At 41.2% G+C, this 72089-nt stretch overlaps 3 protein-coding genes and 1 long non-coding RNA gene across 5 annotated transcripts; 1 reads left to right on the top strand and 3 right to left on the bottom strand.

Annotated features, from left to right (window-relative positions):
• Positions 1-12471: 12471 nt before the first annotated feature.
• LOC103698149 (ethylene-responsive transcription factor ERF020-like) lies at positions 12472-13137 on the top strand. The gene has a single exon (XM_008780138.2). It carries the CDS (start codon positions 12503-12505, stop codon positions 12977-12979), a length of 477 nt encoding a protein of 158 aa, XP_008778360.1. The 5' UTR covers positions 12472-12502; the 3' UTR covers positions 12980-13137.
• Positions 13138-20148: 7011 nt separating this feature from the next.
• Positions 20149-33374, bottom strand: LOC120105060 (11-beta-hydroxysteroid dehydrogenase B-like). Its single transcript, XM_039117135.1, is given in 8 exon segments — positions 20149-20345; positions 20348-20407; positions 20971-21136; positions 21278-21409; positions 22343-22374; positions 30597-30650; positions 31556-31748; positions 33192-33374. Coding segments are annotated over 8 exon segments (1017 nt in total).
• A 2404-nt stretch (positions 33375-35778) lies between these two features.
• On the bottom strand, positions 35779-37290 carry LOC120105062. The gene is made up of 3 exons (XR_005507428.1): positions 37202-37290; positions 36704-37101; positions 35779-36625 (listed from the first exon to the last, which is right to left on the bottom strand). It is a non-coding gene; the product is annotated as an uncharacterized LOC120105062 (long non-coding RNA).
• A 30641-nt stretch (positions 37291-67931) lies between these two features.
• On the bottom strand, positions 67932-71238 carry LOC103723571 (glycosyltransferase BC10-like). Of its 2 annotated transcripts, XM_039117142.1 has the most exons (3): positions 70949-71238; positions 70000-70707; positions 67932-69126 (listed from the first exon to the last, which is right to left on the bottom strand). In XM_039117142.1, exons 2-3 carry the CDS (start codon positions 70522-70524, stop codon positions 68485-68487), a joined length of 1167 nt encoding a protein of 388 aa, XP_038973070.1. In that variant the 5' UTR covers positions 70525-70707; positions 70949-71238; the 3' UTR covers positions 67932-68484. The 2 variants fall into 2 exon arrangements, with proteins under 2 accessions (XP_038973070.1, XP_026655949.1); XM_026800148.2 differs by having other exon boundaries at positions 70000-71238.
• Between the last annotated feature and the right edge of the window lie 851 nt (positions 71239-72089).

Below are 72089 nucleotides of genomic sequence, written 5' to 3'. Positions count from 1 at the left end.
AACCCGGAAAACAATCGTTGTAAGGTTGTGGTTGGTGAGCCTTTGGAAAAACCAACTGGGTTGGATTGTGAGCCCGTGAAAACAATCGGTTGGTTCTAGTCGGTGAGCCTGTGAAAACCGACCGAGTTCGTTGTGATCTCGCAAAACAACAAGTTGGGTTGTGAGCTTGTAAAACAACCGGCTGTAATCTGAGGGATTATAGTGAAATTTTTAAGAGGTCTTGGGGAGTGGATGTAGGTGCTGGGGTGCACCGAACCACTATACATCTTTGTGTTTGTGATGCCTTATCTCTTGTGTTTCATGCCTTACATTCATACTTGATTGTGTAATATCTCTAGCTTTGTTTCCTATTGATTTATAAGTGATTGTTTAGAACTTGCTTAGCTTCCACTCCATCCTTACCATTCTCATAGATTATAATTGCTCTAGCTTAATCTTCCACTACTTTACGTGTAATCGCCTAGAACTTAAGTAAATAACATCTTATTATTCCGTTGCATTCAATTCAAAGTAAAAATTAGGAAACATAATTCTTAGAAAACCCAATTCATTTCTCCTCTTGGGTTGTCATCTTGGGCAACAAGTGGTATCAGAGCCAGGTTGTCTAAAGATTAATTGTTGATCTCACAATCAAGAGCCAAAGATCATGACAACTCAAATAGATAGTTTTCTAGAAGAGGGACAATTAATTGATAGACCTCCACTATTTAATGGCATAAACTACATATATTGAAAAGCACGCATGCGCATTTTTGTTCAATCACAAAACTATGATTTATGGAATATCATAATAAATGACCTTCACACACTCTCTCAAATTGTTAATGAAAAAGACTTAGCACAATTGAATGCTAATGCCATGAACATACTATATTGTGCTATCCATGAAACTATATTTAATAAGATTTCTGCATGCTTATCTGCTAAAGAAATCTGGGATACTTTAAATAATATTTATGATAAATCTCAGATTAGCTCACATGTGCTTCAATTACATACTAACAGTGAGACTGCAAAAAAAGATGTTGAATCTCCCACATCAGCCGAGTCGACTCCCAGTTTGTCCGAGTCGACTCCTAGAAGAAAACAATCTGAAAGGCAGAGACTCAGTTTTGGAGATCCTGTGAACGAGTCGACTCCAAGTATTTCAGAGTCGACCCTCCAAGTTAGCCGAGTCGACTCCAACAAAGCCCGAGTCGACTCCGAGGCAGATCAGTTCAAAAGACAGAGAATCATTTTTTAGGCCTCTGAGAACGAGACGTCTCCCGAAGATCTCGAGTCGCCTCTCAAGTCAGTCAAGTCGACTCCAAGTAAACCCGAGTCGACTCGAGGAAGAAAGAACAACAAAAAAATTCAAAAGCTTCCTAAAGACAAAGAAGAAGAGGAAGCAAGAAGAAAGGAAGAAAGAGATAAAAAGGAAGAAAGCCTTGACCAAGGAAGAGTCAAGAAAGAAAATAAAAGTTAGGAGCAACAATGATGATATTAGCTCCAAAGAACTACAAGAGGTAACTAACTTGTGCTTTATGGCACAAGAAGATAAGGTAAAATCTGAATTTACTTTTACATCAAATATTTTTCAAGAAGAATTCTCTTATGATGAATTATTAAATGCTTTTCATGATTTGTATGGTGAATGTAGAAAATTAGCTATGAAGAATAAAAATCTTAAAAAACTAAATCTGAAAATTTCAAAAGAAAGAAATTCTATTGCTGAAATACAAGATAAACTAAATTCTGAAAATGAAAGCTTAAGATTAAATTCAGAACAATTGATTCAGAAAAATCAGAATTTAATTAAGAAAAATCAAAACTTAAGTGAAGAAATTAACCAATTAAAATCTTTTATTAACAAATTCACTGTAAGTTCAGAAAGATTAAAAATGATGTTTGAAAGCCAACATGCTGTTTTTGATAAATCAAAATTTGGCTTGACTCCTTTGCTTAGCAATGAATCCCTAAAGAAAAAGGTTATAAATTCGTCAAGCAAATCATCAAAAAGGATAACGTATTTCAAACATCAAAATAATGAGCATAACAACTTTACCTATAGTTCTAGTACAATTAAATCAAATGGTAAAGTTATTACTATTAAACAGATTTGGGTTCCAAAAGGAACTATATGTCCTAACTCTCAAGGACCCAAGCAAGCTTGGGTACCCAAAATGAAAATATAAGGATGTAGATGTAGGTGTGGCAAGATACCCATGGAATAAATAGAACTTTCATACAAATGGGTGTTCTAGACACACGCTAAAGAATGAAACTTAAAATATAATCAAGAAAAGCAATTAAAATAGAAGAAATAAATTCAAATTCCTCCATCTTTCTATGTTATACTTTACTTATTGATGGATACATTGTTAATGATTAATAAATTTCCTTAAAATATCTTTTTGAGTCCTCTATATGCTTGATTGAGAATTTTTATCCATGGCATTATCTTTTATTGATCTTAGGCATTAGAATGTGTACTTGGTATATTTTTATGCATTATGAATACCAAGAGTGAAGAAATCACTTTTGGCATATAAAATCAACTCATGCTAGTATGTACTTAATCTCAAAAGACCTTGTCATTGGCTTACTTAGATTATCTTCTGAAAGGTCAAAGTTTGCTGTGCATGTTAACTAAGAAAACAAACATCAATTTCTAAATCTAAAGATATTGCTTCCATCACTAAGTTTTTCAAAAGCTTACATTGGATTTGTTCTTGGCAAATAAAATTGAAGTATTTTCTGTATTTGCTAAATCTTGTAAAAGTGTTCAAATGAAAAGGGTTTCCAAACTGTGAAGATAAAGAGTATCATGGCACAGTGTTGAAAACCAAAATCCTGATAAAGTTTATACAGAAAATAATATTGAATACAATTATTTCAGCACCAAGGACACCATAAGTAAAATAAGGTTAATAGAATTCTTGAAGAAATGAAAAAGACAATGGTGTATGATAGTTATCTACTTAAATGATTTTTGTTAAAAGCTATCATCACTGCTTGTCATACATATGGTTTCTATTAGATCTATTTTTGATGAAAACTTGTTTTGATCTTCTGAAAAATAGAAAAATGAACTATTGCATATCTTTCATATTTTTCAGTCGTACATGTTATGCTTGATATGTTCTTATGAAAATAATGCCAAATCTGATAAAGATATTTCTATCCTTGGATATCATTCATCAAGCAATGCATATAGAATATTCAATGAAAAAATTCTAATTGTAGAAATATCAATTCATTTTATTCTTTATGAGATTAATGATTTTTCATCAAAACACTAAAATCAGATTATTTGATATGTATATGATGAATCTTTTTGCTTACATATAACAATCAGAAACTAAAATACTTAAGAATGAACAAGATTATAATTGGTCAAGTTAAACTAAATTATTTTTTAAAAGAGATAGAATTTGAAATCTTGCCGATGAAATATGAAAACTTGTTAATAATTAGAACCAAATTGAGCTTTTCAGAAATGCACTTAATGAAGAAAAATTGGTGACTACTAAAAGATTCAATCAAGAAAAGATGAAATAGATCTTGATGAAATTCTTGCAAGTAAAGATCACCATTATCATTTGCTTGCTTTATGAGCTTTACATTCTGTCAAATGAATGTGTAGAATGCACTCCTATGTGGTTATTTCATTAGAAAAGATCTATGTAAAATAACCACCTTATTTGAAAACATTCATTACAAATATGATAAAGCAATATGTGATTTGGAACAAGCATCAAAAGCATGATATATAAAAGCTTGAGTAACTTTTTGATAAAAAGTAAGAATGATAAATCTATACATTAAAAAGAAGAATTTGTGATATCTTGCTTGCTCAAAGTATACATTGATGGCATCATTTTTGGTTCTACTAATGAAGATTTATATGGAGATTTTACTAAGCTCATGCAAAGTGAGTTTGAAATATGTATAATGAATGAATTAACATTTTCTTTCGAACTCCAAATTAAGACAAATAAGAAAGGGGATCTTCATTTACCAGAGTTAGTCCACAAGAAAACTCTTATAGAGGATTGGCATGAAGAAGGTATGTCTATGACCCCATCTTGTAGAATTTAAAAAGGATGAGCAAAGTAGATCTATTGTTTTAAAGCTGTATTGAAGCATGATAGAATAATTATTTTTTATCATACAGCTAGTAGACCAGATTGTATGCTCATTATATGTCCTTATGCAAGACTTCAATCTAACTCTAATGAATCATATTCTATTGATAACAAATGAATCATAACCTGAATTTTGATAGAAACAACTGTTTAAAGATAAATTGATTAAAACTTAGCTAGCATATCTTATTGATAATTATCTTAAGCAAATAGAATCTAAGCTAAATTGATTCTGAAAATAAGAAATTGATTTGACCTTGATGAATCTTCCTATTGCTTCACATGCTTGTCCTTGAACCATCTTGGTTAATAAAACTATCTCTTTAGTTCAAGTGACATGTGTTTGCTTATATTTAGGCAATCTCTTGAGTAAAGTGACTCAACATTCAATTATTGTCATATCTTATGTTGAGTCATCTAGTTAAAAAATATGTTGTATGAATGTTTTGTATCTTGAAGAAACTAATGACTTGATTTCACATAAGATATAATAAACATTCACATGCAAACAAAAAAGGAGATTTTTTTCAGCCAAAAGTTTACACATAAGAAATCTAGTAGGTATTTGACTTGAAGAATATAAAATGAATTGGTAATTCTAAATACCTCACTTGTAAATTAGCTAAGCAAAGTCAATGACTTAGATCTTATTGTGGCATGATTAAAGTCCTTGATTACTAACTTCTTGATATCATGTCTATATATGTATTAATTGACTTATGATTTTAGAAATTGTTTCATGGTTTGCTCAAACTAAAATATTTCTTTGCCTATATCATAACCATGAAATACACAAGTATATGCTTAAAATTTTGATTTAAAATGACTTGTGAGAAGCTATGAATTCTTGAGCATAATGAAAATGTTGTTTGCATGATATACCTCTATATGATACATTTGATTATTTCTTTGTTTTGCTCTTTCATGTAAATTACTTGAGAATAACAAAAAGAAAGAGAGATAAAGAAAAGAAAATGAACATTATTCAAGGAAAGTAAAAATCTAAGTAAAGGCAAATACTCCAATCTTAAGGAAAAGCAAAACAAGCATAATATATTCGGTACATTTGTGAGACTTGTGTGAGCATTTTTTTTTTTGGAAGAGATAAAATTCGTAATCAATTACATTTAAACAGGAGGAGTTTGAAGTAAATCTTTTAACCTTTCTATATTGCTCATCATAGGGATGGTGCCAATGGGGAGGCTAGTGGTAGTACCCGGCACTATTTGACCCAACTATTCGGTGTAGGATATATTAAGGACGGCACAAGAGGGAGGCTAGTAGTAGTACCTCGTGCCCCTTCCAACTCCACCGGATAGTGAGCAAATAGAGTATAGAGCATAAGAAAGTAAAAACGAAAAACAATATCAAAATGTTCGTTAATTGGTTAAGAAAAGAAATTCAAAAAGGAGGAAATGAATGACAAAGTAAATGAAAGTATATAAGAAGAATCAAGTCAAGTTTTAATCACTTGGAAACACACCTTAAGAATGAAATCAATGCAAGATTATATTTAAATAGGGGAAGTTTATTTGAAAAGAATTAATTTTGATCCTTGACATGCTTATTCTTAATATTTTTACATGACCCAACACATAATATATTTTGCATGTGGCATAATATTTTTGAATTATGGATTTTCAATATTTTGTAATGCTCCATGCTTGGATAATTTGATTAAATATTTGAAATACTACCTAAACTTCTTTTTGAATTATTAAAAAGAAATTTCAGATTTATCGTTCACTATCATCTTTGAAATCTGAAAGTTGAATAAATTTGTAAAAAGAAGAAGAGAAAGATATCTCTATTTAAGAAAAATGAATTGACTTTGTTTCATCCTTCGACTTGCCTAACTTTGATACACAATGTTCTAATTTGTACTAAAATTCAACATTAAATACAAACATTCTGAAAATACTCTAATATGTTTGAAATATGTATTTTCAATCATAATGATTTAAGGTGAGCTACAATGTGGAAGATACATATCTCAAATTATAACTTTGAAAGCCTTCTTGAAAATCTTTATGAAGTTCAGAATCTGATTTTGTATAAAAGCTTAAACTCAATATGATTTCTAGATAAAAACTACAGTGTAAGAAAAATAGAATAATTTTGATGCCTTGATTATTTGCCCCGATATGCATCTGAAACATACCATTTTCTATATTTAAAGTGTACTAATATTGGTCTAAATGATGTGTCTTTCAATGATCTTGATTGCAAGCAAATATTTTTAAATATATGATTTTATTTTGATATTAAAAAAATTTATTGTGATTCATGTATACATTGCTGAAAAACTATGATAAAGAAATTGAGTTCTATAAATATATACCTCAATGATCATCTATATGTTTTTTTTCTTCCTACATTATTAAAAATTTCCATCAAAATATATATATATATTTAAAAGGAGTGAATGATCTTAAGTCTAGAAATATTTCAGCTCACTCAAATGGTTCTTAAAAGAAAGAAAATGTAAATGCTCTTTAAAGAAATTGAGCTTCAAATGAATCATTTTCTGATTAATATTTCTATACATTTTTTTAAATATTTAGAGGAAGCATAACTTGTTCTTGAAGGATTAAAAAGACTGATTGCTATAAATTTTGAATAAATCCAGATCACTCTACATTCTTGATATCATAGAATTTCTGTTTTTATTTACGCTTATCATTAAAATCTGAAATTCAACAAAAAAAAGGAATGATTAAAGAAGAATGCATCTTTTGAGGGGGAGCTTAGACATATCAAGATTTTACATCTTATTCAAAAGCCACCATCATATGATGCATATCTTTTATATTTTGTGGATTGATTTTGATGAACCTCCTTATATTGCATAACTTACTTTAGTTATATAATAAGCTTATACCTTGAGATGAGTTCTATAAAGGTTGTCTTATCTCAAACCTTGAGTCTTATGAAAATATGCTGAAACTTATAGAACATATACTTTCCAGATTGACAATTTGAATATTTTATTGAAAATTATCTTCAAATTCTAAACTCCTAAATGGAATGTTCAATTAAGGGGGAGAAAGAAAATTTTTAGGAGGAGAGATCATATGGAACTTAATCGCATAAATCCATAACTAAAGAAGAGAGAAAGAATACTAAATGAGAAGTGATCCTAATATCCTCCAATAGGTATCATCTGAAATTTAAATATAAAAATCTTTATGATACACCTTGAGGCTTGTTATTTGGTTAATATATCTTGTGCATAAATCATGAACCAAATTGCAATTCAAACAGTTGATCTTAAGAGCCTCTAGCTTAATGAAAAAGGGGGAGAATAATGTATTGAATTTTTTTGAGTATCTCTCAGAAAATCTATTTTGGAATTCATTAATGAGTCCTAATTGGCTTGCTCTTTAGAACTTCAATTTTGTGCCAATTCATATTTTTATGTATCAAATTGTGCTTATTTTTAAAGGAATAAAAGAAAGTCTTTAAAAGAACTCTAAAAGAACTTTCAAAGCTTTGCACTTTATGTATGCTCTAAGATATATCATAAATTTCATGAATTCATATTTTGATATGTATGCCACAATATTTTTTTTATCATGAAAGAACTTTGAAGCCATTAAAAATTAATGATCCAACATGATGTTATATATATATATTTTAAAAAAATTTGTTCTTATACTCTGAAAATTAGTTCAATTGCTCTCATGTTGCTAAAATACTTAATATATTGGGCAAAAGATCTTAAATGAACAAGCTTTCATACTTATTATTAAAGAAGGGTTAGATTTCCATTCGTGCTTTCTTTAAATATCATTCTTGGTACTTCTTGAATTCACTTGAGAAAGATTCCACCTACACTTGATTTGAAAACTATCTTTGGAACCACATTCGATGTGTTCTCATTATAATTGGCTCTGATCTATGCTCATTAATCTTTTTCTAACATTATTGCCTTGAGCTATATGATTCATATTCTTGCAATAATTTGACATGCAAATCAGAGTACAATAAGAAAAAGAAATATTTGAGTATTCTTATCTTTGTGCTTAATGTTTCACTATCTTTTTGATGTTGTCAAAAAGGGAAGAAATATCTAAGTATATGCTCATAATGCTTTATGTGTTGATTATGTTAAGTTGATTAAATCTAAAGTATTATCATGAAGTATATTTTAAAGATATATATTTTCTACTTAGCTATGCATTACTTCTAGAACACAATATATTTTATATTGCATATACTCCAAGTTTTGTCATCATCAAAAAGGGGGAGACTGATGACCCAAAGATTGATTTAAAGATTGATTTTGATGATCACAAAACTTTGGAGTATAAATACTAATGTTTGTGTTGCAAGAAGAAAGATAATTTGTTTTGCAAGGAACATAGCAAGTTGGAAAAATACAAGAAGGCCTCAAAAGCTCGCAAGAAAAGTTGGAAGAAAGCTACACTTCATTGGCCCAAGTTTCAAGTTCAAAGGATTCAAGTTGGAGGAGCAAATTTAAAGAAAGATTCAAAAGAATAGTTCTCGAGTCGACTCCTGGAAGTTCAGAGTTGACTCTGGCACTCTGGAGTTACAAGGAACAGTGCTCGAGTCACCTCCGGAACTTTACGAGTCGACTCCGACTGAGAACAGACAAAAAAACAGAGAGTTGATTTTCAGTGCCACAGTGCTCGAGTCGACTCCGAGATCGACTTCGAGACTGCAGGTCGACTCCAGGACTGCAAACAGACAAAAAACAGAGAGTTGATTTTCAGTGCTACAATGCTCGAGTCGACTCCTAGTTTAGCCGAGTCGACTCTAGCACGCTGGAAGGCATAACGGCTAGTTTTTTCTCAACTCCAATGGCTCTATTTTTGTCTCTAACAGCTAGATTTTTGTTCTCACGCCATCCAAAGCTATAAAATCAAGGGAAAAGCTAGGGGAGAAGTTATGGAAGTGGGAGAGAATACTTAGGAAAGAGATTTCAAGAGAAATCTCTCAAAAGTACAAAAGGTCCATTCAAAGCAAAAGAGAGAGAAGAAGAGCATCCGAGTAAATTCCAAAGCTTTCTCTCCAACTGTGTGCTGCCTCAGTGATCCTCTACCTCGTGCCAAATCAGAAGAGGGTCAAGTAAAGAAGAAGCCGAGTTTCTTCATCTTCAAAACTTGTTTGAGGGCTTTTCTTTACTCTACTTGTTTACATTGCTATATTTGCTTGTTTAAGAAGCTTGTATTTGTTTCAAATTCTTAGTCTAATATCTTGTAACTTGATTCAATCAAGGGATTGAATTAAGGGGTTAAGGTTTGTTGGTGAGCCAAGTATAAAACCAACGTTATAAGATTGTGGTTGGTGAGCCTTTGGGAAAACCAACTGGGTTGATTGTGAACCTGAAAAACAATCGTTGTAAGGTTGTGGTTGGTGAGCCTTTGGGAAAACCAACTGGGTTGATTGTGAACCCGAAAAACAATCGTTGTAAAGTTGTGGTTGGTGAGCCTTTGGGAAAACCAACTAGGTTGGATTGTGAGCCCGTGAAAACAATCGGTTGGTTCTAGTTGGTGAGCCTGTGAAAACCGACCGAGTTCGTTGTGATCTCGCAAAACAACAAGTTGGGTTGTGAGCTTGTAAAACAACCGGCTGTAATCTGAGGAATTATAGTAAAATTCCCAAAAGGTCTTGGAGAGTGGATGTAAGTGCTGAGGTGCACCGAACCACTATACATCTTTGTGTTTGTGATGCCTTATCTCTTGTATTTCATGCCTTACATTCATACTTGATTGTGTAATATCTCTAGCTTTGTTTCCTATTGATTTATAAGTGATTGTTTAGAACTTGCTTAGCTTCCACTCCATCCTTACCATTCTCATATATTATAATTGCTCTAGCTTAATCTTCCACTACTTTACGTGTAATCGCCTAGAACTTAAGTAAATAACATCTTATTATTCCGCTGCATTCAATTCAAAGTAAAAATTAGGAAACATAATTTTTAGAAAACTCAATTCACCCCCCCTCTTGGGTTGTCATCTTGGGCAACATACATATATATATATATATATACATATATATATATATATATGTATACATACATATATATATATATATATGTATGTATATGTACACATATATATATACATATATATATATATATATGTATATGTACACATATATATATATATATATATATATGTATATGTACACATATATATATATATATACATATATATATATGTATGTATATGTACACATATATATACACATATATATATATATGTATGTATATGTATACATATATATATATACATATTGTTGGGAGAACGCAGCTTCCCCCACGAGCGCACGAGAACCTTGCCATCAGAGGGCCGGATGACGGCCGACCTCGGGCGGCCGAGCTCAGTGCCCGACCCCGGGACATCCGCCCCGAAGAGCTCCCGACCTCGGAAGTCCGACCTCGCCGCCCACCTACCGCGGTTGCTTCCTGCCAAAGTCTGGCCAGGGGCCATACCCTGCCACCGCCTCCAGCATTTAATGCGCGTGACCTCTGCAAACCCCCGACTCACTCAACAATTAATGCATGTCTCCGACTCACTCAACAATTAATGTGCATCTCCGACTCACTCAACAATTAATGCGCGTGGCTCCCGTTATCTATGGATCCTCAGTCCTCCACAGCAAATCGGCTCGGCAGTGTTCAGTCAGCCGTGACAACTCTCTGATCCCGGCCTCACCTCCGACACCAAAGCATTAATTCACCTGATCGCACATCAACTCGAGCGACGTGCTAAGTTGTACGGCGACCTCGCCCCATCACATCACAGGTAATCCGACCCCCCTATAAAAAGGAACCCTTTCTTCTCAATGGGGGGTTGGACTCAGAAAAAAGGAAGCAGAACGCTCCTTCCCTCTTCCTTTCTCCCAACTTTAAGCCTCCTCTAACTTAAGCATCGGAGGGCCGGCGCCGGAAATCCCGGCCACCAGCTTTTTGCAGGTCCCCCCTCCACGGAGGACGCCGCTCGCCGACAGATCGCCGCCCGCCAGAATTCGCCGAAGCTCCTCCTCCTCAGCCGACAGCCGCCCCCGGGTCCAATTTCCAGTAACACATATATATATATGTATGTATATGTATACATATATATATATGTATATATATATATATGTATATATATATATATATATATACATATACATCCACATATATATATGTATATGTACACGCACATATATATATATATATATATATATATATATATATATATATATATGTATACATATACATACACATATATATATATATGTATATGTACACACACACACATATATATATATATGTATACATATACATACATATATATATGTGTATATATATATACATATATATATATATATGTAGGTATATATATACACATATACATACATATATATATATATATGTATCTATATATATATGTATATGTATATATATATACATACATATATATACATACATATATATATATATATGTATACATATACATACATATATATATATGTATACATATACATACATATATATATATATATATATATATATATATGTATACATATACATATATATATATATACATACATATATATATATATGTATGTATATGTAAAGATATACATATATATATATACATACATATATATATATATATATGTATGTATATGTAAAGATATGTATACATATATATATATATATATATATATATATATATGTATGTATATATATGTATGTATATGTATATATATATGTATATATATATGTATGTATATGTATATATATATATATATATATATGTATGTATATGTATATATATATATGTATGTATATGTGTATATATATATATGTATGTATATATATATATATATATATCTATATATATATATGTATATATGTATACTATTAATTTTTTTCAGTTGCATGCGATGGGACAGCTTATAGAGATCAGGATTTTGATTTTCTAAAAAAAAAAGATGGACCTCTTATCCCCCATGTTGCACATGAGACACCAAAACTGAACCAATCATGGGTAAGGTCCCAGGGCCACAGAGTGGTATATTATGTCAACGTTCTTCCAACGTAGAAGCCACTCTCAAAACCAATGTGCTCCTTATACCAATCAAAATCATATGAATAAGACCATATGACAAATATCCTGTCCCTTCCTCGTCCCCCATATATGCTTTGACCTTGAAAATTTTGACCTTCCCAAATCCCGACCCCAATTGCTAGTACTTATCTTGGTCAAACCCCCAAAAAAAATAAAAAAACAAAAGGTCCACCGTCCGGGATTGACCACCCTTTCCCTAACTATAAATGCACGAGCTCCAATTCAAGGTCCCAACCAAACGCCCACAGCCAAGAAATACCAACCACCTGCCGGATTCCGGTCGACATGAGCAGATCGCAAGAAGGCATCGTTAGCGCCGGTGAGAAGAAGTACAAGGGCGTGCGTCGTCGGAAATGGGGGAAATATGTATCTGAGATCCGGGTCCCAGGAAGCCATGAACGGCTGTGGCTCGGCTCCTACACCACCCCGGAGGCTGCCGCAGTGGCCCGCGACACGGCTGTGTACTTCCTCAGAGGGCCCGACTGGTCGCACGATCTCAATTTCCCCCACCGCGTCGCGATGTATGCGTGGGCGGGCTTGTCGCCGAGGTCGATACAGAGGGTGGCATCCGACTCCGGGATGGCGGTCGATGCGCAGTTGATGGTCCGAGGGCCCGAGGCGCCGCCTCAGCCGCCAACACAGAGAGCTGAGGTTGGTGTAATGGAGAGTATTAACTGGAGACAAGGTGGAGAGCATGGTTTGTACGAAGTGAGTGAATTCGGAGGAGATATATGCATTGACGACACGGATATCTATATGTAGGATTGCTATCAGTAGTTAAATTGGAGTTCAGCTAGACTTCATACCATATCAGAAGTTCCCTGTAGGGGGGATGGGACTCTGGGTTTTAGTTTCTAGCCATTAATCCTCCCTTACATGAGATTCTATCTATACATATATTACCAATCCTTGGTTTTGGGGAAGCATATGCTGAAAGGCCTTATTTTATCCAATTCAAGTGGGAGGAATATGCTGTGACTTTTCCTATTTGGAAAAATGGTTAGAACTTCATCAAAAACACAAAAGGTTAGAATTTTTTATAGAAAAAGAATTAAGAAGAATTCCACTATTTTGGCCTTGATTAACATGCCTACTATCCGTTAGGCTTCCTCCAGAATCTTGGGATACTGCTCTTGCTGTTCTTAATATATAGCTTGCTTGATGACCTACTTTGATAAATTGAAACCTTTTGACCGTTTCCTGTTCAAACATAGCTTTGTGTGCCGCACCAAAGAACAAAAAAAAAAAAAAAAAGAAGCACAGCTTTGGTGAACTTGTGGTATATACGACAAGCAAACTTGCGGTGTACATACTAGCTGTTACATCACGTATGGAAAAGCAAGAGAGAAAAAATAATTCTAACCAAATGGAAATGTCAAATACTGTGGGCTTATCTTTTGAGTACAGGCAAAGAAATCAACTTTTCTACCATTGGCTTAAGAGCTATAATTAGTTGCACCTTCGGATTCCACTCCAGGTCTTTGTGGTGCTCATTCACGGCCTACAGGTGATGAGACCGCATCGGAAGACTTGCATCAGGAGTCAACCTTAATCAATTTCTTGGATGAAGGCAGAATTTAGCTGGGGAATAAAGGATGAATAAAACTTGGAGCAAAACCTCATACTTTTCAAACATTTTCTAAAGACCAGACATTAGCGAGAATTATTCACTCCGGTCAGGCTTGTTTATGACAGGCGTAACTATTCCATGATAAAGTTGTGATATTCCTAGCATAAAGTTATCAAGATCCCAACTTTTTTTAATAAAAATACTATCTTCTAAAAAATATTCAGAAACTATAATAAAAATATTTTTTGCTATTTTTATTTGTCTTATCCCTGAACTAAATACAGCGAAAAATATTTTAAGTGCAGCTGTTCTATATATCATGCATGCATGAAAGGTCACGTATTGACTGGTGTGGCTTGCAAACTATGTGACAATGTTGACCGTAGCAAATTTATTTTCCAAAAGGAATCAATTAAATGATCCAAAGCCACAGCTACAGTGCCAATGCTTGTTATCTGATAGCAATGATTTAGTTGGAATCCCTTCTCGCGTCCGAGTAATTGCCTTCTTGGAAGCATGAGATGGCACCATTCTGAATCCAGGCATGGGTTAGCGCAGTTCCTACACCGTCCGTTCAACTCAACAGCTGGAGATTAGCATGTTTCATCACTGTTTGACTTGGTTCGTTGTGACCTGAGATAGCATGTTTCTTTCTTGGACTAGTATGTTCAATTTGTCCGACGTCCACCTGTGTTTGGACTTCTAGAGCTGCGACCAGGCTTTCAAGAATTTTTCAAAAAAATCCTGGAAACTGGAGAGGTTAATTTTATAAATGTATCCCCTTATAACTTATTCTATTTCTTTTAGTATACAATTCTTCTTTAAACGTACATGAGATGATACAAGAGTTCTTTTTTTTAAATTTTCTTTTTTTTTGAATTTGGGAGGAATAACATATAACAAGCCCTCAACCCGACTGCATAAGCTAGGAACATAACAAACAGCTACGTATTCCATGGGACTCGGCTCCACAAGGCATGCAAGTATAACCTAAAATTTAACAATCCACGGACTCATCAAAGGTGCTGCCATTCTAGCAAGATGTAGTTGCTGCTTCTATATTTTGACATCATTCCATGGACCCGAAAGAGACTGTCAAGATATATAAAATGGCTTAAAACACTTATTCAAGCACTAGCTACCATGTTTTGATCAGAAAAAGCATTAATTCACTACTTCATAGCTCACATAGCACTAGCTGCCACTATCGATGAACTCAACCCAGTAGTTCTGTAGAGTATAACTCTTAACAGCTTACATAGCTTTAATCAGACCTACAAGTCATAGAGGATGCAATGACCAATTTGTTGGAAAATAGGAAGAGAGATTTCTAGAGAGGAAAGGATGAAGAGGCAAAAATACTTCAAATTTTTCTTTCAATTTGGCTCTTGCCTTGCATTCATAAAACCACAAGACTTACAAGGTATTTATAGGACTCCTAGGTACATGAATAAATCCAAATACATGAACCACATAATGACCTTTCAACTTTCTAGACAGACTTTTCATACTTCTAGGAGTCTTTACATTTTTCAATACAACTTTTCAACTTTCTAGACAGACTCTTCATATTTCTAGGAGTCTTTACATTTTTCAATACAACTTTTCAACTTTCTAGACATGTATATTATCAAAACAATAAATAAAAGGATAAGAACAAGTTTAATTCTCAACATGCTCCCCCCTTAAACTTGTTCCTCCAAGTGCTATCACTCCAAGCAACCTTCTTAGCTTTTGAAAAACTTGAGCACTAAGTGGCTTTGTCAATATATCAGCAACTTGCTCATTTGACTTTATATAAATGAGCTTTACATCTTTTGTCTTCACATGTTCCCTTATGAAATGGAACCGAGTATCAATATGCTTTGATCTCTCATGATGAACCGGATTTTTCGCCAATGCAATAGCTGATTTGTTATCCACATAAACCTTTGTTGAACTTTCTTGCTTCAACTGCAACTCTTCAAGTAATTTCCTCAACCAAATAGCATGACAAACACATGAAGATGTTGCTATATATTCAGCTTCACATGTTGACAAAGCAACAATATTTTGCTTCTTCGAAGACCACGTAAACGCGGCTTCACCAAGATAGAACACAAACCCTGTAGTGCTCTTTCGATCATCATAGCTTCCAGCCCAATCGCTATCGCTAAATCCAGTCAACTCCAAATTTGCATATGAAGAATAAAACACTCCATAATCAAGCGTACCTTTGATGTATCTTAAAATTCTCTTTGCTGCCTTTAGATGAGAATTCTTTGGAGTCTCCATAAATCGACTTACCAAACCAACACCATATAAAATATCGGGTCTAGTACAAGTCAAATATCGCAAACATCCAACAAGACTTTTATAATAAGTTGGATTCACAAGTTTACCTTCACCTTTCTTGGTTAACTTCACCCCACAATCCATCGGGGTATCAACTGGTTGACAATCATCCATGGTAAACTTTGCCAAGATTTCTTTTGCATACTTCTTTTGAGAAATGAAAATTCCATTGTTTCCTTGCTTCACTTCAATGCCCAAGAAATAAGCCATAAGACCCAAATCGGTCATCTCAAATTCCTTTGCCATCGAGCCTTTGAATTCTTCAATCATGGATAAATTATTTCCGGTGAAAATTAAGTCGTCCACATAGAGACAAATGAACATAACATCACCCTGCAGATTAGTCTTCATATATATAGCATGTTCATATGGACATTTAGTAAATCCATTTTGAATAAAGTACCCGTCAATTCTGGAATTCCACGCTCTTGGCGCTTGTTTAAGCCCGTAAAGAGCTCTTTTCAGCTTGTAGACTTTCTCTTCCTCTCCTTGCACAACAAAACCAGGGGGTTGATTGACATAGACCTCCTCTTCAAGATGCCCATTGAGAAAAGCGGACTTTACGTCCATTTGAAAGATTTTCCACTTCTTTTGAGCCGCCACTGAAATCAACATTCTCATTGTCTCCATCCGAGCTACTGGGGCAAACACTTCTTCATAATCAATTCCATACACTTGCTTATAGCCTTTAGCTACAAGCCTTGCTTTATGCTTCTCCACCTCTCCTTTTGCATTTCTTTTGGTCTTGAAAACCCATTTAACACCAATCGCCTTGTGTCCTTGTGGAAGTGAAGTAAGCTCCCATGTATTGTTTTTGGTAATGGCATGTATCTCCTCTTGCATCGCCTTTCTCCACTTTAATTCTTGACAAGCTTCTTCAAATGTTAATGGATCAAAACCTGCAAAAAGACATAGCATATTGAACTCATCATCAGTATCAATTTGACTTGTGACATTGTACAAGTCTTGGATGCTCCTTGTCTTCCTCGCTGTTGAAGAAGATGAATTAATAGCTGTTGATTGTGGCGAATTTTCAGCAACATTCAGCCCTTCGCTTGTGTCTTTTTGCTCCTTTTCGTCATCAAAAACAACCTGCTTTTGCTGGTCATTGCTTGCCCAATTCCAAATTTGCTCCTCATCAAATTCAACATCTCTTGACATCACAATCTTCTTGGTAGTTGGATTGTACAGCTTGTAGCCATGCGAATTCTCTCCATAACCAAGCAAGACACACTTCTGACTTTTGTCTTCAAGCTTTGTCCTTTTTTCTTCTTGGATTTTGGCATAAGCAACACTGCCAAAAATCCGTAAGTGGTCAACTCTTGGCTTCCGTAAACTCCATGCCTCCTCCGGTGTAGTATCACCAATTCTTTTTGTGGGAAACCTGTTAATCAAGTAAGTTGCACACACAACAGCGTCAGCCCAAAATTCTTTAGGAACTCTTCGTTCCTTCAACATACATCTCACCAAATTCATGATGGTTCGATTCTTCCTTTCCAATACGCCATTTTGTTGCGGTGTTTGAGGCATAGTGAATTGATGTACAATCCCATTCTTCTTGCAAAAATTTTTGAATTCATCGGAGGTGTATTCACCACCTCTATCAGTTCTAAGACATTTCAAGTAACAACCACTTTGCTTCTCAACCATGCTTTTGAACTCCTTGAACTTGCTCAAAACTTCTCTTTTTTCTTTCAATATGTAAACCCAAGTTTTGCCACTATAATCATCGGTAAAGGTTAGAAAATACCTATTACCACCAATTGAAGTAGGATTAATTGGCCCGCATACATCTGAATGGACCAAGTCAAGGCGTTGATTTGATCTTCTTGATTCTCCCTTCATGAATGGCTTTCTATGTTGCTTCCCCAAGACACAAACTTCACACAACTTGCTTGAGTATTCAATCCTTGGTAGACCAATCACCATCTTCTTTCTCTCCAAAATCTTCAATGCTTGAAAATTCAAGTGCCCATACCGAAGATGCCAAAGAGTAGAATTATCTGTAATAGTAGCCTTGAAGCAATTCGAATGATCAACAGATAAGGTTAAAGGAAACATTCGATTCTTAGCCATCTTTACATGAGCAATCAAAGTATTGTTTTTATCATGAATAGAAAGACTAGAGTTTTGCATTTGTATATCATATCCTCTCTCAAGCAACTGCCCCAAACTCAAAATATTGTTTTTCATGTCTGGAACATAATAGACATTGGAGATATACCTTTGCTCACCATTCTTCAATTCTAGCAAAATTTTACCTTTGCCTTTTACTGGTCTTTGAGATAAATCACCAAAAGTAATGTTGCCATACTGTTTTTCTTCAAGCTCAATGAAAAACTCCTTTTCTCCACACATGTGATTTGAGGCACCCGTATCAAGGTACCACGTGCTGGAATTGCAGCCTTCAAGCTTGTCATAAGCCAATAACAACACTGGTTCTTGCTTCTCTTCTTCTTCTTTATCAACAAAATTCACCTTCTCTTCATTATTGTTAGTATTATACCAACATTCAGAGGCATAATGACCAAACTTCTTGCAACAATAGCATTGAATTTCAGATTTATCATACCTCCATTTTGACTGTCCACCACGTCCACGGCCTGAGCCTCGACCGCGACCACGACTACGACCACGTCCACGACTTCTAAATGAATTGCCTTCATCATTGCCTTCTTTCGTTTCATTTGATTGCTGCCATCTACCGCCTCTTCCTCTGCCACGAGAACCTTTGCCTCGTCCTCGTTGAAATCCTCCTCTACTTGATTCGGATTTCTTGTCTCCAAGTGTGAGCTTCATTTGCAACGCATGCTCCACAGAATTTCCTTCTTCTCTTTTTGCAAGTCTTTGCTCATGAACTTGAAGAGAGCCCATCAATTGTTCTAGACTCATCTCCTCCAAATCTTTTGATTCTTCAATTACTGTAGCCACAAGATCAAACCTTGCATCTAGGGATCGCAAGATTTTCTCCATCACTCGAACATCTTCTATCTTTTCTCCATTTCTTCTTAATTGCCTCACAATAGACAAAACTTTAGTAAAATAATCTGAAATTGATTCAGTACCTTCTTTGTGTAGAGTCTCGAACTGAGTTCTTAGAACTTGTAGACGAACCTTCTTCACCTTCTCTATTCCACTGTATGCTTTCTTGAGGAGTTCCCAAGCATCCTTTGATGTTTTTGCTTCAGAGACAATTTCAAACATTGAATCATCAAGCCCTTGATAAATTGTATAAAGAGCTTTCTTGTCTCTTTTTCTCAAATCTTGTAATAACTTCTTTTCTGCCCTCTCCAATGCCGCTTCTGCCTCGGCTGATTCTGGCTTCACATATCCATCCACGATCAGCTCCCATACGTCAAGAGAACCCAACAGGGCCTCCATTTGGATACACCATATATCATAGTTTTCTTTCGATAACTTGGGAACCGATGATGGAACACTGCTTGAGTTCATGATTTCTAGAGAGGAATTTGTTGGAAAATAGGAAGAGAGATTTCTAGAGAGGAAAGGATGAAGAGGCAAAAATACTTCAAATTTTTCTTTCAATTTGGCTCTTGCCTTGCATTCATAAAACCACAAGACTTACAAGGTATTTATAGGACTCCTAGGTACATGAATAAATCCAAATACATGAACCACATAATGACCTTTCAACTTTCTAGACAGACTTTTCATACTTCTAGGAGTCTTTACATTTTTCAATACAACTTTTCAACTTTCTAGACAGACTCTTCATATTTCTAGGAGTCTTTACATTTTTCAATACAACTTTTCAACTTTCTAGACATGTATATTATCAAAACAATAAATAAAAGGATAAGAACAAGTTTAATTCTCAACACAATTCACTACTTCATGGGCTCCATAGAATTATGACAGAAATATATTACCAACTCTCTGAAAGATGATCTAGTCCATGTTTTATTCGAGCACTAACTAACATGGAATTCAGTTTCTTTAGTCCTGCTCAAGAACAAACTCATCCGAGAAACTAACAAGCCTCACATCTCGAATAGCTTACAAAGCTTTATTCAGCCATTGGTTGAGGCCCTGGGAGGAGCTTTCGAGGACGCGGCGCATCAAGAAGCAGCGGCCTGGTGCCCATGAGGGAGAGCATTCTGGTTCCCCTGGTCGAGAAGAGCAAGTGAAAGGTCCAACCTAGAACATCAGGATAGAGCAGAAATATGTCATACCAGCTGGAATGCTTAACATATGCTTCACCCTGCAAGCCCCGGAGACCATCTTCTTTGCAAACTCCTCAACCTGTCCACCTGTAAGGGGCACATACACACATTAAGCACAAGAAATTGTTAGCCCATTATACATGCTCTATAATTTTATCCAAGAATGCTAGCCCTTGGACAGGCCAAAATTGATGGAAGGTTGATAATATGTTGACAGTCATTCAGAAGAAAGAAACTTAAATTGTCAAAATAGAACAATGTAGTTCTCATGCTACTTCTATGTGTTCGAAGGAAAAGATGCATTCCTACCATAGATATACTGACAGAATAGTGCTAAAAAGAAGGATAAATTAATGGACGAAAGTTTGATGGACTTGTTGAAAATTTGAACTTTGAAGATGCATTGGCAAGAAAACCCACAAAATAACCTTTACAAGGAGCAAGTTTGTGCACAAATATCAAATATGAAGGAAAACATTTTTATGAACCAAATAGTATATATTCAACTTGAAAAAGGTTGCACTCACCTAACATACAGCCATACAGGGGAAGTAACAAAAGCATGCACCTTGGCTCTATATATCTGTTTAGAGAATTGCATGTGTTTTGATGTGTGTGTGTAGTTGTGTTCTTTTCTGCTTATGGTCTATGAAAAACAGTGATTACCCCTATTTCTTCCTTCCACTGCATCTCTGCTCCCTCCTCAAGAATAAACTTTCCCCACCTTGTCTCACCACCAATTGAGCCATGGGTTGCAATCATGATCCTGACAGCATCCTTCACTTCGAACCTAAGCGTCTCGTAGAAATTTACCACAGCTGCCTTAGCTGCCTAATAAATCAACAAAGAAGAGAGAGTATTATACAATTCTGGTTCACTGTTGAGTTCATGTGTTGATTGATTATGCTTAGCTCTTTATCTTCTTCCTGAAGAAATAGACTTCGATATATGAAGTGTTTTTGCAGGACTCACAGCATACAGGCTCATCCTTGGCATAGGTAACCAGCTTTCCAGTGATGCATTCACAAGGATTCGACCACAGCTTTGCCGCAGATAAGGGAGGGCGACATACGTGGGATACACATTTCCCCAAAAATTGATATCCTGAAAAAAACCCGCTCAAAATGGAATTTACAGGAAAAGAGTTGAAAAAGCTTGCACTAAAGCTAGCCCTTTAAAGCATGGCTGGTGATTAATTTTTTTTTTTTTTGGTAAAAAAAAAAAGGGGAGGGGGGGGGGGGGGGGGGGGAGGAAGGGACAAGCCCACCCCCGCGTAGCAGCCCCCACTGGGCCCCCATCCCGCCAGGAGAATGTTCAATGCGGGCGGTGATTAAATTTTCATAAGGTGGATTATGTTATACAAAAAATCTGTCTTAAAGTTTAAGAGATTGTAAGCAATGCAAGATCAAATAAAATTTTATTGCATGATCAAATAAAGCTCTGCACATATTTATCATGGCAATCAAAAATTCTTATTTAATCTATAAAAGAATGAACTTCTGTGAATACCCAGGCTTCTATATTGACTGATGGATGAAGAAACTAATGCAACAGTGTTTTTTTCTTCGTCCTACTCTCTTTTCTTTTCTGGAGAAAGTAGATATATTGTGGTAGTGCCACAAACCCCAGTTGAACCCAGGACTTCTCTGCTAAGGAGAAGGATGCCAACTTGCTGATGTAGGCTGGTGTGGCAGAATATAGTTGAACATGTTTGTAGTTTACAAGTTGAAGAAGATTGCTGCGTTTCTTCTGAATAATAGAACCATTCAATCAACAAAAGGAAGAAAAACAATATAAAAGATCTTAAAAAATTAAATCTTTTTGTGCTCTTAAATTTTTCAGATACATATACTTGTAATTTATTAAGATTCGGTTAGTGACCCACCTCCGAACCCAGACCTCATGAACATTAAGGCATTGAAAATTTCTGAAGTAAAACCATGACTCTCGACCGACGTATTTATTCTCTGTGAGTCTAAACCAACTCAAATCATAGGCAATGAGTTAAAGAGGAAAATTAGTTAAACAATATCGTACCATCATATGAGAAAACACTAAAGTATCTATTGTTGAGAAAATGTGCCTCGAAACTCGAAACGACTGTAAATTGAATTCGGCTCAAGTTTGCTTGAAAAAGTCTGTGCCCACTGAATGGAGTGACCCCTAGCATCTAGGAGTCGACTCATGTGAAGCTTGAGTCGACCCCAGGGATGAGAGAGTCGACTCGCATCTGCCACAGTGAAGAAACAGAGAGTTGTTTTTTGGGTCGCTTGCAGGAGTCGACTCCAGTCCTGCAGGAGTCGACTCGAGGTCTGCTCGAGTCGACTCCAAGTTGAAGGAGTCGACTCTCTCAGGAAGTCAGAGCGTGCTAGTTTCGGTGCTGATACTTGGAGTCGATCTGAGGATGTCCGAGTTGACTCGAACTTATCAGAAGTCGACCCGTGAAAGTAAAGAGTCGACTCTTGATCACGGGATTGATTGAAACTGTGGCAAGATGGGCTTTTTGACTTAGGGTTTCGTAGGGAAGTTTCCTTATATGTTGAAAACCTATAAATAGAGTTTTTTGTGAACCCTAGGAGGGATGAGAGCAGCTGTAGAGAGTTTCTTTTGGAGTTCTATCTCTCTTGTAAGCCCTAGGCGTACAATCTCCAATGGGGAAGAGAGATCATTGTAACCCTTGCTGAATATATTGAATCTGTATGTGTGGCCTCCGTGGACGTAACCCGTATTGGGGTGAACCACATAAAATTATTGTCTTTGTGATTGTTTGATTTTATTCTCTACTACTTCTTCTTCTCGATTCGTCTTTCCGCATATTGAATCCAGGAAAGAAAATAGTACGATCGAAGGGTGAGTGCTTTCAGTTGCAACAACTGGTATCAGAGCTACGTTCTCTGTGTTCCAATGGCTGACGAAGGAAGATTGAGGATAGAAAAATTCAACGGACAGAACTTCGGTGTGTGGAAGATGTAGATGGAGGATTACTTGCTCTCAAAGGATCTAGATCTACCACTGAACGGAGAAGAAGCGAAGCCGACTGACATGCCGTCGGAGAAGTGGGAGCGTCTTGATAAGAAGGCGCTCGCCGCTATCCGTTTGTCCTTGGCATCGGAGATCCTCGCCAATATATCCAAAGTAAAGACTGCAAAAGATTTGATGGACACACTGGCTTCCATGTATGATGAGCCAACAGGAGCGAACAAGGTATTCCTGATTCGACGATTATTCACTTTGAAGATGAGAGACAGTGGAAGTGTTTATTCACATCTAAGTGAATTCAATACCCTATGTGCCCAATTAGAATCTGTGAAGATCACGTTCACTGATGAGGTGAAGGCGTGGGCTCTTCTAGGTCAGATGCCTGTAAGTTGGGAAGGCTTCATCACGGCTGTTAGTAATTCTTTGGGGAAGACTACAGCGAGGTTTGATGAAGTGGCAGCTCTTATTCTGAGTGAAAAGGCTCGAAGGAAAATCCTGGATCCATCAGCAAGTTCATCTGGAAACGCGCTGGCTTTTGAAGAACGTGGAAGGACCTCAAAGAAGGGAGACAGAAATAGGGGTGGACGATCGAAGTCTAGAAACAAGTCTAGACCTCTTGAAAAGTGCTGGAATTGTGGGCAGAAGGATCACTTGAGAAAAGACTGCAAAGTGCCGAAGAACAACGGTGGTTCTAACACTAAGGCAAGTGCTAATCTAGCCAAAACTGTAAGTGAAGACGATGCCCTGATACTTTTCTATGATGTTCATCCGGAGTCGTGGATAGTCGACTCAGGTGCCTCGTTCCATGCTACTGGGAACAAGGCAATCTCAAACTATGTTGCAGGTCCAAGTCTAGAAACAAGTCTAGACCTCTTGAAAAGTGCTGGAATTGTGGGCAGAAGGGTCACTTGAGAAAAGACTGCAAAGTGCCGAAGAACAACGGTGGTTCTAACACTAAGGCAAGTGCTAATCTAGCCGAAACTGTAAGTGAAGACGATGCCCTGATACTTTCCTATGATGTTCATCCGGAGTCGTGGATAGTCGACTCAGGTGCCTCGTTCCATGCTACTGGGAACAAGACAATCTCAAACTATGTTGCAGGTGATCACGGCAAGGTGTATCTTGTTGATGGAAATAGTTGCAACATCGTAGGAAAGGGAGATGCTCAGATAAAGACATCAAGTGGGATCACTTTAACTCTGAAAGATGTGCGACATGTACCCAAACTGGCTCGAAATCTAATTTCGGTAAGTCAGTTGTCGGATTTGGGGTTTGTAACCACCTTCAATGATGATGCTTGGAAGATCACTAAGGGAGCCTTGGTGATTGCTCGAGGTGCAAGGTCAAGAACACTATACATGACAGCTGATACTGATTCCACCATCAGTGCTGCAAATCCGACTGTTGATGATAGGACATGACACATGAGACTCGGCCACATGAGTCAGAAAGGGATGAAGGTGATGATGTCCAAAGAAAAATTGGGAGATCTGAAATCTGTGGATTTGGAATTCTGTGAAGATTGTGTATTGTCAAAGTAGAAGAAGGTCAGTTTTTCAAAAGGAGGTAGTACCAAGAAAAATTCTAAGTTGGAACTCGTACATACTGATGTATGGGGACCAACTCAAGTGTCTTCTCATGGAGGAGCAAAAGTACTATGTCACGTTCATCGACGACGCCACCCGAAAGCTATGAGTCTACTTCCTGAAGCACAAATCCGATGTATTTGAAAAGTTCAAGAGGTGGAAGGCTCTAGTGGAGAATGAGACAGGTCAGAGATTAAAGTGTCTCAAGTCTGACAATGGGGGCAAATACTACAGTGAAGTTTGAGGCTTATTGTGCCTCAGCTGGAATTCGAAGACTAAAGACGGTTTCAGGAATGCCACAGCAAAATGGCGTTGCAGAACGCATGAACCGCACCATCAACGAGCGGGCACGGTGCATGAGGCTTCATGCGGGGTTGTCAAAGATTTTTTGGGCGGAAGCGGTCAGTACAGCAGTGTATCTGATCAACAGAGGGCCTTCAGTTGCATTGGAGCTTGGACTGCCGGAGGAAGCATGGACTGGGAAAGAGGTGAAACTATCTCACTTGCGTACTTTTGGTTGCATCTCTTACATGTTCGATACTGCAGACAATTGAACCAAGCTGGATGCAAAGTCAAAAAAGTGCACATTCATTGGGTACGGTGGTGATGATTTTGGATACCGACTCTGGGATGCAACAGATCGAAAAGTCATCAGGAGCAGAAATGTGTTAGGATCTGTCACATGCCGCTGAAAATTCAAAAATTTTCAGATATGCAGCGGAAAGACATGTGCATATCCCGTTCATCGCATGAACATATTTTAAAACTATTTATAGATAGATTAGGATTAAATTCTTATTAAATTATTTTAAAACCATGATTAAAAAGATCAGATCTTCACCTTGTGCGGGTAGATGGTCTCTGCAAATCTGATTCACGTGGTATTTGATGAAGGTTCAGTGGAAGCCGCACACGCGTCCGGCCTCTACGGGTATCCACACGAAGTAATGATTCAATCGAAGCCTTTGGATCTCTCCAGGGTGCTAGCTCCCTTGCAGAGAAGGCTATTGATGGCTGAAGTCCTCTATCTTGAATCAACTTTTGATTGCCTTAAGAGGTGGTAGAAGAAGGAAAGTTCAATGGAAGAAGAATGGAAGATCCACAGCCTTTCAATTTTTCTTCAAGTTGGAACCAAGAAAGGAGAGGAAGGAGGCCACGCCTAGCCTTCTTTTTCCTTTGTTGCTTGCGGCTGAAGAGAGGAATGAGAGGGGGGAATTTGCTGCCGTGAACCACCAGAAAATAGCATGAGAGGAGGGGTCTCCTTTTAAATCCATATGTGATAAGGATGAGCTCCTATTTTTAAGGAGCTCATCCCTATCTCTTTATTTCGGCAGCAAGGAGGGGCTTACGCCCCTCCTTTTTCTTCCACGCACATCCCAAAGGGAGGGGCGTGGGCCCCTCCCTCAAGTCCATTTAAATTTGCCACTTAACCAATTTAAGGGGTGATTTAATTTGGGTCTATTGCATGAGTCCAATCCTATTCAAAATAGGATTTGTTTGCACCCATTTCAATTTCCTCCTTATCCTAATCTAATTAGGATTTAATTGAACCATGACTTTATTGAACTCTTCAATCCTAATCCAATTAGGAGTCATTTAATTAATTAGATTAAAATTAAAATTAATTAGAACTTAAGAAAATCCTAATCTAATCAGGACTTGTTTAAATTTCAGCCCTAAGACAACTAGGACTTTAGAAATCCTACTCCAAGTAGGACTCTAATTTAATTTGAAATCCTAATCCAATTAGGACTCTCAAAATCCTACTCCAAGTAGGACTCGTGATCAAGTTCAATTAATTAAATCTAATTAATTAAATTAAATTACAATCCGATTGCAATTGTTCCTTCTTCTAACCACTAACTCTTAGCTGGTTAACCAATTATCAATCAAATTGATTATTTGTGATTTCTAATCACAATTCAACCATCGGATCGGTCAACAATCAGAATTGCCTTTCAGGATCTATAACTGTACCTCTAATGTGTGTGATCCCATAGGTTCTATTCTGACTGGTAGTGAGATATATTGCGATCTCTATCATAATATCATTGAAAACTCCTTTCAACGGGTTGAAACAATTCCAACTCAACTCACCAGGGATTATCGACCATCAAGATGATCCCTGTGAGTCTCACCATCCACTAGTGACACGTAACAATATATAGTGGCTACCCAGCAGAATAGAATGATAAACCTCTAGGTGCAGTTATCGTATGATACAGTCCTTCTATCGTGGATCCCTAGAGACCGGAGGTAATGGATAACTCGTCAAACCCCATCGTCTGTCATATGTCTAGATTTATTCGACTTGAGTCCGATAGTGGAAAACTCTTTCTCCACTGTATATTACTACCCTAGCCAAGGTCTTAGAACTCAGTCTAATAAATCACATAGGATCACTTCTCTTCTATCAAGGTCGATAGATTCCATATAAGTGCATACCCTACTCCTACAATGAACCTACTGCAGCCAATCTACACTACAAGGACCCATATGACTAGAGACCATGTATATGTGTAGTCAAACTACAATAATCTCATTATGAGTAGCCGAAGCACCGCAGGTCAAAGGACCAGTCACACTACTGCAACATCAAGCAAGTTACTGACGAGTGGATAGACATCCAAGTGACTTCTTGTCTTGGTCACGCTCAGTACCCTTGTTCTCTAACAAGCACCTGCACTATCACTTCAGTGTCCCTACACTGTGGACTCGAGTCTCGTCCATCCATAAGGAAAGTGATTTGTGCACTGATCGGATCGATCACCGTCCTCGTGATGATCCATTGATCAGGAGCATTTAGAAATTAATCACCAATGATACATGGCTCAAATTCTCAACTACTGAGAATATGTATCATCATCTTATTAATTTCTTGGACGATTCATAGGCACATAAACAATATGAATGAAAAGTTGCCCATTTATTATTCAATAATAATAAAGTCAAGTACAACTTTATGTCCCAGAATTAATAATGTGTCCGCCAGATTGGCTTCTAGGGCATACATCTAACAAAATGTTGTATTCAATGAAGAAATTCTGTATAAGGATCAGCAGCAACAGATGGGCCAAGACGTCAAAGCTGTAAAATTGGAATATGCAGAGCTGGATGATGAAATAATGTCTCGAGATGATGAAGAAGTTGCTGAGCCAGTGGAAGAAGCACAGCAAGAAGAAGAACCGCCAGCTGATATCCCGATTGCTTTGCGCAAGGGTAAAAGAAACAGAAAAACTCCGTCTAGGTATGCTGACTCCCTACAGTACGTGTTGCTTACGGATGGTGGTGAGCCAGAAAGCTACAAGGAGGCTTTGCAGGTCGAAGCCAGTGACAAGTGGAAGCTTGCCATGGATGATGAAATGGATTTCCTATCATCCAACAGGACGTGGAATTTGGTTCCACTTCCGAAGGGGAAGAGAGCTTTGCACAACAAGTGGGTATACAGACTAAAGCTTGAACCAGATGGTTCTGAGAGGTTCAAAGCGAGACTTGTTGTCAAGGGTTTTCAGCAGAAGGAGGGCATTGATTTTGATGAGATCTTTTCTCCAGCTGTGAAGATGTCTACTATCCGGATGGTGCTGAGTATAGTGGCAGCCAAAGATTTACATCTTGAGCAGCTTGAGATCAAGACTGCATTTTTATATGGCGACCTTGAAGAGAAAATCTACATGAAGTAGCCAGAAGGATATTCAGTGAAGGGGAAGAAAGATTGGGTGTGCCGACTTCAGAAAAGTCTGTACGAGTTGAAACAAGCGCCTCGTCAGTGGTACTTAAAGTTTGATCAGTTTATGTTGAAGAATGATTTTCAGAGATGTAATGGTGATCATTGCTGCTACTTTAAGGGATTGAAGAGCTCATATATCATTCTACTTCTGTATGTAGATGATATGTTGGTAGCAAGTGCCAACATGGGAGAGATTGTGAAACTGAAGGAGCAATTGTCCCAGGAGTTATCAATGAAGGACTTGGGTGAAGCCAATAAAGTCCTTAGGATGCGTATCAGCAGGGACAGGAAGCTTAAAACGTTGAAGTTGTCTCAAGCAGAGTACATTGATAAGGTGCTGAAGCGGTTCAATATGGACGGGCTAAAGCTGTGAGTACTCCACTGGGCGCACACTTCAAGTTATCTAAGCAGGAGTGTCCGACTACGCAGGATGATCGAGATGAGATGAAGTATGTATCCTACTCATCAGCGGTCGGGAGCCTTATGTATGCCATGATTTGCACGAGACCGGATATTGCCCATATAGTGAGAGTGGTGAGCTTACATGAGCGATCCAAGCCAGGAGCATTGGAGAGCTGTGAAGTGGATATTGGGGTATCTGAAAGGAACCAGAGACTTAGGACTATGCTATGGTGGTTCTGATGTTTGCCTACATGGTTTCGTGGATTCTGACATGGCTCGAGACATTGATGGCAGAAAGAGTACTACCGGGTATGTGTTCACGCTAGAAAGTGCTGCAGTTTCATGGGTTTCGAAACTGCAGAAGATTGTAGCATTGTCTACGACTGAGGCCGAATACGTTGCTCTTACTGAAGCGAGCAAAGAGATGGTTTGGTTACAAGGTTTGATGAAAGAGCTTGGCATGGAGCAAGGCGATGCGAAGTTGTATAGCGACAGCCAGAGTGCTATACATTTAGCAAAGAATGCTGTTTTTCACTCAAGGACCAAACACATTGATATCAGATATCACTTTATTCGGTCACTCCTCGAAGAAGATCTTTTCCGGCTAGAGAAGATACATACAATGGACAACCCAGCAGATATGTTGATAAAGGTGGTTATTCTTGAGAAGGTGCACATCTGTGCATCTTCTGTTAGTCTTCACAGCTAGAAGTGAGACAGAGGTTTACACACATAGAGGATGATTGGAGATCATGTTGCTGATGGGGTTACGGTTGCTTCAGGCTTGTTTCTCGGCAAGTAGGAGATTGTTGAGAAAATGTGCCTTGAAACTCGAAACGACTGCAAATTGAATTTGGCTCAAGTTTGCTTGAAAAAGTCTGTGCCCACTGAATAGAGTCGACCCCTAGCATCTAGGAGTCGACTCATGTGAAGCTTGAGTCGACCCCAGGGATGAGAGAGTCGACTCGCATCTGCAACAGTGAAGAAACAGAGAGCTATTTTTTGGGTCGCTTGCAGGAGTCGACTCCTGCAAAGCTAGAATCGACTCCTGCAGGACTGGAGTCGACTCTCTCAGGAAGATAGAGCGTGTTAGTTTCGGTGCTGATACTTGAAGTCGACCCGAGGATGTCCGAGTCAACTCGAACTTATCAGGAGTCGACCCCTAAAAGTAAAGAGTCGACTCCTGATCACGGGATTGATTAAAACGGTGGCAAGATAGGCTTTTTGACTTAGGGTTTCGTAGGGAAGTTTCCTTATGTGTTGAAAACCTATAAATAGGATTTTTTGTGAACCCTAGGAGGGATTAGAGCAGCTGTAGAGAGTTTCTTTTGGAGTTCTATCTCTCTTGTAAGCCCTAGGCGTGCAATCTCCAACGGGGAAGAGAGATCATTGTAACCCTTGCTGAATATATTGAATCTGTGTGTGTGGCCTCCGTGGACGTAACCCGTATTGGGGTGAACCACGTAAAATTATTGTCTTTGTGATTGTTTAATTTTATTATCTACTACTTCTTCTCGATTCATCTTTCCGCAGTTTGGATCCAGAAAAGGGAATAGTACGATCGAAGGATGAGTGCTTTCAGTTGCAACATCTATTGCCTCTTCAAAATGGAAGGTATGACTCAAGCTTGCAGAGTTCACAAGATGATTCACTGCCAATCAAAAAAAAACCAAGGTAATGATCTGCAAAGTAAAGAATCCATAATCTTGGAATTTTTCTTGTGTGACCTTATTATTCACCTACTTTAATGGTCAAAAGATTGAGATTGCTAAATTTTCAAGATGCGAACACTTCAATCTGAATTAGAACAAGTAACCCCTTGATTAAATTTGCAAAAGTTATCAATCTGCTTAGATTCTTCACTTTAATCCATGAAAATGAAAGTTGCTTTGAACTGCTAATAAATTGGTCATTCATTTGATTTGTGCTTCCTTGAGGAATCTATATGAAAAGTTGCAAATCAGCCACAGGTCATAATATTTTCTTGGTTATTAAGTTTGTTATAATATTAACTATAAAACATTTACAGAAGAAAAAAAATCGAAAATGAAAAAAATGTCAATTATTGTGGAATTTTCAGAAACAATTTTGGGAAAGAAATATATTAACATAATTACAAAGGAAACACATGAGAAACAAATCAATATATCTTATACTAGTGCACGCCAAAACAGCAATCAGATATTGGAGAACTAACAACGACATCAGAGACATCATTGGCTTTCTATATTGTTTATAAATTATAGAAAACATCATCCAGTTTATTGATTATCTTCACATGATTCAAGCAATGAATCAACAAATACAAATTTCTAAAATACCTGGAGAACATATAAATAATCATTCTAGAATTTGTATTAAGGAATAAGGACCTTCTATAGTAAATCAAATGCATGTTATAATTTATTTAAGATACAAACATGTGGCCTGAACTAAAAACATGTGGATGGATTCCAATAGAGAACCAAAGTAATTTGGAGGCTTTCGTTTCCTGCCAAACCATCAAAGTGATTTTAGCATGGAAAATGCATGATGAAAAGGATGAGAGGTACTCACATTGGCCAAAATAACTGATAGTGTCGCTGATGAATCTTCTGCAGTCCTCTTCCTTGACAACATCAGCAGGGATCGCAAGGACTTGCTTTGCACCCAAGAGCCTGGCATGCTCCCTTATTCCCCTCAGTCTCTGTTCCCTCCTCGCAACCAACACCAAGTTTGCCTTCTTCCTTGCATATTCATAAGCTAATTGCTGCAGTAGCAGTTACTCGTTCATTTCAAGACTTAGTAAAAAAGGAAAGATTAATGAAAATATAATAAAAACTGTTGCTAATTTACACAAGCATGCATCTAAGTAAAATATGGACAATGAGAGCTAATAGTAGTCACTTCCTAACAAGAGATCCTTCACTACTGAAGATCTTTTTGGGCAGAGAGGTAAAATTGAGCTAGATTAAGGACTGAGAATCTATCATTTAGTTTCTACATAGACTTTTCCATTGAGGAAATCATTTTTTCAAATTGAGAAACAAACCCTGTGAACACTGGCTATATTCAATTTAAGACTAGCAAGGAATAGGTTGGTGCAAATTAGGTTCTATAATTAAAAGGATAGCCAATGAGACTTAAAGAGATTTACTTAAAAAGAGTGCAAAGGGACTCGAATCACCATTTGATGTATTACGATGATGACTCATAATAAACTCTAATACAATCCCTATTTTTATTATTGAGCTGGTAGACTTTTCATAAATGTGTAGGACCAACGAAACAAAAAGAGATTTATTGCTTTCATATTTTAAATTTATTAGATATTCACCATGAAATTCAATATAATCAACATTGGCATTTGGACATACATCATCCACTTCCTTTATTTCTCACGATCTCTTTTCGACAACTTTTCAAAAAGAGCAGAAGGAAGGAAAACTACAGAGCACCTCTCTAGGTAATTATTTGCCATTAGAAATCTGAGAACAAGATTTGGTACTATACTTTGGACCTTCACTCTACTACGACCACGTAATAAGATGAAGGGTCCAGAGCCTAATAGAGGGCCAGGTGACAGGGGAACAAGCAAATAGGCACAATAGTCTGCTTGTCCTGTTCTATGTTGAGCAGGACAGTGATTACATTTTCTTTTTCTCTTCCGAAAAGGACACTGGTACAAATTAAAATAAAATATGATCAAATGTAGGATGATTAAACCTTAACAATTTAGCCATGGTAGGTCATTCTAGGCAAAATAAATTAGCCTATAAAACATTTGATGACTCCAAGAAAATTAGTGTTACATTCGTTGGAACCTAGTAGATTTAAATAAAAAATTATGAGACAGATAATCCTTACAGCTATAGCTATTAAACTTCAAATGGTTAACTTAATCAGGTTTGTCATCTTAAGACTAGCTATATCCTAAACACTGCCCATGTGAAAAATGGCTCTAAAAATGAAAAATGTAGAATAATAAATTATAATTCATCCAGATTTGTTATCTCACAGATAAAAATAATACACATCAAGGACTAGTTCAGAAAATTTTCCTCACAGAAAAAGAAAAAAATCACCATGCATGCAGTTTTTTTTTGTTTTCTTTGAGGAATTCATGTCTATTCCGGGAACGGACTCATACTTAGAATCAAACATTTTTGTGAATCGATTAATTGCTCAAAAGTTGCTCTGTAACTGTGATTACCTCACCGATCGCCGAGGCAGCCCCGGCGATCACAACAACGTTGTTCTCCATGTTCTCTGGGTACAAGCTGTGAAATAGCCACTCCACTGCGTGGAGGAAGGACAGGGTTGGCCAAGCGATGGCCATCATCACCATGCTCGTCGGTGGCACCACAAAATTTAGGATAGAGTTTAATAGATCCATCACCCCCCAAGGGTAAAGAAAACTGAAGAGAGTGAGGATGGGAAGAGTCCTGGTGCTTCCTAGGAATTTTTAAGAGGACGAGGAGATGAGAACAATAATTGCATGTGTGTGTGTGAGAGAGGGAGAGTGGATTGGTATGGAGTTATATCATGGAGAAGATGAGAAAGGAGGGAGGGAGAGAGAGAGAGGGATGGAAAAGAAGACAAGGAGGGAGGGGATTTGAAGCATACGTTGCGCTTGCAAGGTGGCAGAGTGACTCTTGGAAGAGGTATTTTGGAGCTTCTGAATTCAGTTCCAGGTCTCCAATACGAAGTTGTTGGGCTATTAGGCCTCTGGGTTTTGTCTTTTGACTCGTTCAGTTGTTTTCTTGATCATGGGCTGGGCCCTGGGCCACATTATTAACAACCCAGTGAGATCCATCCAGGTACAAAGATAGTCCCATTTTTATAGGCTTGGCAAGCTCGGGCTAACTTGTTCCTTGAATTTGATTGCTCGGACATGATTCAGACTTCACTTGATCGATGGCAGTGAAGGCAGGGGACATCTTCTACATGGTCTGTTGAGGAAGAAGCGATCGAGTTGTCGAATTAAAACTAGTCTATTAAGGCCCTATTGAATTAAGCGAGAGAAAGCTCAATCGATGGAAGGGAAGAGAACAGCTACTACAGCTGGGAAAGTTTCTTTGGATAGAAGGAGGGGAAGAGAGGAAGGGGTTGGGTTTCCTTGAAAATCTTTGAGACCAATTTGATGGGCCTTCGCTCTCTGTTCAATAACATTGAAGTATGGATTCATCAAAGAGATTATAAATATGTGCTACTGCTCGATTTCCTTCTTTTCTTTTTGAGAGGTATCACTTCGTAAAAGATCTTGTTGTTCACTGATTTGGAGTATATATTCATTCTTGGCAAGAGCTCCAACTACTATATCTATAATATGTCAAGCTTCTTTCTTTTTTGCATGACAAATTAACCACATAAAATTAGAATTAACTATATTTCTCGGGTAAAAGTAATTTTCTTACTAAGGATCATCGGTCTCTTCCTAGTGAAGCAAATCAAGCTTGTGAAAAAGGATATATCAGCCAGGACTCTTTTGTTGCCAGAGTACCATTGTTGGAAATTTGCAACCTCGCAAGTTATGCTATGTATAAAGATGTCCAATTCACTGAAATCGTATAAAGGGTGGTTTTCCAAAAAAAAAAAAAAGAAGAAAGAAAGCAAATATTCTTGCAGTTCTCATAATTCTTTAAACCTCAAATGCTTTTCATCAAACAGAACTAGACATTTAATTAGAGCATAATTGAAATCATTTTTTAGGTGTTTCTAATACGTTGGAAGACCTGCACATTACACAAATATACAGTGTACATATTTTACACTTTCAGTTGATATCCAAGTTGATATATATGTAAGGTGCCAAAAGGATGCTATTTTTGTATTTGAGAAGGAAGAAAAAGAATGCTTGCTTTCTAATTTGATAGACAAAGTAGGTAGTTGTTTCTATTGCAAATCTATTTTTCGCTTGTTAGCATTCTCTCCTAAGAACTATTATATGTATAATAAATTATCTAATTTATGGAAATGTTATAGGAAATATGTATCGATACGCCTTCAAACTGGCTACAACTCACTAGAAAATACAACCAATTAAAACGCGCCACGATACCAATATGTGGTGGATCGAGAACAGTCATTGGGAGGGTCCAGTGCTATACCGCCGTGCTTGCATATCAGAAGCTCCTCACAGTTGGTTGCATTCTAGCCGAGAGACCCAGTAATCATCGAGATCTCAGCAATGTGACAAGTAGGATATCATCCGTGTGTGAAACATTCACGCCTGATGTTCAGGCCATACTCAAGCTAATCACTCTAGTCGACCCACATGCCCTAATTCTATGGTAGTAGGTAGGCTCCTCTACCGAACATGCACAAAAAGAAGGGACAAAGAAGGTAAGAAAGAAGAGCACCCTAGCTAAAAGACAACCTCCTCCTACTTCCTGATTACCATATTGACTTAGGCATCGAAGGATCCCCGCCGGATACATTCTAAGCTCTATGTTGTTTCAAGTCGAAGTACTATCATTCGATGAGGATCTCGGCTGCAGCGACCGAATGCTGCTCGCCTTCTCCAATTCCGACCAGAACATCCGACCTCCGAACTTTCTAGTGTCGTCGCACTTCTCGCCCTGGTGCCATGGCCAGTCAATTCTCAACGGCAACATGTATAAACCCCTGTTCCCTTCCTATATCTAGAGAGCACGGTTTATGCAATGTGTAATATGGATGGTTGCGTGCTTACTCCTAAGTTTGAATTTTGGTGAAGTTTTTTGAGTAGAAGGGAGGTAAGAATACCAGGCGACCTTTGATTCAGATTGAAAAGAGCTTTACAGATATAGGATGTGATTATAGCGGCAGTTGCAAAGAGCTTTTGATTACAGGGGTAGATGAAGTTTGCTCACAACAAGATAGTAGCAACTTGGCTGAAGAAGATAGGGGACCATGGAGAAGAAAACTTGTATAAAAAACAACTCCTTTGAAATTCAGCATTCCGGAAGATGATCTTTAGCTGAATCCAACTCTAGTCTTCTGAATTTCAAATATTAGAATGTACAGTAGCCAATCTTTTGATTTTGTGCCACACTTTGCCATGTTCAATTTTTTTTTTGTACTACAAAACATCGACCAATTATTAAACAAATTAAGACCCTCTGAGGCTATTGTAGTCATGGATTTCTGCTTGTTCAGAAAAATTCTTGAATTCCTCTCTCTCCAGATGGCCCAATTCATGGCAGCTACAAGCATTAACATCACACAATCAGTAGTCCTTGGAAAATTCCTTCTGGTCCAACCCAGACATAGTTCTTCAAAAGATTTGAAAGATGGCAAAACTCCCATAAGCAGGCACAACAATTTCCAAATAGCACCCGAAAACAGGGAACCAGTAAAAAGATGATCCAGAGTTTCAGTTGCATGCCGGCAAAAAATACTGCCTCGTAAGTTTTTCTGAAGCTTTCTACCAATTAAATCTCTAGTCTTCAGCTTGTGCTTCCAACACAGCCACGTAAAGCATTTTATTTTGAGGGGCACACAAAGACTCCAGAGGGTGCTAGCAAATCTGCATTTAATTCATCGTGTTATTGAAAAGATAAAGAGAAGCCGAGAAAATTTACCATTGTTGCTGCCTTTCCAAACGACCCAGTCTTCTTCAGAATTGAGATTGACTGAAGCGAGCAGCGAGGAGAGGTGTTGAAACTGCGATCGGATCTCCCCGTTAGATGCAATAGGAGCTCTAAGGAGAAATTTCTAGCGTCAAAGAAATCAGAAACTAACCCATTCTTCTTGGGGCTTAACGAGTAAAGATGAGGAAAAACATATTGGAGTGCCACACCGCATATCCAGCTGTCCCTCCAAAAAGGAGTATTTTTCCCATTTCTGATACAAAAATGGACTCGATTCCAGAAGGCTGGAAGCAATTTGACTACATCTTGCCAAAGATTGGAACACCACCGAGGACGTTTCCAAGACACAATTTAATTCTCCTATGATAAGCGAACTTTATTTGCTTTCTCTGCATGCCCGAGTCTTTAGCAAGGTATCTCCATCCCATTTTGCAAACAACAGCTCGTTGAATTGAGCAATGTCTTTCACACCTAGGCCTCTCTCCTTCTCGTGTAAGCACACCGTTCTCCAATTGACCTTACATGAAAGTCCGCTTGACTTTGCATCACCTACCCAGAGAAAGGATCTTCTGTATCCCTTAATCATTTTGATTACCCATGAAGGAAGTTTAAATAGGGAGATGAAGTATAGAGGAAGAGAAGCACGCACCAAATTCGCCAAATTCAGTCTTCCACCAGATGAAAGGAGTTCACTTTTCCACGTAGCTAATCGGCCTTCCAATTTTACAGCAAGATAGTCCAATCAGCCTTTGAAGGTTTCCGCCCACTTAAAAGGGAGGCCTAGGTATTTCAAGGGAGTAGGAACGAGTGGACAATTAAGCCACCCGACACAATCTATTCCAACTTTCGGTCTAGGACCAATAGAAGTGATCGAACTTTTTTGGAAGTTAACCGTCAGCCCGGAGAGTAACTCGAAGCAATAGAGAATCAATCACCTCTATTGACATAAGGAGAGAGCGGGACACCCTGCCATGCCTGCAGAAGATCCAATCCAATCCCCAATATCCCCATTAACATTAACAACAATTTTACCACTAAAGAGGATGTTTTTGATCCAGCCAATCCACTTTGGAGCAAAGTTTCTATGGGAAAGCAGTCTAATAAGGAAGTTTGGATTGATCCTATCAAAAGCTTTCATAAAATCAAGTTTGCAAACCACCCCCTCCGAATCTGACTTCCTTGAATGATGCAATATCTCATTAGCATAAATGATGTTGTCCAAGATGGATCTTCCTTTAATATATGTAGTCTGAACCTAATCAATGGGCTCACTGAGGAAAAGGCTTAAGCCGATTGGCAAGAACCTTTGAGACAATCTTGGTACAACTGTGAATTAAACTAATGGGTCTAAAGTCAAATGGCTTTTTTGCTGCTTCAATATTTTTTGGAATGATAGTAAGGGTGGCTTAATTTAATCTTGCAAGATCGAATGTTTCTATCATAGAGCTGCTGAAAGAGAAGAAAAACATCGTCTTTCATAATATCCCAGAAGTGCTAAAAAAAGAACATGGGGAAAAACCATCCGGTCCTGGACTTCTATCACCTTTAAAGCTGTATACTGCTTCTTTAGGAATATGGAGAGAATTTGGTAAACAAAGATGTCTTTCCTGGCTGGCTTATAACTTGCCCATTATGTTCTTTAGGAATATGGTGCACTTTTACCTGACTGCATCAAGTGATCAATGAATGGGTGTAGTTGCATGCTGCTGGGTTATTTGGAGATGTGCTTATGTGGCTCCAAACCACTTTCGGCTGGGACTTCATGGTTGTCTCAGTGAAAAATCATTTGGAAGGACCTACTGGATGTATAGATCTGATTCTGATGGATCACTAGATTTGATGTGGATCAGTTTGGCCACTATAAGTATTCAAAAAGATCACCAAATTCGATGTGGAATATTTTGCCCATTACGAGTATTCAGAAGAATCACTAAACTCGATGTGAAATACTTTGGCCACTACGAGTATATCACCAAATTAGATGTGAAATACTTTGATTACTATGAATAGAGCTGTTGATCCCCTAATGGATTTTGTTGAATGCAAAACACTAGAGTAAAATTCCATTATATCTTATCTATTTAATTGAGAAATTCATGTGCTTTATTTAGAATATTGCTAAGAAATGTCTAGGCAAGTTTCCATAATTTTTATGAATTTATTGAAGAATATTTTGAGCTAAAGAAAAAGTTCAGGGATAGCCGAGACGTCTCCTGATAGTTTCAGAGACGTCTCTGGGACAAACAGGAAGAACTAGCACAAGCCGAGACGTCCCCGGCACCTGCCGAGTCGTCCCCGCGTTAGCGGAGCCGACTCTCTCAGTAGCGGAGTCGACTCTCTCAGTGGCGGCAGAAAGGCGTTTTTCAAGGGATATGCGCGAGACGTCCCCGCTGTACGCGGAGTCGTCCCCGCAAGTAAAAAGGTGACTTCCCGAGTCGTCCCCAAGATGGCGGAGTCGACTCTCTCAGGGAATTCCAGAGGACATGATTTTCGGAGATAAAGAAGCGGAGTCGTCCCCAAAGCAGCGGAGTCGTCCCCACTCAAAAAGCGCTAACACGCTGAGACGTCCCCGTAAAGTGCCGAGTCGACCCCAGATAAAGTAAAAAGTGAAATCCTGTAGGCGAGACGTCTCTCGTTGTAGTGGAGACGTCCCCGGAGCGCCTGGGACGCGACTGACAACTTTTTCAGGTAGATTTGAATTTCAAACGGTCATATCTTTGTGTCTAACAGCTATATTTGCTTTTTGGGCTATAAAAGGGACCTCTTAAGTGCTTCTCAATAACTTCTCACCAACCCAACACAAGATCATTCAAGAGAGAAGAAAGAAAAAGAGGTTCAAGGGAGTTAGAGCTTTCAAGAGGAGAAATCAAGTGCATTCAAGCTTTTCCATCTAATTTCGAGCTCATCTACTCACTCCCACTTGGCAATCAAAGCTCGCATTCAAGCCAACGTGATCCACATCAGAAGAACCACCATCATCCACGCTTCCAACGGCAAAAAGGGTTCTTTCGATTTTATTGTTTCTCATTGTTATATTTGCTTCTTAAGAGCTTTCAAATCTTTTGTAAAACGTTTGAATATTGAGCTTGTTTCAGTCAAGGGACTTGGAACAAGGGATAGGCGTCCCAAGCCTAAGTTAAAATTGGCGGATTGTAGGGTTCGTTGTTAGCCCGGGGTAAAACAACGAGTTGGGTAGTTCACTCGAAAAACTACCGGATTGTAGGGTTCGTTGTTAGCCCGGTGTAAAACAACGAGTTGGGTAGTTCACTCGAAAAACTACCGGATTGTAGGGTTCGTTGTTAGCCCGGTGTAAAACAACGAGTTGGGTAGTTCACTCGAAAAACTACCGGATTGTAGGGTTCGTTGTTAGCCCGGTGTAAAACAACGAGTTGGGTAGTTCACTCGAAAAACTACCGGATTGTAGGGTTCGTTGTTAGCCCGGTGTAAAACAACGAGTTGGGTAGTGCACTCGCAAAACTACCGGACTGTAATCTGGAGGATTATAGTGAAATTCCCAAGAGGTCTTGGGGAGTGGATGTAGGTGCTGGGGTGCACCGAACCACTATATGTTTGTTGTGTTTGTGATGCTTTTTGTCATTGTCTAACTTGCTCACCTACTTACTTAGATAAATTGCTTGCTTAACTCTTATCCGTGCATCCTTTAGTTGCAAGCATATTTAATTTACTTAATCAAGTCTCATTCAATAAATCAAACTATTGCTAAGTTTAAATTCCACTGTGCATCTATACAACTTAGCATAATTAATTGAAAAGTTTTAGAAGTAGTACAACAGTTTTAAAAGACCCAATTCACCCCCCCTCTTGGGTTGTATCTATTGGGCAACAAGTGGTATCAGAGCAGGTGCTCTTCTATTGATTATAGTCTTAACCGACTAGAGCTAAAGATTATGACAACCCCACATAACATATTATTTGCCGAGGGACTTTCCTTAAACAGACCTCCACTGTTTAATGGAACTTACTATATTCAATGGAAAGCTAGAATGAAAATTTTTGTTCAATCACAAAACTATAAAATGTGGAATATTATTATAAATGGACCTCACACACTTTCTCAAAATGTCAATGAAAAAGACTTAGCACAATTGAATGCTAATGCTATGAACTTTCTATATTGTGCTATCCATGAATCCATATTTCATAAGATTTCTGCATGCTTATCTGCTAAAGAAATCTGGGATACTTTAACAATTATTTATGACAAATCTCAAATTAGCTCACATGTGCTTCAATTGCGTACTAACAATGAGATTGCAGAATCCTCCACAATAGCCGAGTCGACTCCAACAAGGCCCGAGTCGACTCAGAGGCAGATTAGTTCAAAAAATAAAGAGTACGGTGATGGAAACAAGGATCCATTTCCGAACACCGAAAGATTCAAAAGCTTCCTAAAGACAAAGAAGAAGAGGAAGCAAGAAGAAAGGAAGAAAGAGATAAAAAGCAAGAAAGCCTTGACCAAGGAAGAGTCAAGCAAAAAATTGAAAGCTAGAAGCAACAATGAACTACAAGAGGTAACTAACTTATGTTTTATGGCATTAGAAGATAAAGTAGAATCTGAATCTAATTTTACACCAAATAAATTTTATGAAGAATATTCTTATGATGAACTATTAAATGCTCTTCATGATTTGTATGATGAATGTAGAAAATTAGCTATCAAAAATAAAACTCTTAAAAAGCTAAATCTGGAAATCTCAAAAGAAAGAAATTCTATTGCTAAAATATATGACAAACTGAATTCTGAAAATGAAAGCTTAAGGTTAAATTCAGAACAATTCATTCAGAAAAATCAGAATTTAATTAAAGAAAATCAAAACTTAAGTGAAGAAATTAACCAATCAAAATCTCTTATTAACAAATTCACTGTAAGTTCAGAACGATTAAAATTGATGTTTGAAAGCCAATATGTTGCTTATGATAAATCAAAACTTGGCTTGACTCCTTTACTTAACAATAAATCTCTAGAGAAAAAGGTTATCAATGCATCAAGCAAACCATTAAATAAGATAACTTATTTCAAACATGAAAAGAATGGGCATAACAACTTTTTCCATCGTTCTAACACAATTAAATCAAATGGTAAAGTTATTACTATTAAACAGATTTGGGTTCCAAAAGGAACCATATGTCCTAACTCTCAAGAACCCAAGCAAGCTTGGGTACCCAAAATGAAATTATGAGGATGTAGACATAGGTGTACCAAGATACCCATGGAACAAATAGAACTTTCATACAAATGGGTGCTCTAGACACACGTCAAAAATGAAACTTAAAATATACTTATGAAAAGTAATTTTAAATAAAAAATAATAATAATGAAATCAGTAATCCTTGCATCTCATCATTATTTTGCTTTAGTATTTGATTAAAATCTGAATTGCAAGTATTGATCAATTTTGTGATATAAAAAATACTTTTGGAAATATAATCAAATCTATTCATTTTATAGTATGCTTTACTCACTATTGGATAAGTTGCTAAATGATTAATCAATTTATTAAGAATAACTCTATGAATTCTCTATATGCTTGATTGAGAGTTTTTATCCATGGCATTATTGTTTATTGATCATAGATATGATAATGTGTACTTGGTATGCTTTTGAATATATGCACTATGAATACCAAGATTAAAGAAACCATCTTTGGCATATAAAATCAACTCATGCTAGTATGTACTTAATCTCAAAAGACCTTGCCATTGCCTTACTTAGATTATCTTCTGAAAGGTCAAAGTTTGCTATGCATGTTAACTAAGGAAACAAACAAGAATCAATTTCTAAATCTAAAGATGTTGTTTCCATCACTAAGTTTTCAAAAGCTTACATTGGATTTGTTCTTGGCAAATAAAATTGAAATATTTTCTGTATTTGCTAAATCTTGTAAAAGTGTTTCAAATGATAAAGGTTTCCAAACTGTGAAGGTATCATGGCACAGTGTTGAAAACCAAAATCCTGATAAAGTTTATACAGAAATTAATTATTTCAGCACCAAGGACACCTTAAGTAAAATAGGGTTAATAGAATTCTTGAAGAAATGAAAAAGACAATTGTGTATGATAGTCATCTACTTAAATAATTTTTAAAAGCTATCATCACTGCTTGTCATACATATGATTTCTATTAGATCTATTTTTTTATGAAAACTCCTTTTGATCTTCTGAAAAATGGAAAATGAACCATTGCATATCTTTCATATTTTTTCAGTCATACACGTTATGCTTGATATGTTCTTTTGAAAATAAGGCCAAATCTGATAAAGATATTTCTATCTTTGGATATCATTCATCAAGCAATGCATATAGAACATTCAATGAAAAGATTCGAATTGTAGAAATATCAACTCATTTTATTCTTTATGAGACTAATGATTTATTATCAAGATACTAAAATTAAATTATATATGTATATGGTTAATCTTTTACATATAACAATCTGAAAACTTGTTAATAATTAGAACCAAATTGAGTTTTTCAGAAATACACTTAATGAAGTAAAATTGATGATTACTAAAAGACTAAATTAAGAAAAGATGAAATAGATCTTGATGAAATTCTTGCATGATTAGAAGTAAAGATCACCATTATCATTTGCTTGCTTTATGAGCTTTATATTCTATCAAATGAATGTGTAGAATGCACTCCTAGGTGCTTATTTTATTAAAGAAGATATATGTTAAATAACCACCATATTTGAAAACACTCATTACAAATATAATAAAGCAATATATGATTTGGAACAAGCATCAAAAGCATGATATAAAAGTTTGAGTAACTTTTTGATAGAAAGTAATAGTGATAAATCTATGCATCAAAAAGAAGAATTTGTGATATCTTATTTGCTCAAAGTATACATTGATGATATCACTTTTTGGTTCTACAAACGAGGATTTATATGAAGATTTTACTAAGCTCATGCAAGGTGAGTTTGAAAAATGTATGATGAATGAATTAACATCTTCTCTCAAACTCCAAATTAAGAGAAACAAGAAAGAGGATCTTCATTGACCAAAGTTAGTCCACAAGAAAACTCTTATAGAAGATTGGCATGAAGAAGGTATTCTATGACCTCATCTTGTAGAATTTGAAAAGAATGAGCAAGGTAGATCTATTGTTTTTAAAGCTGTATTGAAGCATGATAGAATACTTATTTTATCATACAGCTAGTAGACCAGATTGTATGCTCATTATGAGCAAGATTTCAATCTAACTCTAATGAATCATAATTTATTGATAACAAATAAATCATAATCTGAATTTTGATAGAAACAATTGTTTAAGATAAGTTGATTAAAACTTAGCTAGCGTGTCTCATTGATAATTATCTTAAGCAAATAAAATCTAAACTAAATTGATTTTGAAAATAAGAAATTGGTTTGACCTTGATAAATCTTCATATTGCCTCACATGCTTGTCCTTGAACCATCTTGGTTAATGAAACTATCTCTTTAGTTCAAGTGATATGTGCTTGCTTATACTTAGGCAATCTCTTGAGTAAAGTGACTCAACATTCAACTAGTGTCATATCTTGTATTGAGTCATCTAGTTAAAAATATGGTAGATGAATGTTTTGTATCTTGAAGAAACTAATGACTTTCTTTCAAGAAAGAAAAGGAGTTTGCAGGATCCTTGAGCAAGAAAATGGGAGATTTCAACTTGAAGGACACCTCCATAAAAGGTACAATAAACATTCACATGCAAACAAGAGAGAGAACTTTCTTTAGCCAAAAGGTTACACATAAGAAATCTAGTAGGTATTTGACTTGAAGAATGCAGAATAATTCGGTAATTTTAGATACCTCTCTCATAAATTAGCTGAGCAAGGTCATTAACTTAAATCTTACTATGGCATGATTAAAGTCTTTAATTATTAATTTCTTGATATCATGTCTATATATGTATTGATTGACTTGTGCTTTTAGAAATTGTTTCATGGTTTGCCCAAACTAAAATATATCTTTACCTATGTCATAACCATGAACTACACAAGTTTATACTTAGAATTTTGATTTAAAATGACTTGTGAGAAGCTATGAATTCTTGAGCATAATGAAAACGTGTTTGCGTGATATACCTCTATATGATACATTTGATTATTTCTTTATTCTGCTCTTTCAAGAAAATTACTTGAGAATAACAAAAAGAAAGAGAGATAAAAGAGAGATAATGGATATTATTCAAGAAAAGTAAAATCTAAGTAAAGGCAAATACTCCAATCTTAAGAAAAAGCAAAACAAGCGTAATATATTCACCACATTTGTAAGACTTGTGTGAGCATTCTTTTGGAAGGATAAAATCCGTGAAAAATTATATTTAAATAGGGGGAGTTTATTTGAAAAGAATTAATTTTGATCCTTGACATTCTTTTTCTTATTATTTTAATGCATGGCTTAACACATAATATATTTTGCATGTGGCATGATGTCTTGAATTATGAGTTCTCAATATTTTGTAATGCTCCATGCTTGGATAATTTGATTGAATGTTTGAAATACTATATGAAGTTATTTTATGGTATTATTGAAAAGAAATTTTAAATTTGTCGTTCACAATCATCTTTGAAATCTGAAAGTTGAATAAATTTGTAAAAAGGAGAAGAGAAGTATATCTCTAATTAGGCAAAATGAATTGATTTTGTTTTATCTTTCAACTTGCCTAACCTTGGTATATAATGTTCTAATTCATACCAAAACTCAACATAAATACAAATATTCTGAATATGCTCTTATATGTTTGAAATATGTGTTTTCAATAGTAATGATTTAAGATGAGCTACAATGTGGAAGATACATATCTCAAATTATGATTTTGAAAGCCTCTATTGAAAATCTTTATGAAATTCAGAATTTGATTTTGTATAAAAGCTTAAACTCAATATGATTTATAGATAAAAAAACTACAGTTTAAGAAAAATAGAGAAATTCTAATGCCTTGATACGCATCTGAAACATATCATTTCTTATCTTTAAAGTGTACTAATATTGGTCATGATGTGTCTTTCGATGATCTTGATTGCAAAAAAAAAAAAAAAAAAAAAATTCTAAATATATGATTTTATTTTGATATTAAAAGATTTATTATGCTTCATGTATACATTGCTGAAAAACTATGATTAAGAATTTGAGCTCTATAAATATATATACCTCAATGGTAATCTATATGTTTTTCTCTCCTACATTCTTAAAGACTTCCATCAGAATATATATAGAGTGAATGATCTTAAAGCTAGAAATATTTCAGCTCACTCAAACGATTCTAAAAGAAAGAAAATGTAAATGCTTTTGAAAGAAACTGAGCTTCAAATGAATCATTTTCTGATTAATATTTCTATACGTTTTCTCTAAGATTAAGAGAAAGCATAACTTGTTCTTGAAGGATTAGAAAGAGTAATTGCTACAAATTTTGAATAATACTAGATTACTCTACATTCTCGATATCATAGAAAAGAATGATTAAAGAAGAATGCATCTTTTGAGGGGGAGCCTTAGATATTCAGTATCTCATACCTTGATTTTTATGGATTGATTTTGATGAACCTCCTTATATTGCAAGACTTGCTTTAATTATATAATAAGTTTATACCTTGTGATGAGTTCTATAAAGGTTGTCTTATCTCAAACATTGAGTCTTATGAAAATAAGCTGAAACTTATAGAAAATATATTTTTTTTGAGATTGACAATTTTATTGAACATTATCTTCAAATTTTAAACTCTCAAATGGAATGATCAATTGAGGGGGAGAAAGAAAATCTCAGAAGGAGAGATCTTATGGAACTTAATCGCATAAATCTATAACTAAAGGAGAGAGAAAGCATACTAAATGAAAAGTGATCCTAATGCTCTCCAATATGTATCATCTGAAATTTAAATCTGAAAATCTTTATGATACACCTTGAGGCTTATTATTTGGTTAATATATCTTATGCATAAATCATGAACCAAATTGCAATTCAAACAGTTGATCTTAAGAGCCTCTAACTTAATGAAAAAGGGGGAGAATAATGTGTTGAATTTCCTTGAGTATCTCTTAGAAAACCAATTTTTGGAATTTACTGATGAGTTCTTATTGGCTTGTCTCTAGAACTTCAATTTTTATGCCAATTCATTATTATATGTACCAAAATGTGTTTCCTTTTTAAAGGATTAAAGTCTTTATAAGAACCTTCAAAACTTTGAATTTTATGTATGCTCTAAGATATATCATAAACTGCATGAATTCATGTTTTTGGCATTTATGCCACAATATTTTTACACCATAAAAGAACTTTGCAATCATACTTAATATACTGCTCTTATACTCTGAAAATTAGTTAAATTGCTCTCATGTTGATAAAATACTTAATATATTGGGCAAAAGATCTTAAATGAATAAGCTTTCATACTTATTATTGAAGAGAGGTTAGATTTCCATTCGTGCTTTCCTTGAATATCATTTGTGGTACTTCTTGAATTAACTTAAGAAAGATTCCATCTACACTTGAGTTGAAAACTATCCTTGGAATCACATTAGATGTGCTCTCATCATAATTTGCTCTGAAATTATCCGAAATGGCTCTGATCTATGCTCATTTATATCTGATGCTTAATGTTTCACTATCTTTTTGATGTTGTCAAAAAGGGAAAGAAATATCTGAGTATATGCTCATAATGCTTTATGTGTTGCATTTACTCCAAGTTTTGTCAAAAAGGGGGAGTAGAACCAATATGGAATGCAAAATACAAAATTCATACTCCAAAGTTGAATTAGAAAAGATAAAATTGAAGAATATTGGCTTTAAGATAATTGCCCTTCTGGAAAAGAAAGGGGGAGTCAAAAAGAACTTAGCCTTCAATTATCTTTAGCATCAATATTTCATTTTAACTTGATTCAAATTCAGTTGATATGCTAAAATTGCTCAAGAGCTATTAAGATCAATTTTATGCATAAGGATAGAACTGAAAATTGACTATTTTGAATTATGCACATTGTATCTAGCTCTAATCAAAACATTAGACTTGTATATCTGATCAAATACTGTGTATATGTTTAAATTTCGAATTTTGCATATACTCAGTGTTTTGTTATCATCAAAAAGGGGGAGATTGTTGATCCCCTAATGGATTTTGTTGAATGCAAAACACTAGAGTAAAATTCCATTATATCTTATCTATTTAATTGAGGAATTCATGTGTTTTATTAAGAATATTGCTAAGAAATGTTTAGGCAAGTTTCCATAATTTTTATTAATTTATTGAAGAATATTTTGAGCTAAAGAAAAAGTTCAGGGATAGCCGAGACGTCTCCTGATAGTTTCAGAGACGTCTCTGGGACAAACAGGAAGAACTAGCACAAGCCGAGACGTCCCCGGCACCTGCCGAGTCGTCCCCGCGTTAGCGGAGTCGACTCTCTTAGTAGCGGAGTCGACTCTCTCAGTGGCGGCAGAAAGGCGTTTTTCAAGGGATATGCGCGAGACGTCCCCGCTGTACGCGGAGTCGTCCCCGCAAGTAAAAAGGTGACTTCCCGAGTCGTCCCCAAGATGGCGGAGTCGACTCTCTCAGGGAATTCCAGAGGACATGATTTTCGGAGATAAAGAAGCGGAGTCGTCCCCAAAGCAGCGGAGTCGTCCCCACTCAAAAAGCGCTAACACGCCGAGACGTCCCCGTAAAGTGCCGAGTCGACCCCAGATAAAGTAAAAAGTGAAATCCTGTAGGCGAGACGTCTCTCGTTGTAGCGGAGACGTCCCCGGAGCGCCTGGGACGCGACTGACAACTTTTTCAGGTAGATTTGAATTTCAAACGGTCATATCTTTGTGTCTAACGGCTATATTTGCTTTTTGGGCTATAAAAGGGACCTCTTAAGTGCTTCTCAATAACTTCTCACCAACCCAACACAAGATCATTCAAGAGAGAAGAAAGAAAAAGAGGTTCAAGGGAGTTAGAGCTTTCAAGAGGAGAAATCAAGTGCATTCAAGCTTTCCCATCTGATTTCGAGCTCATCTACTCACTCCCACTTGGCAATCAAAGCTCGCATTCAAGCCAACGTGATCCACATCAGAAGAACCACCATCATCCACGCTTCCAACGGCAAAAAGAGTTCTTTCGATTTTATTGTTTCTCATTGTTATATTTGCTTCTTAAGAGCTTTCAAATCTTTTGTAAAACGTTTGAATATTGAGCTTGTTTCAGTCAAGGGACTTGGAACAAGGGATAGGCGTCCCAAGCCTAAGTTAAAATTGGCGGATTGTAGGGTTCGTTGTTAGCCCGGGGTAAAACAACGAGTTGGGTAGTTCACTCGAAAAACTACCGGATTGTAGGGTTCGTTGTTAGCCCGGTGTAAAACAACGAGTTGGGTAGTTCACTCGAAAAACTACCGGATTGTAGGGTTCGTTGTTAGCCCGGTGTAAAACAACGAGTTGGGTAGTTCACTCGAAAAACTACCGGATTGTAGGGTTCGTTGTTAGCCCGGTGTAAAACAACGAGTTGGGTAGTGCACTCGCAAAACTACCGGACTGTAATCTGGAGGATTATAGTGAAATTCCCAAGAGGTCTTGGGGAGTGGATGTAGGTGCTGGGGTGCACCGAACCAATATATGTTTGTTGTGTTTGTGATGCTTTTTGTCATTGTCTAACTTGCTCACCTACTTACTTAGATAAATTGCTTGCTTAACTCTTATCCGTGCATCCTTTAGTTGCAAGCATATTTAATTTACTTAATCAAGTCTCATTCAATAAATCAAACTGTTGCTAAGTTTAAATTCCACTGTGCATCTATACAACTTAGCATAATTAATTGAAAAGTTTTAGAAGTAGTACAACAGTTTTAAAAGACCCAATTCACCCCCCATCTTGGGTTGTATCTACTGGGCAACAAGAGCTAAACTAGGTTTAGAAGCGAGATTCGCCATATCGGACAACCAAATCGCAGGCCAAACTTCAAAAGACCATAGTTTGGTCATACGATGTCCGATTAAGATGATCCTTTTTTTTTTAAATTAAGTATCTTTTTGAGATATATAACTTTGGGCCAACCTTCTTGAGCTGAAATTCCATTGTTTAGGCTCTGAAACTAACCGGTCAAACCAAAAGTTTTCTTTCCTTGGAGGTTTAGCTCTCTATCTGAGAAACATCTGCCAGAGTGATAGAAGGCAGAGTTGATGTAGAAGTCGAGATCTACCTCCTCAAAAATTTTAGTTTTTTCTAAAATATTTCTAAATTTTAGCTTTTTCTAGAATATTTTTATTAATCATATTTATTTTAGGATATCTAGTTCTATTCAAACTAGGAGAGAAATCCAATCCAAATTGTAAAAAAGAAACTTTACTAGTATTATAACTAGGGGCTATGTACCTCAGTTTAAGAGGTGTGAAGGATCAATGAAAGAAAAGGAGACTTAAAGCCTTACTTTCGAAATTTCTCCATCTTCCTTTTTTTTTTTAGAGAGAGATTCAAATTGAGCGGGTTGAAGAAAATCTTTCTTATCCCTGATCGGATCGAGTTGTATCAGAGCATCAATCCTCTACATCTAAGGGAGCTTTAGTGTATGATCCAGATGCACGAGCGGTATAAGCAATTAGAAGAAGGGCTATCCATGCTTGAAATACATTGAAGGACAAAGGCGAGTATAGCTACTAATTTTACCTTGACGGATGATGAGATGTTTGAATGTCTCGCACAACTAGAAAAGAAGATAACCTAACTCACTGAGATTATGTCTCGATTGGTGATGTCTTCAATACAAGCACCAACAACATTATCTTCAAGCAAAACCAACTGGTTTAGCCGTGAGGCAGGGAAGCAAGTGTTTCTCCATCTTCAGTTCTGATTTAGTAGGAGCTAAATCTCCTAAATAAAGAGAGCTCTAATCCAAGAAGATTACTCGTCTCGATGTGGACTAGTTTGGTCACTACGAGTATTCAAAAGGATCACCAAACTTGATATGGAATACTTTGGCCATTACGAGTATTCAGGAGGATCATCAAACTCAATGTAGAACACTTTGTCCATTACAAGCAGGGATGGATAGGGTTCAAAACCCTATTTTAGGAGACTATAATTTGGTCATACGATGCAATGATCTTTTTTTTTAATTAGATATTTTTTTGGGATCAACAACTTTAGGTAGGTTGAATTAAGCTGAAATTTCATCATTTATACCCCGAAATGGATTGGTCAAACCAAAATTTTTTTTTCGGATAAGACTTTGACTAGGTGTAGCTCTCTATCCGAGAAGAATCAAGCGAAGCAACAAAATACAGAGTTGATGTAGAAGTCGAGATCTACCTCTTCAATAATTTCAAATTTTTTTAGAATAATTCTAAATTTTAACTTTTTCTAGAATATTTTTATTAATCATATTTATTTTAGGATATCTAGTCCTATTCGAACTATGAGAGGAAGCAAACCCAAATTATGAAAGGGAAGCCCTTACTAGTATTATAAATAGGGACTATGTACCTCAATTTAAACAGTGTGAAAAATCAATGAAAGAATACGAAGCTTAAAGCCCTACGTTTAATATTCCTCCATTTTCTTCTAGTTTTCTTTTGGGAGATTCGAGTTGAACGGATTGAAAAAAATCTTTCTTCTCTCCGATCGTATCAAGATCTTGCGAGGTGAAAGAATATGCTAGAGAAATAATGATGCGGAAGTAGAGAACCAACATCTTCAGAGATTGAGTAATATCCAAGTAAGACCTTTTAAACTTGGTTGGATATGAATTAGTTGTTGCGGAGGCCTGATTTAATTCTTTACACAGCTTTGTAGCAAGGAACATGAGGATTAAACTATTGAAAATGATACAAGAGTTGGTCTCCCAAAGGAGGTGGATTTCCAAGATCCTTTGATTGGTTTGAGCTATCAAAAACCGAGTTCAAGTTTGGTGCATTAGCATATAGCTTGGGTGTCTCTTCCACTGTTTTTCTCAAAGTAGGGAAGTGTTTTCTTTTTTTTTCTCGCTTTTCAGGGAAAGTGAGCAAAATATATCCATAAATACTAGTAGGGAAGCAATTCTTGTTCTTCCAGGGAACATGAGGTAAATATTAGTTCAAGTTTCTACTCTTACCGTTTCTGCTTCTAGGTGTCCAGGATGTTTGGCCTCTTCGTTCTATTAGTGCAAAATCTATTAAAGGTGTTAACTATCTAAGTGCCGTGCCGGTGTGCGATATGACCAAATTATGGTTCAGGAAGGTGCATTTGTAATCTTTTTTCCAGATTGCAGTAATTAAATCCTAGGATGCATATTGTTTGTTGAATTATTTTACTAGTATTTAGCGCTTATCTTTTTCCAGCGGGCAAATCAAACAAAGTTTTTTGTCGTTCTTTCTCTTATTCCTTGTTGCATTGTTTGGTGAAACAATTATTGAACTGGTGGCTTGAGGCTTATAAATTGTTTCGGACCGCAGTTTAGGTTCTGCAGTTGTCTAATTATAACTGACCCCAAGAACTACCATTGCCGAATACTATAATGGAAATAATCGCAGGACTAATTTGATATCCATCCAAGGGTCTGTTGCGATCTGCATTACTTGGTAATAAGATCACAAAGAAACCACTGATAATTGTCTATGTTGATGAGGTCCCTTGTTCTGTCTCTCATAGTTCTTTAAATATGATTTGGACAAATATATACTCAATAGCATACCAATACCAATAGTCAGATAGAACCTGTGCCAAGGCAGCAAAGTTATTTCACTGTATTATCTTGTTTGTCAAATATCATGGACCGGTTTTCTGTGTCTCAGTGACATTTCTGCTGCAGTAACTAACAGAGCTATAGTTACCATTCTATGTTTTTTAGATATGAAAACTTTCTTGCTTCAGACGTGCTCAACTCTTCTCATTGAAATTATTTATATCTTCTAGGGTGACTGAACTATGGAAGGCTTGCGTATTGTATAAACTTACTATCACCTTATTATCAGCAAGCTCTGGTTCTGCGATCTGTAAAGAATGTGTTTTGACCTGAAATATCAGCTTAGTTTAGTCTGAATCTAGTTTGATTATGTGATCCTCCGGTTCGGTGCTGCTACAAATGTCAGACGGTGTATGAGAAATCCAATTCTAAAATACATGACATTAGATATGGTGTATCTCTCGAAAACTAAGCAATGATTATTCATACATACATACATAATTTAGAGGTAGTATATTATATCCAGTGGCTCGAATCATTGCTGCGGGACCTCCATTGCCTAATATATAGCTAAATTTGGATACACTTAAATGGATCTCTACTCAGATCTAGTCAAAATTACATTGGGCAATAGAGGTCTCACATTAATAATCCAAGCAGTTGGACGTGATCTATTATTTCTAAAGTCCTTTCATACTAAAAATCTTACGATTTTAAGACTCCTAGCTTATGCATCAACGATCAAACAATTGAACAATCTAAAAAAAATTAAATTATATATACTTTTAATAATTTGATACAAAGATTAGGAATTTTTAAGTTACATGATTTTTAGTGTGTAAGTAGTTTAAAGATGGTAGATCACCTCCTACGATTTGAAACATCAATGTGGGATCTACTCGAGTGTAGTAGCTAAGTCCAGTTCATATGTATGTATGCATGCATGCATGTATGTATGTATGTATGTATGTATGTGTAGGTATATGCGTGTGTGTGCATATATATATATATATATATATATATATATATATATATATATATATATATATACATGCATACATTCATGTATATATGTATGTATGTAATGTATGCATTTTTTTTCCTATAAAAGTAGCATAAGAATATTAAAGTAATCTCGGACCATACAGTCCAGAAATATGATTAGACCATGATTCAAGCCACTTGTTCATAGGTAAAACATGCCTGGTCAGCTAACTAATTATTAGCAACCTTATTATACGAGGAAGGGATGTAGAACATACTTATAAGCATAGGTGGCCAGACTCATGTATTTTCAATTTATAGAACATGTACAACACGCAAAGCTTCTCCTTCCACTTCAAAGCAATTGAATACATTCCCTGAGCGCTAGGTTGTAACATACATTACGCATTTCTTTGTGCCGTATTATAAATGTCTTCATCTTTCCTTCAGCTTTTTAGAAGCATTAACCCTTGAAATTGGCACCTCTGATTTGATGCTCCTGAAGTTTCATGCTAGATCACAAGCTTGATCGAGCACGTAAATGGGATGGACTAAAAGTATTAAGACTTTCTAGCGGTTACAAGCTTGATCGAGCACTTAAATGGGATGGACTAAACGTTATTAAGACTTTCTTATTCCTACCATTCCACATATTCTAGTATAGAAAAGCAGTTCATTTCAGAAAATTCTCAATCTCTAGATTTCTCTGGTCATTGCATCAAAAGTGACCATTGTAGATAAATGGAACGAAAATCTGACAAACCGCACAAAATTTTAATCATATAATCTGATGTACCTAAATTAGTGAAATGCCGTTGCTGCCGTCTGTGCAAAATGACCGGTCTGATTTCCGTGTGTACAGGTTAGACTAAGCCATGGAATCGAGTTTGATGGTACTTGGTGGTGACTTGACCTGGTTGCTTGAGGTCCATCTCTTGGATTTACTGCTATGTTTTTAATCCCTGTTGATCAAAAATTTTATTCCTACGTCATGATTTCGATGATCATTTTATATTTAATTTCTTATTTTATACACGTCTGACCGTACATAGAATTGATAAACTTACATGCAGAGACAGAAATAACTTTATACAAATGCAAATTATGTACAGAAATTAATAAAGTACTATTTATATAAGGATTAAATATAAAAGGATAGAAAATGGCAAGCAAACAATGGACCTGGTTTCCAGTTCCGCCATAATATTTTTTTTTTTTGGTACTCTAAGCTGTTTCCGGGGTGGACGTTTAGGAGGTTGGTCATTCCTTGCCCTGCTCACCTGGCAATCGATGTTGATGTATATTAATCGATGAAGTGAGCATTTTAATATTTGTTTTTCCATAACAGCTTGGAAACAGTCCACATCCTATGGTCAAGCTGAAAACACTGCATTCGGGTTTCATGAACATTGCCGCCAAGCACTGTTGAAAGATACCTGAATATATACTGTTGCTGGTGGTCCAAACCGAGAACGATTGACACGACGGTGTGAACGGGGTTCCGCCTGAGTTGTCTTGGTTGATGCTGGTTGCGCTCCACCTTCCGCCAAGGAACCTGCAAACAAGCCTTGCACCACCACCAGGGTGGTGATGGCCCTCCGACGGTCAAGTCAGAGGAGATTGGAGGAGGAGAGATGATAATCACAAGTGGGAGAGAGTGCTCTGGGAGGTATTGCTTACCCCCCCCCTTCTCCCCCCAGCCGCATATATACCTGGCTGGGAGGTCTCTCAGGGAGGTTTGTCGTCGTGGGGCACGATAGAATGGCCACTGACATGGCCGTTACGGGGCGTCGTGGAGCAGCGCTGGGTACGGTCATGGCAGGGCGTAGTGGAGCTCCGCTTTGTACGGTTGATACAGGAGATCGTGGGCAGCATCGGGTACAGCCGTTGCAGGGAGTAGTGGAGCAGGGGGCCGCGGCGTGCCTCTGGAGAACAGCCTGTCGTTATCAAAAGATCTCCGACTCGGGGTCGGAATGTTGGATCATAGGGCAGCCGACCCGGGGTCGGGCTGCGAAGCCGAGGAGGTCCGACTCGGGGTCGGAGTGCTGGATCATAGGGCAGCCGACCCGGGGTCGGGCTGCGGAGCCGAGGAGGTCCGACTCGGAGTCGGAGTGCTGGATCATAGGGCAGCCGACCCGGGGTCGGGCTGCGGAGCCGAGGAGGTCCGACTCGGGGTCGGAGTGCTGGATCATAGGGCAGCTGTAGCTTTCCTGGATACGCGTGCCGATCACGTGGGGCATGGCGGCTCAATTCCCCCATAACAGTAGCCCCCCACTTCCGAGCCTGGAACCAGAAGGGGAACAGGTGAAGGGAGTGATGTTTCGAGATTGCCGCCATCCTTCGGAGAGGCGCGCGCGCTTCAAGCTTCCCGCCTTCTTTATGGCGTATGGCGGTTGCTGCTGACCTGGCAACCTGAGGATTTCGGCGGACATCCTTCCTTAATGGTGTCGATTCGCCTTTGGGGTGCGAGCGACCCTTCGGCGGCCAGGCGTCTTCTGGCGTCATCGAGGTGTCACTTGCCCTTTCGCCTATTTAATCGGGGGCCCTCCCCCGTCCGTCTTCTTCTTTACGGACATTTTCGAGTTTCTCCTTTGCGCTACCATTGTTGCCGCCGAAACGTTCGCTTGCTTTTCCTTTGACGCTCTCGGAGCCGTTCTTCCTCCTCTTCAAGTGAGTTTCCCACTCTTCTACTTTGAGCTCTTCATACTTTTTCTTTTTGTACTAGTGCACCCCAGTCGTTCCGGCCTTTCCCTCCTTCTTGACCCCGTCCTGACCGTAGATTGGCCATTAGGGATGGGCGAAGTGGGAGCAGATAGCATCAAGTCAAAACTGGTCGCCGAGGACTTAGACGGATTTGTGGCTCGGTACCACCTTCCCGAGGCCTGCAATGTCACGCTCCCAGGGCCTGAGGAGAGGATGTCTCATCCTCCTCGAGGGAAGATCGCCATCAATGAGGGCATCCTCCAGGCCGGGTTCCGCTTTCCCCCTTCAGACCTAGTCTTACAGGTGCTCCGGGGTTTAGGAATGGCACCGACGCAACTGGTGCCGAACTCGTGGCGTGCTCTGACGGTCTTCCAGGTTCTCTGTCGCTTGCATGCGATTCCCGCCACCTTGAACGTTTTCTGGGAGCTCTACGGCCTGAGCGGCCACCCCCAGGACAAAGGGTGGTGGTGCTTCGCAGCGCGGCGAGGGTGCGGCCTTGTCAAGGAGGGTCCTACCTCCATTCACCACTGGAAGGAGCGCTTCTTTTTCGTTGATGCAGACCCCTCCTGGGAAATCAGGGCAATCTGGGGGACGCCGGTGAAGTCCCCAATTGGCCTGTCGAAGTTGTCGAGGGAGGAATCCGAGGGCGTCGCCGCCTTGAAGGGGTTGGTCGCCGAGGGCCAGCTTCCCCCGGTGGGCCGCCTTATTTCTGAGGATACCTTGGTGAACGTCGGTTTGAGCTCGGTCCCCACCGACCGTGAGTCCGCCATCGTTTCTTTAGCTCTTTTCTTCTCTTTCGTTCCTTCTTCCTTTCGGTTTCTCAGTCCCTGACCATCCCGTCCTTCTTGCAGAGGTCGACGACGTCATGCGGTCGGTGAAGTCGAAGGCTGTTGGTAGGGCGTCCCTGCTGGAAGCAGTCCGGAGGAGGAAACGAGCTCTTCCGAGCGGGGCCCCACCGGCGAAGAAGTCCCGTAAGGAGATACCTCCGATGCCGACCGACGAGTCCGGGCCCACCGGTCAGGGAGATGTCGTGGGCACCGACCGGCAGCTGACGCTGTATCAGCCCTCCGGTGGTAAGGTTGCCGCTACTCCGGAGGTGCCACCTGAGCCTGCTCAAGACGGACGGGTCGGACGTGATCGGTCCCTGACCCGGCCTTCGACTCGGTCGGCTCCTGATGACTCGAGGAGGGACGCGCCGAGGCCCCGGCCGAGCGGGACCCTATCAATTCCTGGGGCGACCCCCGCCCCGAGCGCGATCAGCCGGACTCTTCCCCAGGCGATGGATAAGGGTAAGGCTGCAGAACCACCATCCGGCTCCGGGGAGAAATCGGGGTCTGCCTTCACTACCGATGGCGCCCGAAATCTCATCGAAACAGTGTTGCTGGAGAAGGACCGTCGGCGGGTCCGGGAGTTGGATGTCTCTGACGTTGGGGCCGCCAGCTGCGTCTGTCTCATGTCGGTGAGTGTTCTTCTGGCCGTCTTTCACCATTTATTGGCTCTGTTGTTCTCCGCCTGACTCCCTTATTTTTCCTATTTCTTAGCTCGCCCAGTACATGATCCGTCTGGAGGAGTGCTACAAGGAACAGGCGGGGCTTTTGGCGAAGGCCGAGGACCGGCTGAAAGCAATGGAAGAGGGAGGCCGGGCTGCGGCAGGCAGGACGACCGGGGACCTCGAGGCGAGGCTCCGGGAGGCCGAAGAGCGGGCACTCGGCTTCGCCGCCCTGGAGGAGCAACTGTCAGAGGCTCGGGAGCAACTCAAAGCCGCCTCGGGCCTCGAAAGCAGGGTCAAGAAGGCGGAGGAACGGGCTGAAAAGCAGTCCCGGAAGATCGCGGACTATCGAGAGCGGTGGGAGAAGGCCCAGCGGTCTGCCGACAACGCCTGCGACCGAATCCGCTCTTTTGAAGCCAAACTAGGCGAACTGGAGTCGGCCCTGGAGAAGTCATGCACGGACGTCCAAGAGCTCCGTTCGCGCCTGAAGGAAGCCGAGGCCGCTCGGGTTGCTACCGAGGCGAAGCATAAAGAGGCTCAGGCTGATCTGCTGAGGGTCTCCTCTGAGGCCGAAGGCCGGATTGTGGCGAAGGTCTTGGAGGCCAAGGCTCAGATTATGGAGCGAGCTGAGGCGGAGCTGGCCGAGAAGAGGGCGGAAATCGGGCGTCAGGCGGTAGAGGCTTATCGCCAGTCCGCCGAGTTCGCCCATGATATGTCGGAGGCAGTGCGGACCTATCGCCAGTCTGACGAGTTTGTCCATGACGCGTCGGACGCGGGGGCCGAAGCCTTCACCTTGGGCTTCGAGGAGGGCCTGGCAAGGGTGTCGGCTAAGTATCCCGAAGTTGACCTGAGCGAGATCTCCCTCCTGGACTCCTCTCCGGCGCCATCGCCTGCTGGTTCTCCTGCTGCTTCCCTACCTCCCGCGGACGAGCCCGGCGTTCCCGACCCGGGAGTTCCTCCAAGCTGACCTCTTGTACCTTTCATTGTCTTTTTTATTTTTGTATGTCGGCGTTTTGCCCAATTGTATGGGCCTCGGCCCTGAAAATTAATGCACGTTGAATATTTCTTCATCTCGCCCTCGTCCTCTTTTTTTTTTTTTTTTTTAGCTCTTGGTTGCTTCTTGCTGACTTTTGATTCCCGAAGTTCTTCCGGCGCTAGGCCAGGCATCCGAGGGTTAAACCTCAGGAAACTCTTCCGGCGCTAAGCCAGGCATCCGAGGGTTAGGCCTCAGAAAATTCTTCCGGCGCTAAGCCAGGCATCCGAGGGTTAAGCCTCAGGAAATTCTTCCGGCGCTAAGCCAGGCATCCGAGGGTTAGGCCTCAGGAAACTCTTCCGGCGCTGAGCCAGGCATCCGAGGGTTAGGCCTCAGGAAACTCTTCCGGCGCTAGGCCAGGCATCCGAGGGTTAGGCCTCAGGAAACTCTTCCGGCGCTAAGCCAGGCATCCGAGGGTTAGGCCTCAGGAAATTCTTCCGGCGCTAAGCCAGGCATCCGAGGGTTAGGCCTCAGGAAATTCTTCCGGCGCTAAGCCAGGCATCCGAGGGTTAGGCCTCAGGAAACTCTTCCGGCGCTGAGCCAGGCATCCGAGGGTTAGGCCTCAGGAAACTCTTCCGGCGCTAGGCCAGGCATCCGAGGGTTAGGCCTCAGGAAATTCTTCCGGCGCTAGGCCAGGCATCCGAGGGTTAGGCCTCAGGAAATTCTTCCGGCGCTAAGCCAGGCATCCGAGGGTTAGGCCTCAGGAAACTCTTCCGGCGCTGAGCCAGGCATCCGAGGGCTAGGCCTCAGGCAACTCTTCCGGCGCTAAGCCAGGCATCCGAGGGTTAGGCCTCAGGAAACTCTTCCGGCGCTGAGCCAGGCATCCGAGGGTTAGGCCTCAGGCAACTCTTCCGGCGCTAGGCCAGGCATCCGAGGGTTAGTCCTCAGGAAATTCTTCCGGCGCTAAGCTAGGCATCCGAGGGTTAGGCCTCAGGAAATTCTTCCGCTCGCTGGTCGGCCAAGGCTGGCGCAAGCCGAAGCGACCGGTCGGGGCTTCCGGCTAGTCTGCTCCCGGGATGATCATCGGGTTAGCCAGGCATCTGAGGGTTGTCAAGCCTCAGGGAAATTCCGCTCGTTGGTCGGCCAAGGCTGGCGCAAGCCGAGGCGACCGGTCGGGGCTTCCGGCTAGTCTGCTCCCGGGATGATCATCGGGTTAGCCAGGCATCCGAGGGCCGAGCCTCGGGAGATTCCACTCGTTGGTCGGCCTAGGCTGGCGCAAGCCGAGGCGACCGGTCGGGGCTTCCGGCTAGTCTGCTCCCGGGATGATCATCGGGTTAGCCAGGCATCTGAGGGTTGTCAAGCCTCAGGGAAATTCCGCTCGTTGGTCGGCCAAGGCTGGCGCAAGCCGAGGCGACCGGTCGGGGCTTCCGGCTAGTCTGCTCCCGGGATGATCATCGGGTTAGCCAGGCATCTGAGGGTTGTCAAGCCTCAGGGAAATTCCGCTCGTTGGTCGGCCAAGGCTGGCGCAAGCCGAGGCGACCGGTCGGGGCTTCCGGCTAGTCTGCTCCCGGGATGATCATCGGGTTAGCCAGGCATCCGAGGGCCGAGCCTCGGGAGATTCCACTCGTTGGTCGGCCTAGGCTGGCGCAAGCCGAGGCGACCGGTCGGGGCTTCCGGCTAGTCTGCTCCCGGGATGATCATCGGGTTAGCCAGGCATCCGAGGGCCGAGCCTCGGGAGATTCCACTCGTTGGTCGGCCTAGGCTGGCGCAAGCCGAGGCGACCGGTCGGGGCTTCCGGCTAGTCTGCTCCCGGGATGATCATCGGGTTAGCCAGGCATCCGAGGGCCGAGCCTCGGGAGATTCCACTCGTTGGTCGGCCTAGGCTGGCGCAAGCCGAGGCGACCGGTCGGGGCTTCCGGCTAGTCTGCTCCCGGGATGATCATCGGGTTAGCCAGGCATCTGAGGGTTGTCAAGCCTCAGGGAAATTCCGCTCGTTGGTCGGCCAAGGCTGGCGCAAGCCGAGGCGACCGGTCGGGGCTTCCGGCTAGTCTGCTCCCGGGATGATCATCGGGTTAGCCAGGCATCCGAGGGCCGAGCCTCGAGACATTCCACTAGTTGGTCGGCCACTTGTCGCTCGCCGCCCATCGGGGTTTCTCTGTGCCCAGCCGCGACCGTGTTTCTCCTCTCCTCCAAGCGTTGCCTGGGGGGAACACGAGAAGGGTATTAAACGCTAATTAATGCGTTACCTGGGAAATCGGATCGCCAGTTGCTGCTGGTGAGGAGTGTTAGTTGAGCGGCCGCGATACGCGGGTTCTTCGAGGAGGATGCGGCCTGGGCGCGAGCGGAGACACGTGGACCTAGGGGTATACGTCACCCGGATCGTCCTGCACAAAGAATGCGATTTAAGGAGAATGACGCTTAGGAAATCGCGGGGAGATACGCCTCGGGAGCCGGAACGGCTCCGGATTCAGTGCGCCTGCATTTATTGGAGCCACCCGTATCGGAACCACCAGGGGGCCGCAGCTTGGCTATAAATACAGGTGCAGGTACGATGGAATTTGCCAAGCCGGAGCTGCAGGTTGCCATGGATCGCGGACCTCCTCCTTGGCATATGACTGAGAGACTCCTGTCGAAGGAAAGGGGAGGCGCTCCCCTTACAACTTCAGCCAACTAGCCGTTTCATCTGGGATCAACAAGGAGGGTCTCCCCGGCGGAACTCCGCTCTAGGCGTTTCATCCGGGATCACATCTCCCCTCCTTGAAGTTCGGCCTCCCGGTTGAGCTCTGCGCCGGACGCTCAATCCGGGACCGCGCCTCCATATACTCTTCCCCCTCGAATCCCTTCTCTTCCCTACCACTGGGGAAGATGGGAATATCCTTTGGAGGCGGCGTTCCCCTGGGGGCAGCGGGAGCTTCTTCTGCGGCGGCTCCTCCTCTTTTTGGTGAGGTGCTGGATGGCGCCTCCGGTTAGAAGCACCCACTTCTGGTGGGACTGCAGCCGCCCTGGGTTGAGGGTTTGGGTCCCCACCTCTTCTTTACTTTCTTTACTCCCTAATTCCCCTCTGGGAATTCCTTGTAATCACACGAGCACGCCACTGTAACCAGAAATTATTGAAATGAAAAGTATTGCACCTTTTTAAATTGTCTTTCTGGCCTTGTTGTTCTACTGGTAATACATCCGCAGGTTAGCGGAATTCCAGCCCCTTGAAATTTCTCGGCCATCTAGGGCTTCCAACTGGTAGGAGCCAGGTCGGTTTACCCAACGAACTTTATACGGGCCTTCCCAATTTGGCGCTAGCTTCCCACCTTCCGTAGGTTGAGATGCCTTAGCTCGCCTCAGCACCAGATCTCCAATTCTGAAAAGCTTCGGTCGGACTTTGGAGTTGTAATATCGGGCCACCCTCTGCTGATACATTGCCATCCGTACCTGAGCCATTTCCCTTGCCTCTTCCAAGAGATCCAAGTTCCCTCGGAGTTGCTCTGAATTGGCCTCGGGTCGGTGCGCGGCCACCCGAGGCGAGGGGAGTCCGAGCTCCACGGGGGCAACGGCTTCCGTGCCATAGGTTAGGCTGAAAGGCGTCTCTCCAGTAGGAGTCCGTTGTGTGGTCCGATACGCCCAAAGGACATTCTCGAGTTCCTCGACCCAAGCTTGCCCCGTCCGGCCGATCTGCGCTTTGATACCTTGGAGGATTGTCCGATTTGTGACCTCGGCCTCGCCGTTGGTTTGGGGATGCGACACGGATGTGAACCGATGCTCGATCCCGAATTCCTCGCAGAAGTCCCGGAAGTGCTTGTTATCAAACTGTCGACCGTTATCCGAGATGAGGACCCGAGGTACTCCAAATCGGACAATGATGTTCTTCTTCACGAACTTCCGGACTTGTGCCTCCGTGATGGTGGCCAGTGGCTCTGCCTCCACCCACTTGGTGAAGTAGTCGATGGCGACAATCAAAAATTTCCGCTGGGCCGAAGCGACGGGGAATGGTCCGAGGATATCCATTCCCCACTGTGCGAAGGGCCAGGGCGCGGTGATTGGCGCCAAGGGGACAGAGGGGACTCTCTGGACGTTGGCGTGGCGCTGGCAGGCGTCGCATTTCCGCACGTGGTCCTTCGAGTCCTCCAACAAGGTCGGCCAATAGTAGCCTTGCCTCATGATCTTATGCGCCAAGGACCTAGCCCCCAAGTGCGATCCGCAGATGCCTTCGTGGACTTCGCCGAGGGCGTAGGCCGCTTCCGCGGGGCGGAGGCACCTTAAGAGGGGGGCGGTAAACGAGGTCCGATACAGCCTCCCTTCATAAAGTACGTAGTGGGCGGACTTCTTTACAAGCCGCCGGGCCTGATCTTCGTCTTCAGGGAGGATTCCTTCGGCGAGGTAGGCGACGAGCGGGTCCATCCAAGACGGCTCCGGATCAATTGCCATCACCGCTCCAGCCCCGTCAATGCTCGGGGCATCCAGGGTCTCCAGGTAGATTGCCCTCGACAAGTTGTGCGCGTCTGCGTCCACTAGGCGGGACAACCTGTCGGCCCTGGCATTTTCGCTCCTCGGGACCTGCTGAATGTCAACACTGCCGAGGTCGGGAATGAGTGTTTGCACCTTCCGGACGTAGCTCTGCATGGTCGGGCTCCGCGCCTCGAACTCCCCTCGAACCTGCCCGACCACCAGCTGGGAGTCGGTGAAGACTTTCAGACGCCGGATGCCGAGCTCCTTGGCGAGTTTGAGTCCCGCGACTAGGGCCTCGTACTCCGCCTCATTGTTGGTCACTGGAAATCCGAACCTCAAGGCATACTCGGCTATCACTCCATCGGGATTGGTGAGGACCAGCCCAGCCCCTCCACCTTCAGGGTTCGACGACCCGTCAATGTGGAGCGTCCAGATCGGGAGATCGAGGCTGGGTGTCTCCGGCGGCTTAGGTTCCGCCTCCTGCACAGTGCACTCAGCGAGAAAGTCCGCGAGCACCTGGGCCTTGATGGCTGGTCGGGGCTGGTAGCGGATGTCGAACTCACCAAGTTCTACTGCCCACTTCACCAGCCGTCCCGCATTCTCTGGATTGCTGAGAATCTGCCGCAGTGGTTGATCGGTCAAAAGGGTGACAGAATGAGCCTGGAAATAGGGGCGAAGCCTCCTGGTCGCAGTCAGCAGCGCGAAGGCGATCTTCTCAGCCTTCGTGTACCGCGTCTCGGCATCCCGGAGGACTCGGCTGATGTAGTATACAGGCTTCTGAAGTCTTGCCTCTTCCCGAACCAGTACTGCGCTGACTGCGGTTGGGGAGACCGCCAGGTAAAGGTAGAGCATCTCCCCCTCTTGCGGCTTGGACAGCAGGGGAGGAGACGCCATGTACTCCTTGAGCTGGTCGAACGCCGCATGACATTCGGCCGTCCAGAGGAAGTCTTTTGGGCGCTTCAACACCTTGAAGAATGGTTGGCAGCGTTCGGCCGACTTTGCCACAAATCGTCCGAGCGCGGCGACCCTTCCAGCGAGCTCCTGAACCTCCTTCACTTTGGTCGGAGGGGACATATCTTGGATGGCTTTGATCTTGTCCGGGTTGGCCTCGATCCCGCGCTGGTTGACAATGAAACCGAGGAACCTCCCGGCCGAAGCACCAAAAGCGCACTTCGCTGGGTTTAGCTTCATGCGAAACTTTCGCAAGGTGGTGAAAGTCTCCTCCAGATCTGCAATGTGCTGGTCTGCATGGCGGCTTTTTACCAGCATATCGTCCACGTACACCTCCATATTCCGGCCGATCTGCTCCTTGAAGATTTTATTGACGAGGCGCTGGTAAGTGGCGCCAGCGTTCTTCAGACCGAAGGGCATTACCTTGTAACAGTACAGCCCCCGGTCTGTTATGAAGGCAGTTTTCTCCTCATCCTGTGGAGCCATCATTATTTGGTTGTAGCCGGAGAAGGCGTCCATAAAAGACAGTAGCTGATATCCGGAAGTCGCGTCGACCAGTTGGTCTATCCGTGGAAGCGGAAAGCTATCCTTGGGGCACGCCTTGTTCAGGTCGGTGTAGTCGACGCACATCCTCCACTTCCCGCTCGCCTTCCGGACAAGTACGACGTTTGCCAGCCACTCGGGGTAGCTCACCTCTCTTATGAAACCTGCCTCCAAGAGTTTGTCTACCTCCTGGTCGACCACCCGGATCCGATCCGGGGCACAGTGTCTCTTCTTTTGCTTTACTGGTCGGTGGGTCGGGTCGACGTTGAGGGCGTGAGAAACGACCTCCGGGTCGATCCCAGGTACATCGGCCGCCGACCAGGCAAACACATCTGCATTGGCTCGGAGGAATTCCACTAACCGGAGCCGAGCTTCCAAGTCGAGGTTGGCACCGACCCGGACCGTGCGGTCCGGGCGGCCTTCTTCGAGGGGAACTTCGATTACGCCCTCGGCCGGCTCCCCGTGCCGCAAGGCCACTTCGTCTCTGGCGTCAAGTGACTCGACGCTTAGGGCCTCCATGGGCTTCTTCCCTTTGAGAGTTGCTAGGAAACACTGCCGTGCGGTCGGCTGGTCACCTCGGACCTCTCCAATCCCGGCCGCTGTGGGGAACCGCATGAGCAAATGGTAGGTAGAAACCACCGCGCGAAGGGCGTTCAGTCCGGGTCGTCCGAGGATAGCGTTGTAGGCCGAGGGGACACGGACGACCAAGAACCCGAGCCGCACCGTGGCTTCTGCGGGTGCAATGCCCGCAGTCACAGGCAGCTCGATGACACCTTCGGCCGAGATAGCGTCTCCAGTGAATCCTATGAGGGGGGTGGATGTTTTGTGCAACAATTGTCGGGAAAAGCCCATCTTTTGGAAGGCCTCGTAATACAAAATATCAGCTGAGCTTCCACTATCCACAAGAACACGCCTTACATCATAGTCCGCCATAGTGAGAGAGATCACCATGGCGTCATCGTGGGGAGTCTGAACCCCCTTTACATCTTCATCACAAAAAGTGATTACATTTCCGACCCGCTGCCTCTTCGCGACGGCCACTCCTGATACTTCCGCCGAGCCCCCTGCGTTCCTCACGGGCCGAGAGCAGCCCCCAGTGATGGTGTGGATCACTCCCGCAACGGGTCGATTCTGCTCCCGAGGCTCCTGAGGGGCCGGGTCGGCTGGACGCGGGTCTGCGGGGGGACGTCGGTCGTTTACATATCGACCGAGACGCCCTCGGCGAATGAGAGCCTCGATCTCGTCCCGAAGCTGGAAGCAGTCTTCGGTATCGTGGCCGTGGTCTCGGTGGTACTCACAGTACGCCCGAGAAGGCTTCCTCCCAGGGATCTTCTTCATCTGCCTCGGGACCGGGAGGTCCTCCCGCCCCTTGACCTCCATGAGGATCTGGGCCCGGGGGGCCAGGAGTGGGGTGTACCGGTTGAAGCGTCGGTGCGGAGAACGAGGGCGTGTGGCGCCGTGGTTCCTTGCTGGTGACGGGCTTCTGCGCCGGCGTTGAGGCGTCGGGCTCCTCCTCTGGGGTGCCTCTTTTCGCCTTTTCTTCCCGGGCTTTAGAGGGGCCTCGGCGGCCTCCTTGTTCCGGTGGGAGGCTGCCTCCTCGGCGTCTGCATACTGGTTTGCCCGAGACAACAGCTCCGGGAAGCTCCGCGGCAGGCGTTTGTCCAGGGAGAAGGTGAGTCTGCCCTTCCGGAAGCCTCGCTTCAGGGCTGAGAGAGCCACCTCCTGGCTCAAATTCCGGACCTCCAGTGTTGCCTTGTTGAAGCGGGTGAGATAATCCCGCAGGCTCTCTCCCTCGTTCTGCCGGACATCGAAGAGGGAGTCGGAGACCAGTCTTCGCCGGCTACTGACGGCGAAATGGCTGATGAAGAGACGGGTGAACTGGTGGAAGGACTGGATGGAATTAGCCTCCAGGCCGGCGAACCACGCCCTTGCCGGGCCGCGGAGGGTCGCCGGGAAGGCCTTGCAGAGGAGAGGATCCGATGCTCCATGGAGGAGCATAAGAGTCCTGAAACTCTCCACGTGGTCCCGTGGGTCCGCCGCCCCGTCGTAGGGTTCGATCGCCGGCATTTTGAACCCCGGCGGGTTTAGGGTTCGCAGGATCCTTGAGGCAAGCGCCGGCTGGGAGGAGATTTCCAAGTCGGCGAAGGGATCTTTGGAGTGGCCCTTCAGGACCTGGAGCTGTCTGTGGAGATCGTCCACCCGCCGGTCCAGGGAGCGCGACCGGTGGGCGGGAGACAAGGAGCGGCGCGAGGGGGACCGACTGGAGTGCGGGCCCCTCGAGGACTGGGGTGTCTGAGAACGCGCCCGGGTCCGCCTCTCGTACCCCGCGCAGCTCCGATGAGAAGGTCCTGGCAGAATGGACCGCACTCGAGAATCCTCCCCGCGCCGGCGCTCCTCTCCATGGGAGAGGAAGGAGCGCGGGTTGTGAGGAAGAGGCGAGTGCTCGGGGAGCAGCGGCTCCTGAGCCCGCTGCGGCACCCGAGAGATCACACCCTGCAGATTCTGCACTGCCTCCGCGAGGGTGCGAACCTGCTGGGCTAGCTGGTCGAACTGAGCAGGTTCGACCGTCTGAATGGGAGGAGAAGCGGTGGAATGCTGCTGAGAGTGTGTTGGGGACGCAGCAGCCTCCCGGCCAGAGGCGCGAGAGGCTCCGCGACCGGAAGCATTGGAAGCTCCGCGACCACCTCGCCGTGCCATTACGATCGTTCTGAGATTCGGCCCTTCCTCTAGCGCCAACTGTTGCTGGTGGTCCAAACCGAGAACGATTGACACGACGGTGTGAACGGGGTTCCGCCTGAGTTGTCTTGGTTGATGCTGGTTGCGCTCCACCTTCCGCCAAGGAACCTGCAAACAAGCCTTGCACCACCACCAGGGTGGTGATGGCCCTCCGACGGTCAAGTCAGAGGAGATTGGAGGAGGAGAGATGATAATCACAAGTGGGAGAGAGTGCTCTGGGAGGTATTGCTTACCCCCCCCCTTCTCCCCCCAGCCGCATATATACCTGGCTGGGAGGTCTCTCAGGGGGGTTTGTCGTCGTGGGGCACGATAGAATGGCCACTGACATGGCCGTTACGGGGCGTCGTGGAGCAGCGCTGGGTACGGTCATGGCAGGGCGTAGTGGAGCTCCGCTTTGTACGGTTGATACAGGAGATCGTGGGCAGCATCGGGTACAGCCGTTGCAGGGAGTAGTGGAGCAGGGGGCCGCGGCGTGCCTCTGGAGAATAGCCTGTCGTTATCAAAAGATCTCCGACTCGGGGTCGGAATGCTGGATCATAGGGCAGCCGACCCGGGGTCGGGCTGCGAAGCCGAGGAGGTCCGACTCGGGGTCGGAGTGCTGGATCATAGGGCAGCCGACCCGGGGTCGGGCTGCGGAGCCGAGGAGGTCCGACTCGGAGTCGGAGTGCTGGATCATAGGGCAGCCGACCCGGGGTCGGGCTGCGGAGCCGAGGAGGTCCGACTCGGGGTCGGAGTGCTGGATCATAGGGCAGCTGTAGCTTTCCTGGATACGCGTGCCGATCACGTGGGGCATGGCGGCTCAATTCCCCCATAACATATACATTTTAATATTATCCAATTCCTAATTGAAAAAATCCTTTCCTTTGCATAACAACAAAACCTGGTTTCAGATTAAATAAACTGAAATCACCATGCACATGCTCGATGATACTTGAAGTCCTAATTAATAAATTATATAAAAAAAACTATCGCGAGTTTTGTGAAATCATGTTCCACCTTGTGTTCTCTCTTCAATCATTATCTGAGAGTTGGTAGTATATGACAAGCACTGCCAACCTCTTCCAAGGCATGAAACAAATATTTAACCTGTTACCAACATCGAAGAGATCGACACCCACCGGCATTGTAAAATAATGAGACAATGAATGATCGAGTTCGTGCTCACAGATTAGTATCTGAACAAATGCATTAGAAGACCTCGGGTACAAAACCAAAAATAAATGAGGATATTGAATAGGAAACTGAAGTTCCATGTCTGAGACCTTCTCATCCTCCATTAAGCAGCTTCGGGACTGCCTGCCACCTAATCTGCTACTGTGCTACACCATCCACCAGAAAAAATGATCCAAGACTCATCCTCTAATTCAAATACAGAGGCAGCAAGGATGCCACAGGGGTAGTATCAGAATGATTCGACCCTGATCAGTCAGAAGTGGATGAAGCGTCTCCCGAAGGCAATAAATCAGAGTGCCGAACAAAGGAAGTCAGAAACCCATTACTGATGAAGTGAGGTTGAGTAGGGATTCCAGTGCATTTGGAGCAAACTTCCTTGCAAAGAGGAAGCAGATTGAAGTCGGCCTCGAGTTATACATACAGAAGGTCCCATTATTTCTTATTGCCTGAATGAACTCCGCTGTAATGGTTGGAGCACCATATCTTGCCGGGTGAGGCCCTCCCCTTGACCAGTCAACCCAAGTCACGCTCCGGTTCGCATTCAGAGACCCATGGAACATGTTCAGGTAAGTCGGGATGTAGTGCTCATCAGGATAGCAAGAGGGCCTACAGTATTTCCTGAAGAGGGTATAGTACTTATAGTCTGCAACTACGGTCACAGCCAATTCACGGTTGAGTTCGAACCACTCAGACCCTTTTCTCCATTGATAGAGTTTGATATGAGGGGCCATGTACCGGCTGTAACGGCCACGGCCCTGTGGGGAATCCTCATCATAGGATTCAACGAAGCTGTGCTCCGAGTTTATGAGGTACTCATAAACAGTGGGGAAATTGTATACTGGAATGCAACTCTCAGAGAGCAAAACAAACCGCTCATTGGAGAAATCCAGGAGAGCATTGGCCAAGAGACGCTTCTCTGCATCTACTAGTGAAACTGAGCCCCATGAAACCTCCTGCATAGCAGAAAGAAAGAATAAGGCTAGTTAGATCAAATGCAAGCAACAGGCTTTCATTCAAAATTATCTGAAATCAATCACAAAGACTTTGAAAAATAATGTACATAATGATTTGCATCATTATTGGGCCCCTTTTTCTATCTAACCACGTTGTCGTTTTTTCATATAGTTATGATAGTTTGCTATTTTGATCGATTTATTTTATGCTGGCATTTCACAACCTCTTGCCAATTATTATAGTGATGATGTATCTGGAACACTTTGGAACTTCACTTTCATTATCATACGAAGAACAAGGCCTGTCTGCAACTGTAGTTAGAATAAGTTCATGTGGATCATACATTTTAAATTGCACTTGTGTAATACTAGCATTCCAAGAGACACTTGTTTTTTCTTTAAAAAAGAAAAAATGCTAACTATCTTGCCTGCTCGAATCCTTCTAATGCAGATGACCCTGAATGCTAATAATAACCTTCTTCAAAACATCATTCATTACAGGAATTTTATTGGCTCCACACATATAAATTGCATTATAATGTCCACATTTACAACGGCAAGTACCTATTCACTATTGGATATAAAGTAATTCAATATAAGAAATAATATTAATCTGTTTTAAGTTTCAAAAAGCAGAATTCAAAGTATATAATTATTGCATTATGAGGTACTATTTGATCACAAAAGAAAATGAAACTACATGCATTACAACAAATCACTTGCAACTAGTGAACTTTGAAGAAAAGACAGAGATTCTATTTCCCAACAGCGCCATTAAATCATAAACCATGGCAATGTTGTCATCTAAGTAAGTATTCAAGAGAAATGGTCGACAATTCAGAAATATAGAAGAAAACCAAATTATCATCTTACCCCGCTGGGGATTTGGCGGCCATAGAAGGCAGAATCCTCGGAGACATTGAGCTTGTAGTCGGGAAGTGCATGTACATAAACCGAGTACAGCCCTTTATGGCCTTTGAAGAACTTGTCCCACAGGGGCACAAACGGCAGAGGACCTCGTGTCATGAACATGAAGGCCACCTTGGGCACCCTCTCGAAGGGGTAATCCTCCATCTTGGGCACCATCGTCGCCCTCCAGAAGAGCTCATCATCGGTCATGCTATGCATCAAATGCGTCGGTTTCACGAAACTCTTGATGCTCAAGCAATTCTTGTCACAGTTCGCCGCGAACATGTTCGTCGGAAAGAAGAGATCGGCCTGCGAAGTGAAGTACTTGTTGAAATGGGCGCTCACCGACAGGCCCAACACCGCACCCGCCATGAAAACAACCAGAATGGAGACAAACTTCATCAGACCAATCGACCAGCCCTTCCTCGGTGTCGCAGGGAAGTAATCTGACTCCTCGTCAGCCAATTTGCTGTTCAATATCGGCTTCATCTGCCTCCACGTACACCCGATTCCAGCCCTTAAATCCCTAGTTGTCCTCCGATCGCCTTCAATTTACCCTCAATCCCAAGCCGGGTCGCCAATTGTGGATAACAAATGCCCAGTCGCCAAATGGAACGATCAACAACAGCTCCAAGCCAACGGGACAATCAATACAGGAGATAAAAATCGTCCCTTTAGCTCCAAAGATGATGGAATGAAGAACCGAAACAATGAATTAGAAATCCAAAGAGAATCACACGAATCAGCAAAGAATCGAACAACCTAGGAATCCCAAGCCAGAACTCCGAATCCAAAAAAGGAAAGTAAAAAACGAATTTTGATAGAGATTTCCAAACAAAATAGGAGGATCGCAGGCGGCCGGAGTGGGCCCAAATCGAAAACCCGAGGGGTCGAGATCGAACGCGAAACTGACCTCAAGAGGAACAGGAACCGATCAAATCCACCCCCTCTTCCCCTCTCCTCGATCAAATCTAGGGCAGGGGAGCCTCGGCGAAACCGACTAGATCAGGCCGAGGGGAAGAAGGGAAGGGGTTTAAATAGGAATCTCCGCTCCCTATCTCTCTGTCTCTGTCTGTATCTCCACCCCCACCCGGTCCCGCCCCCCTCTCACACCGTCTCGGTCTCGTCGTGAAATTTTTAGAGAGATAAATAAATGAAGAGAGAGTAAAAGAGCGAGAGAGAGCCGAGAGCGAGGCGAAACGGTCCTTCGATGGGAAAATCGAGGAAGGCGGAGAGCGGGCGAGATCTGGGGGAATTAAATGAACCGAGTTTTGATTTTTCGACCCAGCTGGCAAGCCTCATGACTGCGTGTGGGCCCCGCAAAATTCGGGATATAGTTACGTGGTGCGGAAGCGGGTGCCGATTAATTCAGTGTCCGGCGTGTTCGACGCTGGCGGTATCAGCGAGAGACATGTGTGCTGGGTTGTCGTGCTAACCATCGTTACAAGTTTGGAAAACCATCGTTACAAGTTTGGAAAACCATCAAAGAAGCATGTGACCTCGGAGCCTTATCATTGATGATAGGAGGAGTTTGTTCTTGTCGTCTAACAGCCTCTTTTGGACATTTGGTGTTTTTATTTAATAACAAAAAAGCAGCACGCCCCGGAACTTAAACCAAGTGAAACCTTGAATAGATTTTTGGTTCCCGGTTTACCACTGAGCAAAACATGCTCAAAGTCTGCGCTTTCGGTCCATAGATAGCCACTAGTTTGGTGCTTGCAAGTAGGGGTATATATAGGTTGGTCAGACCAGACCATTAATAATCCTAATTCAACCTAATTTTTTGTTTGGATTCTAATGTTGGATCCAGACCCAACCCAATAAAAAATCAGATCGAGTATACACGGTTAAATTTCTGACCCAACGGATTATTAAGGTTGGATCGGATCCATGTATAACCCGATCCTACCCAAAAAAATTCAGGTCCAAGTTGGTTTTTTTTGCAATATGTGAAAACTACATAATGACAAATGTGAAGAAAACTAAGATTGGAGGAAAGATGCTCTGTATTCTTTCATTATATTGATACATGCTTTGTTCAATATATACAAGAG

The sequence above is a fragment of the Phoenix dactylifera genome, unplaced genomic scaffold, assembly GCF_009389715.1.
Source record: "Phoenix dactylifera cultivar Barhee BC4 unplaced genomic scaffold, palm_55x_up_171113_PBpolish2nd_filt_p 000186F, whole genome shotgun sequence".
NCBI lineage: Eukaryota > Viridiplantae > Streptophyta > Magnoliopsida > Arecales > Arecaceae > Phoenix > Phoenix dactylifera.
Note: the sequence above shows the minus strand (reverse complement) of the source record. Positions and strands in the feature narration are given on the sequence as shown.

Excerpts from the sequence above, each read along its gene's own strand:
- LOC103698149 (XM_008780138.2), top strand. The coding sequence starts at position 12,503 with ATGAGCAGATCGCAAGAAGGCATCGTTAGCGCCGGTGAGAAGAAGTAC.
- LOC103723571 (XM_026800148.2), bottom strand. The coding sequence starts at position 70,524 with ATGAAGCCGATATTGAACAGCAAATTGGCTGACGAGGAGTCAGATTAC. Across the intron at positions 69,127-69,999 it reads GCCGCCAAATCCCCAGCGGG|GAGGTTTCATGGGGCTCAGT; the intron begins GTAAGATGATAA and ends TCTGCTATGCAG.